The 69,442-nt window shown below is 38.3% G+C and overlaps 1 protein-coding gene and 1 long non-coding RNA gene across 5 annotated transcripts; both read right to left on the bottom strand.

Annotated features, from left to right (window-relative positions):
• Positions 1 to 28,972: 28,972 nt before the first annotated feature.
• LOC120535600 lies at positions 28,973 to 32,326 on the bottom strand. The gene is made up of 2 exons (XR_005634927.1): positions 31,273 to 32,326; positions 28,973 to 30,273 (listed from the first exon to the last, which is right to left on the bottom strand). It is a non-coding gene; the product is annotated as an uncharacterized LOC120535600 (long non-coding RNA).
• Positions 32,327 to 32,500: 174 nt separating this feature from the next.
• On the bottom strand, positions 32,501 to 64,732 carry LOC120535599 (carboxylesterase 5A-like). 4 transcript variants are annotated; one of them, XM_039763542.1, is made up of 13 exons: positions 64,503 to 64,732; positions 62,495 to 62,699; positions 58,120 to 58,255; positions 54,462 to 54,595; positions 53,727 to 53,880; positions 53,434 to 53,538; positions 52,290 to 52,391; positions 48,860 to 49,003; positions 48,575 to 48,658; positions 48,015 to 48,240; positions 47,664 to 47,813; positions 37,856 to 37,928; positions 32,501 to 32,732 (listed from the first exon to the last, which is right to left on the bottom strand). In XM_039763542.1, the coding sequence occupies exons 1-13, from the start codon at positions 64,576 to 64,578 to the stop codon at positions 32,717 to 32,719; spliced, it is 1,605 nt and encodes a 534-aa protein (XP_039619476.1). In that variant the 5' UTR covers positions 64,579 to 64,732; the 3' UTR covers positions 32,501 to 32,716. The 4 variants fall into 4 exon arrangements, with proteins under 4 accessions (XP_039619476.1, XP_039619474.1, XP_039619475.1 ...); XM_039763540.1 differs by lacking the exon at positions 32,501 to 32,732 and adding an exon at positions 37,304 to 37,566 and having other exon boundaries at positions 64,503 to 64,730; XM_039763541.1 differs by lacking the exon at positions 32,501 to 32,732 and adding an exon at positions 37,304 to 37,566 and having other exon boundaries at positions 48,015 to 48,162; positions 64,503 to 64,730.
• Positions 64,733 to 69,442: the final 4,710 nt, after the last annotated feature.

The raw sequence follows: 69,442 nt of genomic DNA, 5'->3' as shown, positions 1-69,442 counted from the left end.
ACATATATACACATACATCTACATATATATACATATATATATATATACATATCTACATATACACACATACATACATACACACACATATATACACACAAATACATATATATATATATATATACACATACACACACATATATAAACATATATATACATATACATACATATCTACATACAGTATATACATATACACACACACAAACATACAGTGGTGTGAAAAACTATTTGCCCCCTTCCTGATTTCTTATTCTTTTGCATGTTTGTCACATAAAATGTTTCTGATCATCAAACACATTTAACCATTTGTCAAATATAACACAAGTAAACACAAAATGCAGTTTTTAAATGATGGTTTTTATTATTTAGGGAGAAAAAAAATCCAAACCTACATGGCCCTGTTTGAAAAAGTAATTGCCCCTTGTTAAAAAATAACCTAACTGTGGTGTATCACACCTGAGTTCAATTTCCTAGCCACCCCAGGCCTGATTACTGCCACACCGGTGTCAATCAAGAAATCACTTAAATAGGAGCTGCCTGACACAGAGAAGAAGACCAAAAGCACCTCAAAAGCTAGACATCATGCCAAGATCCAAAGAAATTCAGGAACAAATGAGAACCGAAGTAATTGAGCTTTAGTAATTTCTAAAGCTTTGGGACTCCAGCGAACTACAGTGAGAGTCATTATTCACAAATGGCAAAAACATGGAACAGTGGTGAACCTTCCAAGAAGTGGCCGGCCGACCAAAATTACCCCAAGAGCGCAGAGACAACTCATCCGAGAGATCACAAAAGACCCCAGGACAACGTCTAAAGAAGTGCAGGCCTCACTTGCCTCAATTAAGGTCAGTGTTTACGACTCCACCATAAGAAAGAGACTGGGCAAAAAGGGCCTGCATGGCAGATTTCCAAGACGCATAAACCACTGTTAAGCAAAAAGAACATTAGGGCTCGTCTCAGTTTTGCTAAGAAATATCTCAATGATTGCCAAGACTTTTGGGAAAATACCTTGTGGACTGATGAGAAAGAAGTTGAACTTTTTGGGAGGCAAATGTCCCGTTACATCTGGCGTAAAAGGAACACAGCATTTCAGAAAAAGAACATCATACCAACAGTAAAATATGGTGGTGGTAGTGTGATGGTCTGGGCTTGTTTTGCTGCTTCAGGACCTGGAAGGCTTGCTGTGATAGATGGAACCATGAATTCTACTGTCTACCAAAAAATCCTGAAGGAGAATGTCCGCCATCTGTTCGTCAACTCAAGCTGAAGCGATCTTGGGTGCTGCAACAGGACAATGACCCAAAATACACCAGCAAATCCACCTCTGAATGGCTGAAGAAAAACAAAATGAAGACTTTGGAGTGGCCTAGTCAAAGTCCTGACCTGAATCCAATTGAGATGCTATGGCATGACCTTAAAAAGGCGGTTCATGCTAGAAAACCCTCAAATAAAGCTGAATTACAACAATTCTGCAAAGATGAGTGGGCCAAAATTCCTCCAGAGTGCTGTAAAGACTCATTGCAAGTTATCGCAAATGCTTGATTGCAGTTATTGCTGCTAAGGGTGGCCCAACCAGTTATTAGGTTCAGGGGGCAATTACTTTTTCACACAGGGCCATGTAGGTTTGGATTTTTTTTCTCCCTAAATAATAAAAACCATCGTTTAAAAACTGCATTTTGTGTTTACTTGTGTTATATTTGACTAATGGTTAAATGTATTTGATGATCAGAAACATTTTGTGTGACAAACATGCAAAAGAATAAGAAATCAGGAAGGGGCAAATAGTTTTCACACCACTGTATATATATATATATATATATATATATATATATATATATATATATATATATATATATATATATATATATACACACTCTTTGGGGTGCGAGCAACTGTTGCTGGGGGTGCCAGAATCCATCAAGGAATAAAAATGAAAAACATTATTTGTACAAAATCTTAATTTATTTATCCATTCCTAAATAATTAAATGGGCAGGCTATTTCGTATCAGTGCAATAAAACGGATGACTCCCGCTCTTACGTGCAAGTCTGCGTGGATATTATGAACTATCGTATCTGTTCAAGTTCTATTTAAATTTTAAATAGAAGGAATTTTTATTTAGTCAACAGAAATATCTTTGGTAGGAATGTAAGTTAAATGTAGGCATCATTGCATAAATTTTTCTTCACCATACAAATATAAAGAGTAAATTCACCTTACATTCCAACCAAAGATATTTGTGTCGACTAAATAGAACTTGAAAAGATATATTTTTTCGAATGTGATTGCGCAATTCAGATTGAGTAGACGCGCACCGACGCATCGAGCCCGCGTGCTATTGTGGTTTCGCCTGCGTGCCTCAATAAGTCACCCTCCCCTCGCTCTTACTTTTTTACCATTCATCTAATGAATACACTGAGTATGGCTTTACCAAAACAATCATTGATGGCGAATAAAGTATCCATTATTCATAAAGCTTCAATTGGTGATCTGTCTTTCTGCGTTAACCGCATATTTTTTCATACGTCTCAAACCAAGGGGATGCGAGGGTAAAATGAATCGGGAAGCGGCGTACATACTCAGTGCACCCCCTCTCGGGAATCGAACCTCGGACATCGGCGCTAGAGCCTCTACTATTGCGCCACGGCGTGTGGTTTGTCTATTTGAGAGTATGTAGATCGGGGTATATATATACATATATATATATATATACCGCTTCGCAGCGGAGAAGTAGTGTGTTAAAGAAGTTATGAAAAAGAAAAGGGAACATTTTAAAAATAACGTAACATGATTGTCAATGTACAGTAATTGTTTTGTGAGTGTTATGAGTATTGCTGTCATCAAGGATTTGATTATCATTATTTCTTTCAATCAGGTTCGTATTTGTAGGATGTGTTGTGTTCAAGTTACATTCCGTGTTTGTCAATCGTTGTAAAGATAACAGGTTTCATTCATCGATTCGTTTCTTACTGCAACAATAAACAGCTCGTCTTCCTCTTTATCTGAGACGTGACATACTGCATGCACTGGTTTTTTTTTACACTGTCTTCCTTTAGCGGGTCATTGACTTTTTCCACCGTGTGCTTTATTTCCGCAGTAGCTGAACTTATGAATATGTTTGTATGTGTCACACGCTTCATATTTTTTTGCTGCCTTCTCAATTGTGTAATTCGGTTTTTGTTCACCACTCTTTGGAACTGTTGGTTTTTGTCTGTGCACTGCGTCATTTCACGTGAGCCGCTCGGTGTACATGCATCGAAGGTTCCCAGCTGTGCTGGTGTCATCTCGTGCGATGTCCACGGCTGTATTTAATGTTAGCTAAGACCAGGCACTTAAAAGTTTCTCTTGCAGTTTCGCAGAGTTTGTGCCAAACACCACCCTGACCATCTCATCTTCCTCTGCATAAGCACAGTCCTTCACCCGTGAATATTTAGCGGCAGTGTTTCTAATATATTGCCGCTGATGGACGGCCTTATATGGGCAGGCACTAAATTACGTGGGAGGCGTAACTCCGCCTCCCACGGACATCAAGCAGAAGTCTATTATAGTTTATTATTGAAAAAATAGGTTCCAGTTATGACCATTACTTGTAGAATTTCAAAATGAAACCTGCCCAGCTTTTGTAAGTAAGCTGTAAGGAATGAGCCTGCCAAATTTCAGCCTTCTACCTACACGGGAAGTTGGAGAATTAGTGATGAGTCAGTGAGTCAGTCAATGAGTGAGTGAGTGAGTCAGTGAGGGCTTTGCCTTTTATTAGTATACGTAGATTATGAAAGGCAAAAATATCAAGCATGTATGAACTGTTAAAAACATGGCAAAACCTCACAACAAATCAGTTAGAGTTCATTGGTTTACACTCCACGTGCCCATGTTCTTGCTTCGATCCTGGAGATCCTCTGTGTGTGTGTGAGTAATGGTGAGGTTGCCTTCCAACCAGTGTTTTTTCTCAAATCAAGGCCAGTCTTCTCCTGCTCTCCATAACAATGTCACATGAGAAAACGACAAGATGAAGCTACACTCAAGCAACATAACCTTACTTCACACATAAATCCAGGAAGTAGCACTCACAACCAACATAGTACACACATAGCCGTAAACTTTTAAAAGTATTTCCACATAACACCTAATATAAGACTAATATTCATTAATTGTTCTGCCATGGTTTTCCTAAAGAAATAATTGTTTTCAGAACATTTTTGGAATATTTTAACTGAAGTTATCAAGGAATCAATATGTAATTTTCTCAGCTAACATTTGCCGAATACTGAATTAAAGTCTTTGTACTGACCAACCAATTCACGAATGAACCAGTGTCTCCATTACAAGATATACAGCTTCTACTATACAAATGTAAGTGGCCATTAAAAATTGTATGAGTTTAACCACTATTTTGGAATAAAAAATTAACTTGGGGTTAGTGTTGTTCTTACCAATGACAGGGTGATGTGGGAAGAACAGATTTGAGTGGTTATATGGCAGCAGCCTTTGTTAATTTATGGTTAACTGTGTTGAATAATCATTTAATATAATGGTCTGATTAAAAGAATTTATTTATTTGATCATGTTTCAGCACTGAGTTCCACTGGTGGGTGTGATGATTCTGCTGGGGTGAGAGGTATGGAGAGAAATGTGTCAGACAACACCTTTAGAGAGTTGTTTAGTATTCATGGTTAAAAAGGGGAGGTTTCATTAAAGATGATTTATGAAGTGATTGTTAGTAAGTGTGTCTTATTTCAATTCATCACTGCCTATTTATTATTAAATGAAAGATACCAAAGGTAAACAAATGATTTTCAAGGGGTAAAGCTAGTGTTTAATTGTTATAAATAGAGAAGCATGCCTAATGGCCTACAATAAAAATAACTAGGGAAGATGTTAACAATGAGTGTGCAGCTTAGGATGGTAATAACAATAACAAAATATTTCATGATTGAATGGAAGTGTTTCAGAAATCTTCCCATTTACAACAACAAAAACATTTATTTATATAGCACATTTTCATACAAAAAATTGGCTCAAAGTGCTTTACATAATGAAGAAAAATAAAAGACAAAATAAGAAATTAAAATAAGACAACATTAGTTAACATAGAAAAAGAGTAAGGCCCAATGGCCAGGGAGGACAGAAAAAAAAACTCCAGACAGCTGGAGAAAAAATTAATTTACATGTATTTTGTATTGCATTCTGTTGCTTAAGCTCCAAAAGACTAAGCATTTGTAATGTTGTAACACAAGCAACACGGACTAATCTTTACACTCAGGAATGTGGCTTTCCAGGTTTTCCTGAATGAATACATGTTTGTTTGTTTTTGTCCAATTAATTTTTGAATTGTTTACTTTTAATAAATAAATTCAGGAAAACATTGTTTATTTCTGGTGTTATCTGCATATTACTTGGAGACATAATAAATGTTCAACAGTTGAATTGAACTTTTTTTTTGCCTGTATAATTTTTGGCTCAAAATGATTAATAAAGGGTAGAGGCGATAAATTTTAGAAATGGTCTTTGAACAGTACAGTAACATTATAATGCAACATTCATAAGTAACATTCAAGGAACTCAGAGAAAGTCATACACCCTAATGTTCCATTAATAATATGAGATTAAGTTGTTGTAACATACATAGAACATGCGATTAACATTTTTGACATTCACGTGTTAACTGTGTTGAGGCTGCACATTTTACAGATGAACATCCTACGTAAGTTCAATGTCCATTTAAACAAGCCTGCTGCATTCTTTCTCCCTGATTTTCAAGCCTTGTTGCAGTAATTAGCATCTTGAAAGGCTGCATCTTTGCATGTATCGTTTTTGCCTAAATTTGTACTTTCTACATTGTTATTTACGTCTACTTGAGTTGTTCATAACTGTGCTGAAGAAAATGTAATTTAGCCTCATGACTGACTAATTCACATTTTCATTTTTCTTTGCTCTGCTATTGTTCTACATGTTTGTTGGAAAATAAGTTCTCATTAATTAAGTGTCACAACAAAATTATGCTCACATTATAGCATATCAACTTTGGGTAGGAAATTATGAGACATTGAGAGGTTATTGCAATTATAAAATGATTTTCGATGCATCTCAGTTTTTGACTTACATATGTGATTTTTCTTTTCTTACTGTCACCACTGCTGTGTTAAAAACACAATTTTAATTCATCATGAAAAATAATATGGATTTAATACCATTTTTTTTTTTATTACAATAAAATAACACCTGAAAGGGAGGTAGCGACAGGAATGGGCGTAGGAGGGCCCTTGGCTTGAACCAATGTTTGGGCCCCATGTAGGTGAAAAAAACAGAAAAATTGATATGCAACGTCAAAGCTTAAGAGCTGCCTAAACTTGAAGAGGCACTACATAAGAGTAGCAAGTACAGTAAAAGTATGCTTTTGGTGTATGGATAGCAGCAAAAACCACAATGCCTATGCTTAGAATTACATTTGCATCATCTGAACACAATTTGACATATCTAATATTAAAAACGTTCATCTCACCATTTCAACTATCTATTCTGAGAGAACATTTGCACCATATTGGGTATTGTCAGCTGTTAAGGTAAAACTGAGAAAAATGACTCCTTTCTCTTTTTACTACTTTAAATTGTTTTTATAGCTTTTGGCCTTCCTCTCTCATGGATGGAGGATGATTTGAATTTAGTTTTGTTAAGTTTTGACTTGATTGTGTGGAATGTTATATGTTTATAATAAATTCAATAAAAGATTATTAATAGAAAAATACTAAAAAGCAAAAAATAAAAATGAGCAAAAAAAGATTACAAATTAAAATAAAATGAAAAACATATCAGCGGTAGTTTGACGGCACTGTGCACTTTTTTCAGTTATACCAGTAAACTTTACTTCTTCTTTAGCAGTGATATGGCCAGCTTAGAATTTGCACGTGGCCGTTTGTGTCACTTCATTGTCAGACGACCTTTTAGGCTACGAACATTGTCAACAACGACATTCTGATCAAGTACAGTATATAAAATGCAGAGAATGGTTTTATTTTCAATTAGGAGTTCTCACTACTGAATAAAGCGGCAGATAATCGTTGTCAACAACCTGACAAGTAAGCTTAAGTGTTTTTCACCCGTGATGCATATCCAGGATGGCTGAAATAAGGGTTTTGGATGATCAGTACTATTCCGCGCTCACGTTACTGCAGCACTTTGAGAAGTAGCTAATCGTCACCTTCTGTATATGCTTCAATATCACTGTCACAAGAATCTATAATGCTATGCTGTTACTGGTTATTTATTGCAGAGGAAGTGCCACTATTATAACATGACTAATCGCTTTCTTCAGTGAGCCCTTTTTCCTTTCCGACAGGCAGTATTCAACTCTCTGGCTGCCAGCCGCTGTCGATCGTTACCTGCAGTTCACAAGAAGACGCGTAAACTCGGGGATGACAGTGTGAGCGGCTAGCGGTGGACAACAGATCTCAAGGATAACCGTAATCAGTGCAAGATTTACGTATAAGCTACACAAGCTATAGCTTAGGGCCCCCGCCTTCTTGGGGGCCCCCAAAACAAATTGTCCGAGTGAGCAATTGTCATATATACTTATAAAGGGCCCCGTGTCTCAAATAGCTTAGGGCCTTATCAAGTCTAAATCCGGCACTGACCGTAATGGCGTTAAAGAGGACGGGGTTGGCAGTCCGTATTTCTCTGAGAAATAAAAACACCGAATTTTTTAAAACATCGTGATAAACTTCGGCGCCCCTGTAGCCCACTACAAACATAAATTTGATGCAAGATGCAGCTTATACGTAAAAGCAATGACACATGTAAACAAAACAACAGATGTAGACTGAAACCAGACGGTTCACTAATATAAAAACAAAGGTAATTCATACATAAATCTATCATATTCACACGCGAAACGGTCAATTAATATAATTCATAAATATGATACCGATGGCAAACTCTTAAAACCCAAAAGTGTGCACATTCAAACCAACATAAACATTTAAAACCAACGGGTATCACCGGGCACGTCAGCTGGCCCAGTGTGAATGCACGGCGCTGTTTACGAGCAGCACTTTACCTTTCGACTCATCTGTCGTTTCGATCCCTGTCAATATTGACACTAAAAGGAAAACTGTCACCTTCATGACTTGCATCCCAAGCCACAAAATGATCGACTTTGAATATATCTCTCTCTCTCTCTATATATATATATATATATATATAGATAGATATATATATATATTGCAATCGTGCAATCTTTTCAAAGACTCTACAGAGTGTAACTGCGTCGTGGTCACTGGCGCGGGAATTTAAAGGATGCGTGCGTTCCCAATCAGCTGGTTGCTGTTGACGCCCCGTTTCCTTGGACTAGCGGCTGTTAGACTTGTTACCACCGTGCCTGCGGCGGTGCTTTATCCCGGAGATGCACCTTACACTTACAGATTTCACTCATAATTTAATCATTTTAAAAATATTTTTCGTGGTTTTATACACGAAGTCCACTATCTTGTGCTACTGCGCTCTATTTTCGTGTGAAATCTGAGGGTTGCCACGGCTGGTGAGTTAAGTGTCAGGCCCATTTATACCTTCCTTTACACAGCTGTCCAAGTAAAATTCCTGTCAGATTATTGGGATGGAGCAGTGGGAGGGATCTTAGAAGTGGAGTGATCATAACTTTACAGTTAGAAGGGGCCAGCATAAAATATCATGGAACATCCCCTTTCATTAAGACGGTTATTATGGCTGAGCCTACGTCAACTCCAGATGATATGGTGTGGGCGGGATGGTACGGTGGGGTTTGGGGCCGAGGTACGGAATAAAATGCATCACCTGGAAAAAGTATTCATGCCCGAAACATTTATTACATTTTGATCAAAAGTTACATTAAATAGAATGTGAAAAAAAAATTACGTGATGTCTCACCTGACCCTACCATAAATGAATCACCGTAATCTCTAAGGTTTCCCAGTTTAATTGGGAGTTTCAGAAAAAAAGGTCGAAAAAGTACGCCATAGATCTGACTGTCTCTCAAATGTATTTGCTGGATAACAAGGAAACTTCTTGGGAACTTAGTGCAGGGCCAAAAGTAACACTGAAGGAAAGTTATACAGCATTAATATTATGTTTAATTAAAGCCAATAGTCAGGAATCAATAGTTTCCAGGGCATTGAACAAAATTGATTACTGCATTCTTTTATTTGCTCTTTGATGAAGAATTGATTTTACAAGTTTAATGCATCAAAATCCCAAGCTTGACTATGAGAAAAAAGTGTAATTTACACTTCACAATCTTTCATATCATCCTTAAATTCATGAAAGTGTGTTAGTTTTGTCATTAGATGTGTAAAAGTACAGTCACTGACCAATTTAAATCATCTATCAACCTCTTCAAATGTGTCAATGACTTTATAGTCAGGACTCTCAGAAACTGAGGATCAAGAATCATAGCGCCCGGCCAACTATAATGTTCTCTTTATTAGATTGCTTCTTTTGGTAAAACTAAATATATGGGCGATATAACCTTATAAAGTTTGAAATGAAATGGCCAGCTAAAACCTGGCTGTGAAAGCAGTTTTTGGCTACAGATGATACATGACTTAAAGACATCCATTCATCAGTGTCTAAAAGACAACATCTATAAATATAACATTATAAAGACTTTGAATTCAGTGTCCCTTACACTTCAATTAGAACAGCAAGTAGCATTGGCTCAGTAAGTCTGTGCTTCTTCTGTGCTCAACATTTACATTGACTTCATTTCTTGCCCCCTTGATCAGCCAAATGGGGAGCACTTTGAAGGGTTGAAATAAAATGTTACACTTTGATGTGCAGCATCTTCTGTGTAAAATGGTTTAATGGCAGTGAAATTTTTCTTCTACACAGAAATATGTCTCCAGAGCCACTCCTTCTGATATGCACATTACATCTCTACAATAAGAGCCTACGATCAAAGGACTGATGAGGTGAAGGGCCCACCTACCAGTGTTATTGCTGTTTCATAAATCGTCAATTTAATACCATTGACATCCACCAGTTGTAATAAATGTCTGTTAACAAGCAGATAGATTGTTTCAAGTCAACACCAGTCAGGAGCACAGAAAAGAAATACAATGAAAGCACAAAGAAGCAGCTTGTGGTGCACTTGCAGGTGTGTTTAGAAATCTAAAATTGTCCAACTCCAGGTAGCTAATGTGACATCAGTTTCCAGTACACTAAAGCTAGCAGTTTACTGGAGTAACAATGGGGCAACAATAGTATTGTGTGTAACAGTTTTGATAGTGGGTGATTAACAGATATTATCTGATGTTACAGTACCTAGTTGACTCATGGCGGAGCATTATTTATTACCACCATATAGACCTCAGGACCTCTAAACAATGTTAAAGGTTGCTAACGTTAGTTGATGTATGAAGTGTTCTGAGTGTTGTTGAATTATTGACAGGTTTGTAAATTTCACCAACACACAGCCTCTCCTGTTAAGTAATGGCTAAATTGTGGGAAAGTATCATGCAAGCAATTTTGATATACTAAAAGAGTTATTAATTCAGGTTAACTTTATTGGCAGCTGATATTACTGATTCAGTTAATGCAGTATTGCTATCTGCTGTCATTGGAAGGAAAACATGAAGTTTAAAAAATTTGTTAAGTGTAGGTAATACATCCAATTGTTTATTTTTTTAAATCTATACTAATAAAAGGCAAAGCCCTCACTGACTCACTCACTCACTCATCACTAATTCTCCAACTTCCCGTGTGGGTGGAAGGCTGAAATTTGGCAGGTTCATTCCTTCCAGCTTCCTTACAAAAGTTGGGCAGGTTTTATATCGAAATTCTACGCGTAATGGTCATAACTGGAAGCAGTTTTTCTCCATTTACTGTAATGGAGATGAGCTTCAACGCCGTGGGGGAGTTTAGTGTGACATCATCACGCCTCCCACGTAATCACGCAGTACATAGAAAACCAGGAAGACCTTCAAAAGCGCTGAAGAAAACATGCATTATATAATTGAGAAGGCAGCGAAACAATAAGAAGCGAGCGAGTGACATATACAACCATATTCATGAGTTCTGCTACTTCGGAAACAAAGCACGATGTAAACCTACACTTTAAATTAAGTTCATAGACAGGCTGCCGCTGGTGTTTGTAATTTAGTGCCTGCCCATATAAGGCCGTCCGTCAGCGCCAATCCAATAGCAAACTCCCACTAAATATTCACGGGTGAAGGACTGTGTTTATGGAGAGGAAGATGAGATGGTCAGGGTGGTGTTTGACACAAACTCAGCGAAACTGCGAGAGAAAGTTTTAAGTGCCAGGACTAAGGTAACATTAAATACAGCCATGGACATAGCACGAGATGGCACCAGCACAGCTGGGAACCTTCGATGCATGTACACGAGCGGCTCACGTGAACTGGCGCAGTGCACAGATAAAGGCAACAGTTCCAAAGAGCTGAACAAAACCGAATTACACAATTGAAAAGGCAGCAAAAAATATGAAGCGTCTGATAAGCATATTCATAAATCCAGCTACTGCGGAAACAAAGCACACGGTGGAAAAAGTCAATGTCCGCTAAAGGAAGACAGTGTAAAAAAACCCGTGCATGCAGTGTGTCAGGTCTCAGATAAAGAAGAAGGCGAGCTGTTTATTGATGCAGTAAGAAACGAATCGATGAAAGAAACCTGTCATCTTTACAGCGATTGACAAACACGGAATGTAACTTGAACACAACACATCCTACAAATACGAACCTGATTGAAAGAAATAATGATAATCAAATCCTTGATGACAGCAACACTCAGTAACACTCACAAAACAAATACTGTATATTGACAGTCATGTTACGTTATTTTTAAAATGTTCCCTTTTCTTTTCTAGCTTTTTAACACACTACTTCTCTATGCGATACGCGGGTATATATATATGTATATATATATCCCGATCTACATACTCGAATAATGGATACTTTATTAGCCATCAATGATTGTTTTGGTAAAGCCATACTCAGTGTATTCATTAGATGAGCGGTAAAAAGTAAGAGCGAGGGGAGGATGCAGGCTGTAGTGCGCGTCAACTCTATCTGAATTGCGCGATCACATTTGAAAAAATATATCTTTTCAAGTTCTATTTAGTCCATATTTGTCAAACTCAAGGGCCACGGGCCACATCCGGCCCGTGTAATTATATCCGGCCCGCGAGATCATTTTATATACTGTATTATTGTTAATAATGGCCCAGGTATATGAAGCGCTGGTAACACAATAAACTACAGATCCCATAATGCAGCGCTTCAGCTGCCTTGCGAACACTTACGCGTTAATCAAGTCTAGCTTATGATGCTGCAAGTTATTGCGAAGCTAGCTCACACGATGCTGAGAGAAAAGTTGATTCTGAAAATAGAGCCTTTAAAACCGATGGGAGGCTGAGTATATGTTTACTGAACCCGTGTGTCTCATTTGTGGAGCTAATGTGGCTGTAATTACAGAATTTAATCTAAGACGGCACTATGAGACAAAACATCAGGGTAACCTGAATGCAATGCAGAAGATACAGAAAGCAGAATAATTAAATAAGAATCTGACACTTCAGCGGACGTTTTACCCGTGCACAATCACAAAGTGATTTCAAGTGAAGCTGCTTTTATGGGAGACACAAATGCACCAGTGCAATTTGCCCCACTTTCCCTGTTGCCAAGTAATGTTAAACCAAGTCGTCACTACGGTGTTCCCAAATACGCACTTTGCTGATAAACTGAGCGCACTGCGCACTGAGTTTGCACGGCGCTTTGGTGACTTTGAAGAACAAAAAAAGTCCGTCTACATGCGGCTCGAACCTTGTGCATGTTTGGTAGCACATATCTGTGTGAGAAGCTCTTCTCAGTGATAAAGACTAACAAAACAGCACACAGGAGTCGCCTCACTGATGAGCACCTGCAATCCATCCTGAGAATCTCCACAACACAGAACCTCACACAAACAGAAACAACCTGTGGCCAAAAAAGATGCCAGGCGTCCAGCTCTAAAATGACATATGAGCAAAGACAACTGAATGATTTGATTTGTTATTGCTGAAAGGAACACATTTTATTTATATTTCCAGGTTTTGTTATGCAGCATGTTCATATTTGAATTTGTATAATTTTGACAGGATATATTTTTATGGAGAGCAAAATCTTTTGGGATATTTAAAATCTAAGTTTATTTTTATATAAAATTACATAAGAGTAAAGAAATTTGAATGTTTGTTCTTTTAATGTTTACTTTATTTCTAACTTGTATAATTTAGACAGGATATATTTTTATGGAGAGCAAAATATTATAAGTTGTTTAAGGTTTGAGTTGATTTATTCAGGAATAATATTCCTGTCTGTTTTACCATTCCTACCAAAGATATTTCTGTCGACTAAATAAAAATTCCTTCTATTTAAAATTTAAATAGAACTTGAACAAATCGATAGTTCATAATATCCGCAGACTTGCACGTAAGAGCGGAGTTATCCGTTTTAACAAGCAGCGTATTGCACTGATCTGAAATAGCTGTGTGTATATATATGTAGATATGTATGTATATGTATATATGTTTATATATGTGTGTGTGTATGTATATATATATATATATGTATTTGTGTGTATGTATGTGTGTGTATGTATGTATGTATGTGTGTATGTATATGTATGTGTATATATGTAGATATATATGTATGTATATATGTGTATATGTATAGATATGTATATATATATATGTTTATGTGTGTGTGTGTAAATATATATATATATATATATATATATATATATATATATATATATATGACAACAACACTCATCACTCACAACAGTGACAAAACAATTACATTGACAATCATGTTACGTTATTTTCAAAATGTTTCCTTTTCCTTTTCATTGCTTCTTTAACACACTACTTCTCCGCTGCGAAGCGCGGGTATTTTGCTAGTATCTAAATATTCAGCTTCACTTTGACTCTGTACATACTGCTTTAAGTAAGTTTATTATGCTCATTCATTAGTCATTTTAATTTTATTATTATTCCCATATTAGTAGTGTTTTTTCATTATTATTGCTAATTGAGCCTTAAAGTCAAAATGTTACAATTCAGGTTGTGAAGTGTACTTCTTTATTAATTGTTGACATTAAAGTTGTTATAAGTAATTCTAATGTAGTGGATTCATGGAGGTGCAGGTTGGCTCCATGCTCCCTCTTCCATTTTGGGAGCTTCTTGAACCCAACACCATCGATAGTCATGACCGAGATGAGCTGAGCAGATGAGTACAAACACACCAAGCAAGAGAATAGTGAAAAGTGTTGAAGTGCTTTTATTACAATGCAGTGCTCAAAAATGCAATAAATAACACCATAAAAACAAGTGAGATGTGGAGGTTAAAATCCCATCACAAAAATAATCCATTAAAACAAGGTTCAAACACAGGCAGGAGGCAATCTTTAAAAGCCACGGGCCCTGTTGCAGTCCTTAAAATTGACGTCTCCGTGGTTTAACTCAATATGGGCTCTTGAAGTCAAGGAGGTGCCTATCTAAAAGGCTAGCCCACCTTCAGTGTTGCTTCTAGGCTCAGGGCCCCTATAGCACTCTCTGGCTCCAGGTAGGACACCCCATTGAGACTCCAACTCCCGCTACCACGGTTGCATTTCTGTGGCCCATGGAACCACTCACAGAACGCCTCTCATCCCCCTGCAGCCACGCTGCCACTCTCTGGTGAGAGAGTACTGAAAAGTGAGAACTGAGAAGGGCTTTGGCCACTTCAGACCCCAGGTCACTTAGCTGGAGTGGCCACCAGCCCCTTCTGGCTGTCTGCCTTCTTCATCTTTCATGCACTCAACTGCACCAGATCTAAACCTTGCTCCTGCCTCTCTCTCTCTCCGTCCATCCGTCTGTCCGTCTCCTTCATCTTTCTTTCTTTCTTTCTTTCTTTCTTTCTTTCTTTCTCTTCCGAGCTGACATTTTCTTTTGATTCTTTTCCCATTCCTACACTTGCATTTCCCTTTTAAAGCAGGGGTGTGACACAGCTGTGGCAATCAGCAGCTCCTGGTGCCAATTAGAACCATGGGCACTAAGTGCAGGGCCATCCGCTTCTGCATCGCTCATGGGAACCACTCTCACCACAATACTACGCCCCCACCTGAAAACGCAAGTCTGGAGATTATTTATTTAAAACATGCAAATCAGCCACAAACCTCACTTTACCAAAAGCAATTAAAGGGAAGAGTCCAAAAAGAAGGTTCCACTTAATGCCCCAGTTAAGCTGGTGGTGGCATTGGTTGTCCATCAGTAACAAAAACAACCATCAGCAACAAAAACAGCAACATTTACTAAGCACATATTCAGACATGACATTAAGTCCAAGTGCTGTACAATAATAATAATAAAAAAGCAGTTACAAAAAATACAAAATAAATGGCAGTTATTTTTATCAGGTTATGTAACACAGTAGAAATGAGAATCAAAATATCCAGATTAGTAACAAAAACTGTGGACGGATGGCAAAGAAGGAGTGGAAAATAAAAACTTTATACAACATAATTCTGGAGAAAATAAACCACCACTGTCCAAAAGACCACCCATCCATCTCTTTACATTTTACAATACATAAATGTGTCACCATTAACAGGATATTCGTCTTCTAGGATATTCTTCTTCTTAGGTCAGAGAGCAGTGGCAAATAGCGAGTGTGACTGTCCTTGTATTTTCTTTGGGGCTCTGCTGCTGAAGAGATGTCAAAACTGAGAGATGAATAACTGGACCTGCACAAGGTCCTATCTAATGCAAGTGGGATAACTGTTCCCTCTGAACTATCATCCAGTATGGCATAATGCTCAATGTAACACCAAGCATTATGGAGTAGCATCTTCATAACATGTGTGATGACCTTATGAGGCCCAGCTTACTGATCAAAGCTTGGAATTTCTGGATCAACTACTGTCATCAGAACACTGATTCACACAGCACTATGGTAAGATGAGGCTCTTTGTAAGTGCTGCAGAGCTTCTTTAAGTTGCAAATATCAGGTTTATGCAAATGTGCAAACCTTTCTTCTTAATCCACTTCATAATCCTGCTTATATTTAACTTGTTGAATTCTACCTGAGCCATTAAGGTAATATTCTTTACAATCAAAGTATGGTGACACCATGAATTTACTCCTTGTCTGTGAATAATATACTGCTGCTTGAGCTGAAGTAGAAGGTCTTTCTTTCAGAGCTGATTACTGTATCATTTCTTTTCTCTGAATTTGTGATCTTCCCTGAGTAAGGAAAAGTAGTTCAACCAGAGATACATTTTAGTTGTGACTTGGTCTGTAATTCGATGGAGAGGTCATGCAGTACAGTAGTAGAAGTAGCAGTTCAATTAAAGTAAATCAAGGTTGCAATGTTTTCCATCCATTTAAAAGCAAAATAATCTCTGGACAATGAGCATATATCTGTGCCTTCTAAGTGATTTTTTCCATCTAGGAATCTGAACTATCTAAGAAAGGTGGAGCACAAAGCAGGATCCAGCTCTGATAGGAAACCAATTGATTGTAATTATAGAAGTACAGAGTATGGTGAGATGCTTACTTGCATGTCCAACGAACATGCAACATGTCACCATCTCCATAATAAACAGGAATGTATTAAAATATGTAATGTAATTTTATTTAAAGAGATTAATTTCACTGGTTGGATACGCTGTTTGATATTAATGGACCAAATAGATGTTTTCATTAGATCCATATGAATGAGGCAGAAATTGAATTAAAATTTGTAACATTTCATCTTCTCAGTTCTTGTTCTTGTGGAGCATTTTCAATTGCAGTTGTAGTAGAGATGTGATATTGTTGTTGATTTACTGCTTGATCTGCACTAAAAGCAATTAAAAATTTTACTTTAATTTCGTTTTGCAAATGAAGGCAAACAAAACATGTTAAGCAGGTATTGCATTGCCCTAAATACAAACTGACCCAAAATGCTGATTGCTTAGTCTTTTTATTGAGGTGAGAAGGCATGTTTCTATTCAAACTAAATACATTTCATATGCTCCCTCTGGCACCTACACCATTTAAAATTCTTGTGAAAATTTCCATCACATTTAACATATTTCCAAATACATGTGACAACAGTACAGGTCTCAGCTCAAACTATTACAAGATTTAGAAATTCATTAACACATATGTATTAAAAATTGATGGATGTGGTAAACACAGCAGAGTAATTGTAATCTTTGTTTTTGCACTGAGCTTACCCAGCATTAGACGTAACCAAAATACAAAGTGCACTCCTTTTCTTAAGATGCAGTTCACTTTAGCGAGATCCTCAATACCTATACCCATAAAACAAGCAACAATATGAACTGTACGAATAACATTCCCAAAGATTTATATATGGTGTATAACTACAAATATACCAAGAAGGCAAAAGGTATACAAATATTGCATTATTATTAGTAATCATAACCACAGGTAAGAATGAACACGGGGCAATGCAAAGTACAAAACAAACCTGCTGCCTCACTGGTCCTAAAAATACACGTCTTGAAACTCTCTCTGTTTGGTGGCATGCTTTGCCCACCACAGTACTACACCAAGGCAATTCCTCCTTCAGCTCTTCAGCCATACTCTCTCCAGACCCTGTCCTCTTTTCCTTACTCTTGTTTGCTCAGTCTCCTTCCAATTCTGCTCTCAAAGGACCTCTGGCAGTGAGTCAGCCTTAAACCACTTGTAGGTCTCTATGGTATTCTCCCAACTCAGGCCCAGGTGTGTTTCTCTGAGATTGTGGGTACTCTAGCAGCCCTGTGGTGTTTCCACATGTAATATCTCCTCCTTGTCTTCACTGTCTCTCTCTGGTCAGAGGTCCAGATGGCCCTGCCAACTGCTATGTAGCCTTCTCTCCTAAGTGCTTGGGCTGCATTACGTGCTTTGGCCTAGGCCTTTTCTCTTTCCCACCTCCTGTCTAATGGCCATTCTAAACACACAGCACAACATACAAGGCATCTTCAACTGCCATTGTGGTTCTCTGTCTTTTTTCTTGGACGTCGACTGTGGAACTCAGCCTCGCCCAGCACCATCCTTGTGGTTCCCTTTACCCTTGGCAACCTCAGTGAGACACCCCGTTACAACAGACTCCACAAATACTTTAAATTACACATTTTAGAAAAGGAAACTAGAGTAAGAAGTACTTTCCAAGGTGGCTTAATGGTACTGGAAATTCATGAATCTAGACTTGCTACTCTCTGTGAAGCGGTACATATTCTCTAGATGTCTTTGAGGTATTTCTATCTGTTTCTAAAAGAAAACGCCATGTTAGAGTAGGTGAATGTAAACTGGCCCAGTATTAGTGCAATTCATGCCAACCATCCAGGGTCAGTTTCTCTTCCTACCTCTCAATGTTGCTGTAATAGGCTACAACAACCACTGGCCTGAACCATACAAGCAGATACAGAGAATAGGTTATTTTCAAAGTAAATGTCATAAGTTTGTTAATTAGTATATAGAACTCACTGATTAATTTTACAACTGTGATTATTTCATGCATTGAGCATAAATTTAGAGAGTGCTAACAAACACCCAAAAGTTGTTCATTGTTCGTTGTCTTCGTATTGCTCTCATTCCGCCACTCCAGATTTTCCCAAAATTGCACACTGACAAGCAGGAGATAGTCAAAAATGAATCTAAGTTGAATGAGACATAGTTGTTATTGCAGCTGCTTCACAAATCTATCATCCTGGGTTCAACATGTGTTTGTGTGGGTTTTGATCTGGGTACTTTGGTTTTCATCCCAAAAGTGACTAAATTTGAAGTAAGTGTGCCTGATAGTGTAGTGGTAATCTGTTTGGGGTTGATTGTGCCTGGTGTGGCTGGGAAATGCTTCAGCCTCTTGTGGCACAGTGTCAGATTAAGCAGGTATGAGAATGTGTAGATGAATGTGCTTCTTGATTCTTTAGACCACCATAATACAAATCAATAAAACAGGATTAAATGTCTATAATATACACAATATAAATTATTTCTTTCATGACTTCTAAAGCAATTGTATTGATTTACTATAAACCAAGCTTCTGTTTTCTTAAAAAAGCTTCAATGAAAATTTAAAATAATAAGTAAAGAATCAATAAATCAATTTGTGAATGTTTCAGATTTCAAAACATACTTAGCCTACTCAGAAAAATGTAATTTTTAAAGTGTTATGCCAGAAAGGAAAGAATGGCTGTCTTAAAATGTTATTCAAACATTTCAGTGAAAATTATTTATTTTTATTAATAATGATATAATACTATTCATAATAAGAAGTCTAGAACTGTTATTATTATTGCTTTTCTATTCTGAAAATGTATCATTCTCAAAAAAAAATGAGATCTGCAATTCTTCTCTTCCTTCTGTTTGGTCTGATGATCTGGACATAGCTGACCAATAGCACTGGTTACACAGGCAGCTGCTTAGAGTACAAAAATGGAACTGCAGTCTGAAATGGAAGTGAGACCTGTGGAAGGCTGAAGTCCAATCTCTAGTCCAAACTTGCAAAGTCACTGTTGTCCCACTTTTAAAGGGAGGCCAAGGGCTAAAGATAGATGGGTTTGGGCCATTATACTAACATCAAAGAAGAACTCTTGACCTGTGCTGCTTGTCAACATAATCTTGCATTTCCAGTTGTATTTTTCCTCTTTGACTTCTATGGAGCTGTTATTTCACAAAGTCTTCAAATACAGTGGGAATATTCAAAATTAAACTTTGGCATGTTTTTAATGTGTTTGAATTAAATAATACAATGTTAACAAAACAAAATGTAATTGAAGAGATTCTAAATAAATGAGAAAAAGAGAGAGAGAAGAGAATGACACAGACAGAGAAAGAAGACAAAGTGTTGTGGACTGCTTTCCTCCTGTATTTGTGCTTATTTGTTACTGTACCATGCTTTGGTGTGTGAGAAACAATTAGGAAGAGTTTCCCCACAACAAAGTAAAAGCCTTGTGTTGTGCTGGACTTCTGCCTTGTGTCCGTCTCTGTTGGGTTTGGGGAGCTAGAGTGTTCCTTGCAGGCCACACTATACACACATAACACTGGACACAAACAGAATAGACAAACATATACTGTAACATATAGGCTGCCTGTTTACTAATTTTTAGAGTTCTACTTTAACTTGGTACCAATAAATACATTAATTTTATGATACCTTTATGAGTCTTAAAAGATGATGTCCAATTTTGTGTGGAGTTGTTTACTCTTGGTCAGGGTTCAAGGTTAGGATTTTAATGTGTTGGAGTGCACACTTTCTCTTTGCTTCATGATCCTTTGTTTTTGGTGTTCTGTGCTACTGCTTTTCCAGCTTGCTTACTGCTCTTAGGCCCTTTGCTGTGCCATCTGCAACTTAGGGAAAAACATTACTCTTTCTAGCAGAAAAAGTTTAGATGCTGAAGTTTCCTTCTTGACATGATGGCTGATTCTCAGCCTTTAGTGTGGTTCACTATTTTGCTTGGCAAATTGGATCTCAGTTCTCAGGTTCACAAAGAGAAGATTTTGTTGGATTTGGCTCTCCTAGAAAGAGTGGGTTAGAACTTCTTAGGTTTCAGAGATCAAGTTTCAGATGGTCATTTTGCATATTTGATCCTCCCTGAGAGTATCCCAGAGATGGTGCCCTGAGAGAATCCAATCCAATGAGTGTAAAACAAATATCACAGAAAACTTCTTCAGGTTGGTGCAGAGAATTTTAAGGGAATGTATAGTTTCTCCTAATTGCATTAAAGTCTTTTTCACTTACAGAATCAGTGTCTTCTAGCAGGTGAGTTCTTCTGTCCATCTTAGTTGTCATCCCTTGAATTATAGGTCTTTGTCCTTGTATGAGTCTGTTTCATGCCTTCTGGCTCAAGAGGCCTGCAGAGGGGCCTCTGGAAAGATGTCAGTGCAACTCTGATTTTCATCTTTGTTATCAGATTAAGTCCAAGCAGATCCTTGTACAAACTAGAGTTCAATCTCTTAGTTTGGAATACAAGTGGGGGTTTTGTGCAGCTAGATGTCTGTATCCCAGTTAAATCTGGTTCCTCAACAAGCCTTGGGACTCATATATAAATGGTGCATATGCACAAAAATGTTTCGTATACCCGTTTCCACACACACTTTGAGATGTGTAAAAATTAAACTTGGCATAAAGTTACTCATATTTTCACCAGTGACAAGGTTCATGGCTGGTGAGGCACTGACTCCTTCAAAGTGAGATTTACAAATATATAAACCAAAACGAGTAGCTTATTGACTATTCAATTGGCAGCATGCACATTGACTACTGGTTATGTTTCATTTTTCATCAGCATTCTTTACACACACATAGGTAAGGTACATATTTGGCTAAGAAAGAATGTTACATTTATAGTGGTGAGAGACAGCGGAGAGAATGCATTTCCTCTGCCCTCCATGTGTCCTAAATTTGCAGTTGCAATTCCACTATTCATACTCATTCAATACAAATAAAAGTATAGAGTGGTGTTAAAAAAAAAAAATGCATTTCAATTTTGACCTTAATTGAAATATTTCGTTGTTTTTAAAAGTTTTTAATTCTGATGTTTTAATCAATTTTAATACAGACTGTTCAAGAAAAGAATAACAAGAAAAACAAAAGAATATTTAATTGAAGGTCAAAATTCAGTTTTTAAATATTGGATTTTTTTTCTTAGTCTCATCCCATTTTTTACAAAATTGAAACCTGTTTATAGTCTTACCTTTATTTGTAAATGAAGTCCATGCGCCTATCCTTCTCCACGAAAATCTCTGTCACTCTCTTGTAAAAGTCCTCCTTATATTCCTTTAGTTTTAAAAGTTTTAATCTTTCATTGTGGCAATCAGTCTGAGCAAAAAATTAAAATAAATGGACTACTCAAGTGCACTTGACTTTCTGATATTGACAACTTATTGGTGCCTAGAGCCTCTGTGTAGAAGAACAGCAGCAATGAGCACTTGTTGGGCTCACATCCACCCCCTTCTCTGTTGCATAGTACTATCTGCCTCACCTTGTGCCTTTTCACTGCGGTTTTATGTCCGATCAGCAAGACTAAATATGTCACACACATTCATCAAAGATATTAGCCAAACTGTGTAAGATGTATAATAAACGTGTGTGCAGACATTATATTGGTGACTTACAGAGAGACATCAACATGCACACACCAATTGCATGCATCAACCCAGTGTGTGAGGGACAGCACAGTCCGAGGTGAGGCTCTGCTCGTCACTGACATACCTCATGTTTCTCCCCTGTATTTGAAAAGAAACTGTTCAAATTCAGCGATTTAGACTATAAAATTATCAAAATATCTGAAATCATACAGAAGACAAATTTATAGCACAGATCAATGGACAAATTTATTTTATTTTATCATTATTAGTTTTTTTACTTTTCATAATAAAAGGTGAGGCTCTTCCTCACCTGCTTCCCCTGACCGCATGTCCCTGATTTTCACGGCAGCCTCAAATTGTGCATACACAAGTTTCTGGTCGGTTTTCCAAACTAGAGGCACTCAGCATCAAAATAGTGCTACTGTTTGTGTGTGGTTTCCCCTTTTTCCCAAATACACCAAAATGAATTGCACATAATTTACAAATTTAATTCAGCTGATTGTAATAATTTTCTAACAATGTAATGGTGCACGAAATCGCCAAAATATTCCAAATACTACAGCTGCTTTAGCATTGTTAGAGACATTGCAAATGGAAGAATTAGAAGAGAGCAATGATGACTGGCTTCTAAGTCGATTTTGATTTCCAGGACCTTTCCTCTTGGAGTTGTGTGCTGAACTGGTGTTGGCTTTACAAAGGCAGACTTTGAGGAATTGTGCTATCCCTGCTCCTTTGCAAGTTCTGTCCACCCTCGGGTTTTTAGCCACAGGATCTTTTCAACGTGAAATTGCTGATGATTGGGTATTTCATAAATATCACCTAGGTGCACCATGCTAGCTGTATAGGATGGTATTATCTGCTTGTCATCCAGATAGATAAGATTTCCTTACACTGTGGTTGAAATGGCAAACATAAAAGCACAATATCGCAACAAGATCCAGTTTTCCAAATGTAATTGGAGTGGTCTGCTGCATGCACATTTCTAATGCAATGGCGCTTGACAAGTTATATTAGCCAGGGATGAATCACTGAAAGAATGAGCTGTCATTACATCATTTATAGCAGAAAAGCCTATAAAAACAGCAGTTCTGCACAGTTTTTCCAACTAGTGCAGCAAAGACGAGCAGTCCTTTTAAAGATAGCGTCACCTCAAAGAGCTATGTAAAGAGCACAAAATCGATCCATTGTGGCACTTGGTCCCAAAACTACACTATATAGGTGCCTTCAGATAACTAATTTTTTTGGATAAACAGAAAGCATTTCCACTCTATTAATGTGTTGCTCTATAGGCCACAGAAAGTGTGTCACATTGTGCAGGCATGTAGGCACACAGTCATGGCTTGCAATACCTGAAGAGATGCAGTATGAAGAACCTGACTGTCACCCACAAAATGATCAGCCAAATCAGACAGCATTACAACATTGTTGGAATATAATTAACACAAGGTAAAAACAGGTAATCAGATGCAACATTTATATTTTAACCAATTCATTTAAACTGTAGTCAATATTACATAGTACAACCCTTATATTCCTTCATTCATTGATTATATCTCTTACAGCAACCACTATTGCATTTTGTGACTCCAGCACAGCGTCCACCAGGACACAGCAAGACAGTTGCCCATTGGTTTCCAAGGCAGAAGTGTGAGTGCTGCCAGATTCCGAATATGTACTGGGCACAGCAGCACAATCATTGTGTTCTCGGCCTGGGGGTCAGTTTTTTTAACGTTGTCTGAAAAAGAATATGCAGAAGGTGGTCTGCGACTTGCCTTTTAACGGCGACTTTGATATCTGACCACTACTTTTTTATTTTGGGTCCTGTGCGACTTTCTGAACTTTAACTTTCAAGTGTCTTTGCCAAGCTGTATCATTCCATCACTTTCCTTTTGTTTCTTATACCACTGCTTAAGCCAACAAATAGTACATTTTTATCTGCCTCTATTTCGCATTCACTGAAATTCTTCTTTTAACAAAGCACTGAAAGGATGGGGTTATTTATATTGATTTGCATATTCAAATATGCAGAATTCTGGGAGGAGTCAGGGTGGGCTGTATGTGCATTAAATTTCACATTCATTGGGATTTATAAAGGGGAAGTGTTTGGAACTTGGCATACGCAGTTTTATGCATCTGGATTTTTTTTAGCGGGCATACATTTCCAGTTTTGTCTGTACACCATGTTTTAGTGTGAATTCAATGCATGCCATTATACATGAAGCCCTTGGTATGCCATGTAAGACTAGCAGAATGGACAATGTCCACTTTGTCCTACAGCATTTACCACTCAGTGACTCTGCGCATTTTAAAAACAATATAAAGTCATATTTAAAGAGAATTTGTTTTGAATTAAAAATGTTTTCCATTGACTGTGAATAAACAGTTTTCTGTTTGAGCACAATATTACTTTTTGCCTGTAATATCAGCATGTATTTAAATAACAGCAAAATGCAAATGCAGTGTTTACACAGGCTTGCGCTGAGGATCACTAGAGAACTGTGAAGTTAGGCAGATTAGTAAAAATCCTTGTAATACTGAAGTAGACCATCAGTATGACAACTGGGTCATGTCATATAGTGAGTCATTGTCTCATCATTTAAGGTCAAAATTATTTGTAAGGTTGACTTTAGAGCAGTGGTTTGTAATCAAAGTTCTGGAAGAGCTATGCAGCTGCAGGTTTTTGTTCCAAATAGTTTCCTGGTTAGCAAGTAATTTTCTTTCTAATTTACATTTATTTTCTTAGAAGATACATTTATACAAAAGCAAATTTAAAAAGATGAGAACATAATTGAGTAACATCAGTCTGGGACCATTTGGCAACAAGTGTTATAAGCCTCTTTAAAAGGAATGGGCAAAAAATGTGAAGAGAGACAGGAGAGAGAGAGAGAAAGAGAGAGAGAGAGAGATGGACAGCCCATACTGGATAGAAATGAGACATGTGCTTGGGAATGGAGCCTTAGGGCAAGGAGCCTGAGGCTCAAGGAAGGGAGATCCAGTGGAATGAATGTCAGGGAGTGTGAGCAGAGGGAAAGGCATGTATGACTCGATGGGTTGCCCTGCGCAAGCCGATGGAAGGGTGGCAGGGAAAAGAACCTAGATAGGATGGTTGGGCATCTCCTCAGTTGCTATATCCCGTGCAGGGTAAGCTGAGGAGACATTGGCTTTTAGAAGGCAGCATTGGGATATGTGAGATTTAAAGAACAGTGGACTGTCTCTGGTTAAATCTCCGGTTTTAATGGATATTTACAGAATTTTGACCTTCTTTTTCATCATGTTCATATCGATTTTAATTTATTGACTGTTGGAACTCTTGCACTGCACTTTTTAACACTTTGTTTTTGAATTGCTAATTGTTAATACAAGCAATGAAACATTTTTGCACCCACCCCTTGCGATGTTTGTGTGTTGTTTCCTCATCCACAGGCTCATCCCTGGGGTACGTTATCAGTGGTAGTTGGTTGCAGAGGCTCCCTGGATGGACCCAATAGTATGGGGCTGACCTACACTATTACAGGTACAAAATTGATTACCACAAGTGAAGAGCTCAAAAAAAAATGAAAGCAAATTAAATTCCCAAACATAATTCATCAGAAAGGGAATCTTCAAACATTTATTAAGCACATTGAGGGAGTCAGAGCGCATTCCACCAGCTTGAAGCTACACATGAAATGGTCTGAGATTTTAATATGACGTAGAGATGACATCACCAGATGCAGTATAACAAAACACCTGAGTGGTTGAGAAGAAGCATAGGGGCTCACAAGTGTCTCCATATATAGGTTCTGACCCACTTACCACTCTGTAGGCAAACATTAAAGATTTGAACGTAATACATACCACTACATTAAGCCAGTATAGTGACTTCTGTTTTTCCTAAATGATCTCTTTGTTTAATTAGCTTGTCTTTTTTTCTCCTCTAAATCTGCATTAGGAAAACAATAGTAGGGTGAGATTTACTTTGAAAAGAAATTTAGAAATTTTTGGATTTTTCCATAGTCTAAACTTCACTCTCTTATCTTTTTTCTACTAGTTTGCCTAGTTGGAATAGACTAAATGCTGAAAGGCTGCAGCTACTTCAACATCAGTAGGAAATAACATCTTAAATTACCAGAATACAGTACTGTATTTGGAAAACCAGACCAATAGCCATGATCATGGAAATCTTAACAACCAAGACAATAAAAAAACACTAAATGATCCCCATTCACCATATATAAATGTTTGTTTTGTTACTCATTTACTTATAAGAAAAAGACGGATTATTAATGACTTAAAAACTGGAAAAAATATACAGATTTCCAAATTTGTTTTAAATGTAAATTTCATTCTACTGTTGTTTTAAATGCACAATGTAAAAAGGATGTAATTAAACAATGAGATGAAATTAGAGATAAAATAACTCAATAGTCATCAGACTGCTTGAAACAAAAACCTGCAGTCACAGGGGTTCCCCAGACTGGGACTGGCAAGCTCTGAAGCAGAAGTGCACACAGGCAGACTGGTGGGCAGTGACTCAATGTGAATTAGAATTTATTTGTGGCTTTATTATTGGATTTAATATATGAGCGGAGATAATGTTATAATAGTGTAGGTGGAGGAGCCAAGCAAATAAGGAGGATCTAAAGACTTTGAACTGAAGAACTATGTTGATTACCCTGTCCGAATGTGCCAAAAAATCAGTGCTGCCGACTTTGGACTGTACATTTCTTTGTTGACTTTTAGCTTAGCCTTTTTTGTGAAATGTTTCACAGACTTCACAATAGAAAGAAACCAGGGAGATGAAGTAATTAAAAAAAAAATCAAGCATGAAGTGGTTTGTAGCTAACTAGACACAATTTGTACCTTTTCATGGTGACATCTGTTGCTTTTGTATCCTTAGCTTTATACCTATGTAGGTGGCGTAATGGTTGAGCTGCTACCTCGCAATAAGGAGATCAAGGGTTTGTATTCTGGTTCCTCCCTTCATGGAATTTGCAAAGCGGTTTGAGTAGAGAGTAAAGCGCTATATAAATGTAAAGAATTATTAATATTACTGGTTGGTTTCAGCGCAGTGTGGGGCCATGACACAGACCTATATCACCTGTTGCATTGGGTTAGTTGAGGTGTGCAACTGGAGGATTAAGGGGAGAGGTATGTGAATTGGTGGGTCTGCGGCTTGACAATCAGGAGTCCATTTTAAATAAGTGAATGGCCTGCTCGGCCTCTGTGGGTGTGCATCCTCATGCAGTTGCGGGAGCTTGGTGAGGTAATTAGAGTGCAGTCTGTCTCAATTGCTTATCAGTTTTCTGCAGTGTGCAAGTGAGACTTTTTTCTCACAGAGGCAAAGAAATGCCAATTGGGTAGAAAAAAGGAAAAAAAAGAAAGAAAGAAGGTTAAAGAAAGGAGAGAGAAGCAGGTAGGAAAATGGGAGAGTGTTGGTGCAAGTGTGCAAGAGGGAAAAGGCAGGCAGACAGAAGGATGTCCCAAAGTTAGAAGAAGGAAGTCACACCAGCTGAGCGATCTTGTAGCTGAAGTGACTCCACATAAGGCTGGGAGAGAAGCAGTGGGAGTTGGAGGCTCAGCATAGTGCCCTGCTGGAGCCATAGAAGGCTGCAGATGTCTGAGCCTCGGAGCAGGTATAGAAAGTGTGCTGAACTGTGGTTTAGTCATCTCCTCAGCTGAAATGACTCACTTGGGTTAGTAGTTGAGGAGACCTACCTTTTCAAATGAATGCATCTAGGGGGACTCAATTTTTAAAAGAAAGATGCCTGACATTTTTTTAACCTTGTTTTTAAAAGATTATTCATTTGACTCTGATTTTATGGATTATTTATTTATTGACTGATGACGCACTGCACTTTTTGAACACTGCTTGTTTTTTGCTGGTTTTAATAAAAAGACTGTAGCACTTTATGCACCTACCAATGGCTTTGTGTGAGCATTCTCATTTGATAGGCTCATCCCTTGGGTACATTTTTGGCGATAGCAGGTTCAAGGGGCTCCCTAGAGGAACTGGGAGTGTGGAATCAATCTGCACCATTACAGAGAGAAAAATACAATGAACACTAGAGGATTGTAATAATAGTAAGCCAGCCAACCAGCTAATACGCTTTGTGGTATTTTTGGACATTCCCTGAAGAGTGATGGATGTGTCTAACATGTAATACCCTTGGGAGCACTGGTGTAGTCAGTAGCATACTTGATTGTTGTGGCCCTGAAGCTTGAACGGTCATGGAGGCCCCTTCGCAGCCAGGAAAGAGGTCTGAAAAACCAGTTCTTCAAAGGGGTTGTTCCACTACAGATCTTTTTTTTTTTGTTTAAATGTAACCACTACATCTCAGATTCTGATTAAAATTCCTGTATTGGAATATCTCACACGTCAAAGTCACTAGTGTGAACAAAAATTTGAGTTATGAGGGGATGAAAGTTTAAATCGCTTCTGTGGCACTTCCAAAATTAGGGGCCCTGAAGCTTAAAACCTTCATTAGTTGCATAGTAGATTGGTCCCGGGTGTAGCAATGTTTAAGTAAGAGGTTTGCTTTTGACAGATCAAGGAAGACAAGACCATGGAAACTTGCTGCTGGGAACATAAGGCATCACATCATGGCTGAGGCTTCTGAGCTTAGAAGTAGCTCAGATATTACTTGGTTGACTCCTTTATCCAAAGCACTTTGTTTTTCCAGTTGAAGCACAGGCCGTGAAATGACTTGCTCATGGTCACATGGAGCCAATAACAGGATTTGAATCCACTGCCTTAGGGATGGAAGCCCAAAGCCTTAACCAGTACACCACAGTGCCTGCCAGACATGGAGCTGAAGATCAGATCTGCCCAGGGCTGAAGGTAAGCCAGTGGTGAGAAATGAGTTTTCTTACTTTCTCTTTTTGCTCCCGAAACAGACTTTGCCTCAAAGATGGTAATTAGAGATAGATAGATCATTTACTTGCACTAGGAGGGAAGTTTAGCTTTTACAAAAGTTCAAAAATTATTATAACAACCTCCGTGAAACAATCATAAAAACAAACAAAAAAAAAACTTCTGAAATTGCTAAGGAGAAATGTCACATTAAGACAAAAGGTGAATTGCAATTAGCATAAAACAGTCCCAGTAACATCTCTTGACAAACTTTTGCTGAATAATTTATCTGAAAATTTTTAGTGTTAGTGTATCATTTGCAGCATTGTTCATTAATTCCAGCAGTTTTGTTTTCATTATATCATTCTCTACTACAGCACCTCCAGCAGGAGTACAGAATATCCCCTAACTGAGCCTGCCTTCTCAATTAGCTTGTGGATTCGGTGGGCTTCTTCTGAAGTGATGTTACCAGACAGAGCACACCACAGCACTGAAAATTGCACTGGCCATCACAGAGTTGCTGATGATGTTAAAGATGTCACCACCTAAATCAAAAGTTCTCTCTGCTCTGTCCCTTCCTATATAGCACTTCTGAGTTAGTAGACTGGACTCGCTTATCATTGACATGGACCTCGATGTACCAAGTATTTCCACATCCACTCTCTAAACAGTAACTGGGCATTCAAGTTCTTTAGGGCCACAAAAGTCGACAGCCTGTTTTTTGGTTTTGCCGATGGTTAGCTGCAGCCAGTTCTCCTTGCACCAAGAAAGAATTATCTCCATCCGAGTCCTTAAACTCTGTCCCCATCCTCAGGGAATTTCTGCAAGTGACATGAACTTGCGTTTTATTTATAGTTTGAGCTGTACAGGGCGAACAGAAAAGGAGACAGGTCTTTTCCTTGTGGGGCAACATTGCTGCACACATCTATATCAGAGACATGGATATTGAGTCTCACAAACTACGGTCTGTCCGACATCTAGTCCGTTATCAAGGATACCTTAGAATAGTCGACCAGCACATACCTGAGCTTATGCCCAACAAAGATGGATGTATCAAGTCTCAGGAGCCTGGATGTATGAGCTACACATGGTATCATTGGGATAGGCATTATTTTGCAGTTCCAGATATTTAAACATACATCTAGAGACAACCATGAGTGAACTTTGGCTTAAGAGTGGGCAGGAAGAATTAGACAGTTTAGTGACTGCAACATTTTGAAACCAATCCAACACATCATGAAGGTAAAAGAGCAATGCAGGGGCAATCATTTAAAAGGCAAAGAATATTGGTGGTCTTGTTAACAAGACCTGACCAACATTAAGTCTGTAGTTTCGTTGGATCAACCTTCTATGGATGGAAATTCTCCTAAAAAAAAAAAAAAAAAAAAGTTAATATATAAATGGTTGTTGCTTGTGCAGAAGACACATTACATTTGCTATAATAAATCTGACCAGTTGAAAGGAGAAAAATATTCTGCATAAAAAAATGAATACTTCAACATTTGTAGACATCACTGGACTGGTGGGAAAAGGGAATTGTGCTTCGCTGCTGGCTGCATGGGCTCTCCGTCACAATACAGTTAGAGTCAATATAAGACTGAAAAACTGGCCATTGTGCTTGTGAAAAGAGGAACTGTAAAATATGTTTTTGAAATAATCGCCATTATTTCCAGTGAAAATGAAGTAAAAAGAATTGACGAGCTGATAAAGAACCCCAGGAGATGCCGCTTTCGACACTGTGTAGCTGACAAAAGCATTTCTTAAATATGTGGGGCCATTAGGAATCTGCAGTGTTATTGCAGGGGGACAGCATTTATAGATGATATGGAAGCACCAGATTGACAGAACTTTCCAGAAGCATCTTCACTCTGTCCCTCGACTTTCTAGGCAGCACTGGCTTATTTAAACAACAGGGCTGCAAGTGTCAAGACGTCCAAAAGTTTTAGCAGCAAGACAGCAGTGGCATGGATGGAGGCAGGAGCTTGTGGGAAAAGACATCACAAAGAAGGTGCTCGACTAAAAAACGGCCTGGCAATCGTCCCAAGCATGCCTGCAGAACGAGACAATGCCCAGGTGATTCATAGTATTTCTTGGTGTGTACCAGCATGTTTCTTATTTTGGGCGACATTCTGTGTCCCCTAGGATTTTAGAAGTTTGAAAAGGTGCACTAGGGTTTAGTGATCTGCCTGTTCTACGTTCTGATGTCAAACAAATACGCCTGACTGCTTGAGGGATAAAGCTTGCACATCCTCTGTGGTCTCTTTGTGTGTCTGTCTCTTCCATCCCTATGCTCATAACAATATAAATGACTAACACTTATTTTGTAATGTAAATGAGCTCTTGAATTGATAACAGCAATTCTCACCTTCTGTTTTCTTTCAGAAATTTTCTTCTCTCTTTCTCTCGCTCTCCATGGTTATTTTATGTATTTGCCAAATACATAAGGAGAAATGGGACACTGCAACCATGGCTGTTTACAGTGCATGGACGGGAGGACACTGGGGACAGGATTTGAAGTAGTAAACCCATTGGTGAAGCCTTTTCAAATGGAGGATTTTGCAGCTACCTGTATTCACATCCACAGATGTGTGTTCTCATTCGAAACACACGATATTAGGAAAGCAGAACATGGTAAAGAAGACAAAAGGAGGAGGATTACAAGCCACAGAAAGAAATAGCTCTTCGCCAGTATAAAGAAACAAAACAGTTTATGGAATTTTTTTTTTTTTTAAAATGACTACGTCCCACGTTACCACAATTTCATCAATAAGTCACTATATTGGAAAATAATCTACAAGCATACATTCCAGATCTTCCAATACACCTATGAGGAACTGGTGATATCACTCATTACAAATAAATCACTGGTTTGCAAGAATTTGTTGGAAAAGAAGAATCAGTGACACATTTTCTAGATCAGAGAAAAAAAACTTACATTTTAAATATGAATGAAGACCTTAATGTCACTAAAGCAATTCTTCAGTCAACAGTACCGATAGCCTATAAGGCATTACAAAATGCTTTATGTTCATGCCTTTCTAAATATTTAGTGGATGTTCATGCCTCAAAATTTCCAAACAATTTGATAGATTGCCTTTTCAATCAAATAGAAATTCAATTTTTTAGATTTAAAAAAAAAAAAAAAAAAAAAGCTGGCATAGAAAAACTAAGGGCAAATTAACATTTCTAGTAACAACAAAAGCAAAGGAAATCCATTTCAAAATTCTTACAGGGATTGAATAATTTTTAAGACAGATTTGGGCAGGATTGTGTGGTTTGTACCTTATGTGAAGAAGATATTGAAATAACATATTATCCAAGACAGTTTCATCCATCCATCCATTTTCCAACCCGCTGAATCCGAACACAGGGTCACGGGGGTCTGCTGGAGCCAATCCCAGCCAACACAGGGCACAAGGCAGGAACCAATCCTGGGCAGGGTGCCAACCCACCACAGGACACACACAAACACACCCACACACCAAGCACACACTAGGGCCAATTTAGAATCACCAATCTACCTAACCGGCATGTCTTTGGACTGTGGGAGGAAACCGGAGCGCCCGGAGGAAACCCACGCAGACACGGGGCAGCAGCGCTACCACTGCGCCACCGTGTCGCCCCCAAGACAGTTTATTATTTCCAAATATTTTTGGACTGAAGGAATTCAACAGAAAGAATAAACTGGTATTATGAAAAACAATGCACTCAAATGAGTAATTACAATACATTAGGAAAATTGTCTTTTTACATAAAGCTAAGATAAAGAAAGCTAACCCATTCATTACTGCCTTTCATAAGGAACCACATCAGTGCTGTTTATCCCTGAAATACATAAAGAAAAACAAAATGCTTAATTTTCTACATTACTAGTTCTGCCTGATGCATCTATTTTATTTTCTTTTTCTCTTTGCAAATAACCTGTGATATTTATATAATCCAACAATAATAATATATTTAAAAAAAAAAAAAAAAAAAAAACAACCTTGTTTGAGAATCATCATGTCAGGTCCCAGAAAACCAGCATAATCACAGCATTGGATGGTGGCCATAGTGTGTAAAATCATTACCAGGGTTTAGATTCTCTTTGACTATGAACTGGATGAATCAAGGTTTTAAAAAGGAAATAAAACCTACCCAATACGCCGACTACAGCACATTGCTGCATGGGTGGCAACTCGGCACCACACTGGAACAGTGTGAAGTTATTTTTTTTGTGTCTTGAAACCAGCGGTTATCAAATATGGCAGATCGGGTAAGCTGGCTTACTCTAGTTACTGTACATTAAAGGAGATCTTTTATCGACCAAACCTCATTTTATTTGCTTTGCAGCTGTCTGCATAAAAACTTTAGAGCCTGCTAAACCTGCACTCTGGTACTGCATTCCATACTCCAGAGTTGGGAGAAAGGTGAATCCAGAACAAAGAGAGAGATGAAAAAGCAGTGAAGGATGACAGCATTTCCATAGATGCACTATTACACATCTCCTTGTTCTGTAGTTGAGAACCACACCTCCCACTCTGGGGGAGCTTCTCCTTTTTATTTGCCTTGTCAGAAGACCATTTCTTTACACTGCTATCATTGTAAATTTACTCAGATGCTTATCTAAAGAAACTTATATTTGACAGATAAAAGAATGTGACCAATTGTGTTTTTCCACTATTGGCACAGCCAGATAAAGTGACTTGTTCATGGCCCCACAGGTTCAGGAGTCATGTCTTTGTCTATAAAGATCTGTGGCCACTGGTTCTGGATGGAAAGCTGACTGAATATTGCAGGACATTTTGAATCTCTTCTTTCACTTGACACAAAACTTGCAGCTGCAATACCAAAGTTGTATGCCCCGGTTACTAACATCTAACACAACTTCACACAAAGTGAACTGTCTCAGCTACAGCAGCCCGTCTTGATATGCAGCATAGAGATCTTTATGGGCCAAGGCAATTTTAATCAAAGTTTAATTCAACTGTACTAATATATCAAGGCTTGAAAAACTCCTGGTTTTGTATTGTTTGAATCGCTTTGGTCAATGACAAAATGATTATGGCACAACCTCTCAGCCTTAAGAGCAAACATTCGCAGAAATAATCACAGGGCCAGCACAAGCACCTACAATTTATAAAGGATATCAAAGAGAGCATTTCCCACTTTAGAGATCTGTGGGCTCATGGCTGCAAGGGAATTCAATGAACAATCACCCTGCCTCCATTGGAGAGTGGCACACATCTTTGAGGCAAGAGAGGGGGTGTTTGGAAGGTTTTCACCCACCACTGTCTCGGTGCCCCTATCCCGGGGTGTTTTGGGTGCTCCATTTCATAACAGCAGCTCTGCTGCCTACAGCAGATTTTTTACCCCCAGCTCATTTCAGAATTGAGACATTTACCTCAGATGTCAGTTTTAAATTTATAGAATAAGTTAAACAGTTTATCCTGAATTTAGAAAAAAAAGTGGTAGGAGATTACTGATGGAATATATGGAGCTGGATGTGAAAGCGACTATAAAGGTTAGTAAAGCAACAGAACAAAAAAAAAAAAAAAGTAGACAGATGCATCATTAATAGTAGCTTATGGAAAAAATGCATATGTAATGCGAACTACAGAAAAAAAACTGGTGGGAGGAAAATCCTTTTAAATTTGATTACATTTAGCAGACACTTATCCAAAGTGACTTACAAAAGCATTGAATAATCAACATTACGCTAAGATATGTTTGTTCAACAAGTATAATCGAACAAGTGACAAAAAACTGATTGCTGCAAGTGAAAATTATGTAAGAACTCATACATTTACAATCGGATTACAATCAAAGCAATTAAAACAAATTAAAGAATATAAAAGTACTGCAAAGTTGTCCCCCAATTTGACAGATATTCCCAGAACAGATGGGTCTTCAATCATTTCTAAAAATAAATATATTGAGTCAACAGTATGAATGGAAATAGGCATCCCATTCCACCAACTAGGATCTACACAGGAAAGAGAGTCTGGACTGAGACTTGATGCCCCATAGAGGTAGCATCAGATGCTGTTCCCCAGTACCTGAGTGGGCGAGAAGGAATAACACTTCAGGCTCTCCATATACTCGGGCACTGAACTATTTAATTTGTGCTGCTACATGGAGCCAATGTAGAGACATGAGCCCGTTTTGGCTGGTTAAATACAAGATGGACTGCTTCATTCCAACCATCTATAGCAGCTTGATAGCACATACAGGTACCTCCTGCCAGAAGAGTGTTCCATCAGTCCAGACGTGATAAGACTAAAGCCCGGACCTGAATTTGTGCAGCATACTGTGATATCATGTCTGTGGGCCAAGCTATATAGACATGGTAAGATGTGATCCTGGCCAACTCGTCTGCTCAAGAGGCTGTTTTTGCCATGTTGAGCTGTAGCTGGTAGTCCTTCACTCAGCTTGAGATATCAGTATGACATGCAGAGACACTAGCTAATATCGTATTGTCCTCTTGTGACAATGACAAGTACAGCTTTGTATCAGCATAGCAGAGATAAAAGAATCCATGTGATCGGGTGATGGTCCAGCAAGGTGGAGTAGAGAGAGAATAGTGTACCCAGCATTGTTCCTTGGGGTACACTAGTGCATGTCTGGTGTGCCTCTGACAACTCTTCCCACCAGGATACACTGTAGGACCTGCCTGAGATGTACAACTCTGTGCAGTCCAAGTGCTGCTAAGGTCAGAGAGGGTGGGAAGAATGATGTCATGGTTGACCATATAAAAAGGCAGAAGAGAGATCTAGCAGCATCAGGACTGATGATATGGTGGTAACTCTAGCATGGTGTAGCTAGTCTACCAGTCAGTACAGTCATTGCAGTAGAGTGGTTCCTCTTGAACAATTCATTCTTTAGGGAACGAAAAAGATATGGTTTGAAACAGCATGTTCAAGCAGTTTTGGAAAGAAGAGAGTCAGGCCTGTAGTTAACTTGGATGGATTGAGGTTTTCTTTTTTGGGAGAAGTGGGGTTATCAGAGAATGTTTGAAGATGTTAGGGAATGTTCCTGAGCTGAGTGAGATGTTAATGTGCATAAATTGCAGGAATGAGTGACGGAATAGGATCAAGAGGACAGGTAGATGGGCGACTGGAGAGGAGGTTGGAAACAGTGGCAGACAATGGGGAGAATGTTGGGTCTTTCTTGAAAGGGGACATAATGGGTAGCAGAGAGGATGAGAACTGACTGCTGATGGCGGCTGCCCTATCCTGGAAATGCAGCAAAGTCATCAGCTGACAGGGAGATCAGGGAAGGAGGTAGAGAAGGGTTAAGGAGGGAAGTTAAAGCAGAGAACAGAGTAGGTGTCAGTGGTACGGTTAATTCTATAGTCTGGTAAAAACTTACCTTGGCAGAAGAAAATTATGCAAGGATGGACTGATACTTAGGACAGCCAAAAAGAAATGAACAAAGTCCATTGCTCAGACCTGGCTGATATATTGATTGTAGAGTGCTTTGGAAAGCCAGGGACAGGAGGGTCTTTTGCATGCAGGCCTGGGTGAGAGAGAGAACAAACACTTTCAAGACAGAAAAAACGAGTCAAGCAGTGTTTGTGTCCAGACTGAAGTGGTCATGGGGTTGGGGGTTTGGTTTAAGAGAAGAGCAGACTATGGAAGAGAAATGGGTGGGAGAGATAGCAGAGGTGTTGGCAGAAGGATGCACTGGAGGGAGGAGAGAAGGAAGCAGCAGAGAAAACTGAATGAAAAAGTGGGCAGACGTGTAGAGGAGTGACAGTTGCATTTGTGGGAGTGCAGTTGCATAACAGAACAAGGTAAAGCTGATTGCCAGTCTTGTAAGTGGGTGAGGTATGGAGCCATGTGATGCTGAACAAGGAAAGACTAAAGTCAGCAGCAGGAGGACTGTCCAGGTACATATTCATGTCCAAGAATTAGAAGTAGGCTGCCATCATCGGGGAGGGAAGAGAAAAGTACATCAAGCTTGTCAAGGAAGATCCCAATCAAACAATACCCATGTTAATTGGACACAGCAATAGTATGGAATTCAAAAGGTAGTGAAATTGTATAAATTATCCATAGCAGTAAGTCTCCAGCACTTCAACGTAAGAATACCTATCACAAACCACCCCCAGCAGTGGAGTGGGATCTGTCGAGAGAGAGGAATAAATTGTTGTCACATGCTTAAGGTTTTGAAAGCAAAGAAAAAGAGAACCTTAATCAAGTGGGAGTGTCCGTTGCCTTGCCTTGTCCGGTGGACTCACACAGGTAGACTTGCGGTCTCACCACTCTTAACATGAGTAGGGCTGCACTAGGACAGACTTTGATGCTTACGTGTGCAAAGTTTCCTTAAGTAGGGAGCCTAGCTGCAAGTGACCAAGCAATTAGCAAGAAAAAGCAGGGGGGTGGCGCTCATTAAAACAGAACAGTACTAGGCAGTAACCCGGCAACAAACCAATTTTATTTCAAAATAGATCTTGGAGAACCCTTCACACCACTTTTATTGCATGGTTTCACAGTGAACAGTAGTTACTTTACTGATATTTAAGTGATGTTTAATTTTTTCCGGTAGAGTGTGGAGCAAGAACTTCATTTTGTCTCCCATTAGTTTCTGCTGAATGCTTTGTGTTAAATTCAGTGCCATGTAGTTTTCACTATCATCATAAGGAGGCCAATGCAGCAGCCCTTCTCCATCTGGATCTCTATTTTAAAAAAAGCAGGAACCGTTCAGTTTATTTCTATAACTGCTCTTCACTAGATGCAGGCACAGACCACTGTAACAAGTTCACAGGTAAACTCCCAGAACTTTAAACAAACTGTGACTGTGTAATCATTACACAATTTGTAAACAGACAGAAAAAGCAGTTTGAAATAAATTAACATAAATGGATACTAGCAATATCTGGAAATTGAGGTCTGAGATATGGTAAATGAATAATTGAGGAATACAGAATTGTAAAAATGTCTGTTTAAAAAAGTATAGGTACTTACCCATTTCGAGCAAAATTAGCCCAGTATGCCATTAACACCTTGCAAAGCTGATCATCCTCTGCGTTTGATGGCTCTGGTAAGATAAATGACATATACTATCTTATTTTCTTGTCTACATTGTTGTATGCCTGAGAAAAACCTGAATATCCACTATTCACAGAAGAATCATTTTAAAAGCTGTTCTGAATTATAACAAATCTAATGCCTCCAAACTTGCCCAATTTGTCACTTGATGAAAACAGCAGTGTAGTATCCTGGTTTATGTTAACAGTACACACATCCCAAATGTTATGGCTTCACAATTGAGGATTTAGCTGCTAGGTGACCCCATGCCCAGTTACTTCCAGTTTCCATTAGATGTGTAGTATTAAAACAATAGCATCCAGGGGACATGAATAATGCAATGCACAGAATTCACACTAAAACATGTCATACAGATAAAAGTGTAAATGTGCGTATGCATAAAATTCAGATGCATAACAGTGCGTAAGCTACCTTCCATGCACTTCAGCTCCATAAATCCCAGTCAGTGTGAAAGTAATGCACATGCATGCGCCTGCCACCGAACCCAGTCTCCTCCCGGAATTATGCCCCTTTGAATTTGAAAATCAATATAAATAGCCCATTACGTTCAGAGTTTTGTGAAAAGACAATGGCAAAAGTCAAAAGAGAAAGAAAAGAAAAAAAAAAAAAACCAAAAACACACACTTAAGCGAATGAGAAGTGGAGGCAATGTTGTAAGCAACAAAACTAAAGTGATGAGTGATACAGCATGACAAGCTTCAAGTTCATAAAGTTGCACAGTGCATGAAAACAAAAAAAAAAAAAAACACCACACACAACTGCTCTGATGTCAAAGTGACGGTGAAAAGGAGAATTGCGGCCCACCACCAGTGTCATATTGAAGCATATTAGGCCATATAGAAAAGAAAAAAAAAGGTTGAAATGTAGACTTTAATCTCAAAATTTACACTTTAAGCTTATAGTGCGTTATTAAAAGTAGAACATTGTAAACTTAATCTTAAAATCAAAGTTTAAATTTAGAAGAGTTTCTCAAATCCCATCCTAAAATAGCAAGTGTCCCCAACCCAGTAATTAAATCACTACGTGTAGGTTTTCACTAAAATTATTAAATATCTGCTCTTTACCAACAATTAAATCTTTGAGACTACCCATCCTGCACCCAAACTGAAGCATAAGGTTTTACGAGCTCTATGACTCTAAAAATAGGATTCAGTTTGAATTTGTTTCTGTACACAGGGAAAGGGACAATGTTTGATCTGAAACGCAATCAGCATGGCATTGCTACATCATAGGTAAAGACTTAAACAGATGCTCTGCTGGATCAAGGTTACTATGCAACCATGGAGAATTTTTTTACTTCTCCAGAGCTATTTGACATCTTGCTGCAAAGAAAGACGGACACATATTGAACAGTGTTTCTCAACTGTCATGACAGCCCTAAAGACTTTGGCAGAGCTAAATTACAGCAAGGTGCACTAGTAGCTTGGCAAAGGGTAAAGTGCTTGCACGGAAATGAAAGAGGCTTGTCTTGTTAGCACTGTACATAATGCAGTTAGTCACTGTACAACTAAAATGTAACATGCAAGTTACAAAGCCTGCAATAGCACAATGGGCGGTGCAGAGTGTGCCGATCAAGAACTGGCTTTCTATCCCATTATGCAGAGGCAATACTACAAAAAAATATTTTGTCATCTGGTGGAACAGTGCACTTGGAATACATTTGTGTTAAACAACAAGCCTAGCGAAACTCTCATGCACACTTTACATACCAGCTTATAGAACAAATCATTGCTGCACATCCACTGTTGACACTCCTGTTAAAGAGAGGCTATCGACACAACACATGGTGGATCAAATCGGCAACGTCTTATTGGTGGCCATTTTGATACCAACTTGGTTGGAATCCAACTCACACCTGTGCAGTTCAAAAACTTAAATCTGGAAGAAATTCAGAAAATATGCTATTGTCCACACTGCAACATTGAGAGGATTGTGTCTTTCACCGGGATTTAAAGATTTACCACACTCATTTTGAGATCATATACTGTTTTGGCATCATTAGCAGTATTATCATTTAATTATTGGTCATTTAATAGTTTATTCAGTATACTTTTTAGATTTAATATTTTATGCCAAAAAAGCAACACCTTTTACATATTTTTTTGGAATACTAGGGGGCTTTGCCCCCTGCTCATTTCACTCACCAACTCCCGTTTTTGTTTTAATTGTTGCTATTTCATTAGCTTCACATTTATTTCAGAACTTCTGTAAAAACAATATTTGGAATTGTATCTTTCGAGTCCCAATGTGCTGAATCTTTTTAATGAGGTCAGTGAGACATGTGTTTAATGACTTTGAACCATAATTTAGGATAGGTTTCTCCATTTGGAATTTTAGCACAGAAAACGATCTACATCATCAGCAGTTAATTTTTTTGTAAAGTAACCAATAAATGCATGCAAGGTAAACTCCGTTTCTGAAATTCTCTTGACTTCAAAGCCTTACAATATTTACATGCTTCTGACATATCACCTATGTCCATATATTCAATCTCGCTTTTTCGTTGTTTCACCGAGTAATTTCTCTTTGCGCGAATGCGATATTTACTTTGTTTTGACACTGTCATTTTTTTTTGTTTTCAAATTCTGTATCTTACTCTGCATGTTTATACGAGTGTTTTGAACTCTGTCTTACTTCTGTCCTCACTTTTTCCTGCTTTTGTTTCAATGACACCTGGTCCGTGGTGATTACTTTACCTTTTTCGCGCTCCTGCGATCTTTATACTTTCTAAATTTTCCTACTTTTATATTCTTTAACTTTCGCCACATGTGTATCACGCCACTTTTTTTTTGTGCCTTTTGAATTCCACTGCTTTCATAATCTCTAACCTGCTCTGCACTTGTATAGCGCCAATGTCCGGATTGGATGTGCTTTTTCTCCCCCCAATTCCACTTGTTCCAGGCTGATAATTACTTTTCATATTTTCTGAATTTGCACCTAGATTATTCTCTCTTTTTAGTCTATCCAACGCTTTTGAGTCTTTTTCGCTTTGTCATCTACATTTCTTTTATAACGTATTGTCCTTATACGCTTTGTATGCGCTGTGAGCCCTGGATCTGTGTGTGCTCAAAGTCAAAACAAGACTGAGTGTGTTATTGCCCGTGCTGTTATTTGGTTGTAAGTAGGGCATGTCTTGCAAGAATCTCATGTTCTACGTCATCGGGAGACAGTCCTGGGTGAATATCTTGGCATAAAGTCTCATGTTTAAGGTCCCTGCAAGATGCTCCGTGGCCAATCTGTTTAGTCTCGCGGGTCTTAAGTGTCTTCCGTGATCTTAACGTGAAGATCACGTATCGTCCTAGTCATTCCCTCCCACAGAATTTTTTTTTATAGAGAGAAAATGCAAATATTCTATATATGGAGGTTAAGGAGGCATTTTTATAGCACAACTGAGGTCACTTTTTCCCCATTCAATCTGCATAGAACCTATGATACAATATCACTGAACTGATGAACATTCAACGTTTGAAAAGTCACCTGTGCAGACAGTTATATACAGTATGTTGTGTGGGAAAAATTACACCAAAATGCAACTTACGTTGCTTTCAGTCAGATTACCTTTACTCTGATTCAGTCATGTATATTTTGGTCAGTTTTTTAATTGCAATGCATTGCAATTAAGTAGAGCTGACTATTAAGATCCACGATCTCACTCTGTGTAGGGTGATGTTTAAAGTGCAGCATGACTGCAGGATGCCATGGTTTGTTTTTTTTGGGTCTGATCTGCTACACAAATAATGTTGGCATGGTACCTGAAGCGTTTTGGGTTTTTTTTGATGTTATACTGTCATGCTTGGTGTAAACAGCTTTAATACCACCTAACACTTGTGAACAGAAACTGATCTAATTGCAAGTGACAAATTCTACAATAGAAATGTGCATTATATTCATTAGTTAGCCATCATATCCACAAAATTAACCTTTCTAAACTAAAAGGTATTTGATGGAAGTTATCCAGAGATGGACTGAAACAAGTCAGAAACTGAACTATTTGGAGCACAAACCTCAGGAAAATGTTCAACTTGAATTAGCAAAGGAGTGGCTTTCAGTCAAGTAATGAAAGTCAAACTATATATTGATAATATTGACACAGCTGTGCTGCATATTGCCAGCAGTTCATATTCACACACACACAAAAAAAGGAGGGGAGCAACAGTATATGGACACTTCTTAGTGAAGGGGTCTGGATGTATTAACAGGGAAATAACTGCACAAGGCTAACAGAAAAAGCTTTGATGTAGCACATACACACATTTGAGCTAAATTCCGTTTAAAGCATTTTTCTACTGGATTGCATTTCCATCTACTTGATCCTCGATATAAAAACTGCTCAGTTAACAAAACTGGTGATTGCTCTCTCTCAGATATACAATGACAAATGATATTAATCCATGTGTATAGATAGATGTTTGTATATGTGCATAAGGTTTCAGGAACTGGACTTATAGCTGAAAAGATGGTATGGAAAATGGGGGTAAATTTATCATGAAAGAGGGTGTGTTTTCTATTACTTATACCCAAGTTTTCCACTTTAAAACATTATGGCGCTAAAGAGTGATGCACTGAAAGTGCCACACAGGCTTTGTGGCCATTATGCATTCCACCCCCCATTAAAGCTTTAAAAAAAAAAAAAAAAACCTCATCCCCAAATCCAGGAGCCAGCAATAAAGAAAGTGGGATTTGAATAACAGGCCCCTTAATAACCAATTAAAATAGTAGTTAAGCGAGACTTCACAGTTGTGCTTGTTTTCAGAAGCCAGAAAAGAGGAGAGAGTTGGGGAGAGGAACATACACACCCCAAAGATGATGTCATGAAGAACTCTGATTTTGCTAAATCTGACATACAGAAGGTAAGCTAAGCAACATAGTTGTAACCTTTTTGCTGTACTTCTATATTCCAAAGAAGCTATAACTAAAGAAGCTTCCAGTGGCCTACTTGTTGTACACTCCAATGATGAATAAAGAAAGCTTGGAATTATGCATGGATGGCGTGGAATAGTAGCTTGTACTAGAAATTAAGACTCCATAGAACTAGTTAATCATCAGTACAAATTGCAAATGAACAGCAGTGTCTCATGGATAGGAATCCCATGCAGGGTTGGAATTCTCTGTTGACTGTGTGGCTCCCCAGCACCCCTTAAAGGGGAAATCTCTAATCAGTGTTATTTATTTATATTGCACAACATCTTTTAAAGTACAGTTTAGTGGGGTGTTTAGTTTACTACTACAAATACTTAAAAAGAAACCAACAGCCTCAAAAGAATTTGGAAACCAAGAAGCAGATTACAGATTTACACCTTTTATTTTTATATGATAAAAAAGGTAACAAGATAGGTAAGGCCCAACAATTTCCAAAATGAAATAGATTTGTGCAATTTCTATTTAAATAAAACCCACCCAGGATGGGTAAGATTAACCATAAATACTACAAAAGCAGAACCAAAAAGGTCTACTGCCCACTGTTATATCCCTGTTTCACACCAGGGAAGCTCTGCACCAACTACCCCTCTGGTTAGCCAAGTTGTACCTAAAAATCTTCCTCCCATTTCTAGGCTCAAATAGGGTTCTGACAGAGGTTGTTTCAATGGTTAAAAGAAGCCTTAGGTGGCCCTGGAAACAGTTTCTGCACCCTTGCTTTTCAATTTTAGCTTAAAGCATCAAGAACTGATCAATCCTCATTGGGATCTTCAAGGTTCCAATTGGATAACCTTGGTTTCCACTTATTCTGAAGTTCCTTCTGGCATTGTACCATGCAACGTTACTTACATACAAGGCAAAATGACAGCCTTCTCAATAGAGCGGAGTTCTGGATGTCCACAGCTTGACTGTTGGGATTACTGCCATTTCATGAATTGTCAAATTAAGATTGTTCAGACACGTGATATTTTCATTAACAAGCAGAGGAATGGCTTCAACTCCAGTCAGGAGTGGAGAGGAGACACAACAAAACTGGAAGCTTAAAGAACCAGCTCTTTCAGGCATGTAGAGAAATCAAAATTTGTTCAACTTCCAATAAGCTATAGCTGTGTTAAATCAATTGCCACTAAAGTTACCGGTTTACTGGAGTAATAAAGCAACTCAAATATAGGGTGGTCCAGATCTAATTATGCAATTTTCATCACGCTATAACTTAAGTTTATTACATAGAAAATCACTCGAAAAATCCTGGACCATCGAGAAGTGTGCGAACTGACGACATGAAGAATCGTCTTTGTGCCGAACTGGAATCATCCCCACATAAATCAAAGTCATCCAGACGATCTGGATTTGCATAATTAGATCTGAACCACCCTGTAGAGTGTTCAATAGATATTATCTGATGTTACAGTACCTATTTGACACATGGTTATGGACTATTACTGCCATATACACTGTAGAACCTCTACATATTGTTATAAGCTACCAATGTTAAAGAACGCTCTGAACTTAAAATGTTGATTAAGGACAGGTTTGTAAACGGCAAACACACATGCGCTTACTTGGCTAGTAATTGGCTGAACTGTAGGAAGTTCCATGCAAGAAACTGACGTACAAAAAGATCAATTAGCTCAGATTAACTTCAACTGTTGGTTAATTTCATTTGCAGCTAAACTTTACTGATTTAGTTAATACCTTCATGCTAGCTGTTAAAGGATAAATTTGAAAGTGTGAGCAATATATTCACATGTTCATTTTTTAAATATCTAAAAAAAATTCAGCTTCATTTTGACCGTATATTTACTGCATTAACTAAGTTTAAGCACATTCAGTAGCAGTGGTTATTTTATTAGTAGTACTATCAAAATTGCTTTTGTTGTATCACATTACATGTAATACAAGGAGATTCAGCTTAGGGCCCCAGTTTGGCTATGAGCAGCACTGGGTGTGAAACTGTTGGTGGCTCTGCAGTGGACTAGATAAGTTCAACCTCATAGAGAAAGCTGGAAATTGGCTCTCAATAAGAAAACTAATAAAGATGCATGAATGAAACTAGTGCAATTTACCCAATTGTACCCTTAAATTGAGGTTGCTACACCAGAAGAGGCCATAAAAATTAGATCTAGGAAATAAATCAACCATAACAGAAGCTTGCTGCCTTTGCTTGCTTTCATGGATTGTTCAAGTGAGGATGGAGTATGAATGTGCTGTCTAATCCATTCATCTGAAATTAGTGTGGCCAGTCATTTTCATAAATTTGCTACAGCAAAGTCATCAGCTTCTTCAGTAGCGATTGTGGGGAACAGGTGCATGTACAGTAAAGGGGGTAACACTAGCAATCTCTTGAACTGCAAGTACAACATTACATGAATGTGAATCAGTGCAGAGTGTTTAGCTGCTTCAACTAACTTGAACTCCAGCTTCCAGCTTCAATGCTGCTGGAATTAACCAAATAGAAAATTTAAATTGCCTAGTCATCATTAAGTCAAGGTAACACTCATCATCGTTATAAAAAAAGTTTGTATGTCCTGAGTGAAAAACTACTAAGTGAGCATTGGTTTTTGACTGCCCGTGAAGCAGCAGTTTCGTCAGTGGATACCAGAATTCAGACACCCACATTGATCCTGTTCTCCATCGCTTGACGGGGGAAAATAAAATAAAAAAAAAAAAAAAAAAAAACACAACAGTAGAATGATTTACAACCCTTCACCACAGGGGAAGAGAATTGGTTTAGGTATACATATAGTACAAAATCAATAACTGCTAGGCAGTTACCATAAGTTTGAACTGAGTTGTCTCGACAACAAACAATAAGTTAAATTTATAACTATAGTAAGTATAGCCCTTTAAAACATGAGCTACGTGGTGGTAATAACACTCGATGTAATAAAAATTGGATCAAAACTTTTTTTTTTTATATATGCATTTTGTTAAATGTACAGTAATTATATTTAGAATGCTTTAAACTTAAAAGTAAAAATGCTGGTATTTAGGTTAACTTATTTTATTGGTTTGGATAATAGCTAATGATGGTTGGGTCAGGGGTAAAGAAAGGTGAAAAAAAGGGAAGAGGTAAGTAATCATGTAGGAAAAGTTTTTTCTCTAAGCAATTTCTCTATGCTCTGTTAGAGTGAAGAAGTCAGCCTCCAAGCAAAGCCGCAATTGCAAGCATGTACCAGGCCGGCAATGTTTGTGTGCTACCAGTTTTAGGACTTTTTTTTTTTGGTAAATAAATAAAAAACATACACACGCACACAGAGCGAGATGTGGGGGATTTCACTTTTTCCTTTATGCTTTACAGAGAGAACTGTTAAGTAAACATGTCGTTTTCCTCTGCTTAAATCTACTGAATTTAATGAATTTGTATGGGATGTGGGCGGCACGGTGGCGCAGTGGTAGCGCTGCTGCCTCGCAGTTAGGAGACCCAGGTTTACTTCCCAGGTCCTCCCTGCGTGGAGTTTGCATGTTCTCCCCGTGTCCTCGTGGGTTTCCTCTGGGTGCTCTGGTTTCCTCCCACAATCCAAAGACATGCTGGTTAGGTGGGTTGGCGATTCTAAATTGGCCCTAGTGTGTGTGTGTGGTGTGTGGGTATGTTTGTGTGTGTCCTGCGGTGGGTTGGCACCCTGCCCAGGATTGGTTCCTGCCTTGTGCCCTGTGTTGGCTGGGATTGGCTCCAGCAGACCCCCGTGACCCTATGTTCGGATTCAGCGGGTTGGACAATGGATGGATGGATGTATGTATGGGATGTATACATGTACTGGTAAATAATTCATGCAGTTGAAGTTAAATGATAGACTTGTGTGTTTTTGATAATACTTTTAACTGGCTTGGCCATAAATGTAAAAATAGGGCAGCGATTTAAAATTTGGCTAAAGTACAGTTATTATTAATTGTGGGATTCAATTAATGGTAATATAAATTGAGTTAACTGGTTAATTTGCCATAGTGCAGCAGATTATAAACTTTGGATTATTTAGTTAACATAGGTTTTTTTTTTTTGGTTTTTTTTTAAAAAATGAACAAAAAGTGCCACAATTTGTTTTTTTTGTTTTTTTTTATCTAAAAGTAAAAGCTGAAGGGTGCTATATAAGCAATGCAAAAAAAACAAAATTAGTTCTCCCCAACTGGGGGGTTTAGGACGACATCCTTTGAGAAAAATAGTATTTTCCTCTGCAAACAGTAAAGACATCAGCAGTTTACTGTAGTTTTAACCCATTAGCCCTCAGCCATAAGGTTTTGTACATTTCTCCATCTACTGTACTTTCCACAGTTATTGACTATTTCTGGATTCTGTGACAAAATAGTTTTAGTTTAGCCCTTTTTGAGCTGGTTCAGCCACGTCTACTAAACTTTATGCATTTTTTGTAAATGTTACAACATAGGGGCTTGGGCAAGGATTGATTTGCATTTTCAAGGTTTAATCACTGGTTGTATTTAATAGTTCATTTTTAATACTATTTGCAAAACCTTTAACTCATTTATAGTAGTTGCTAATTTTAGCAGTTTGTGACAGACTGCAATTTTGTTGTTTTTTTTTTTAAACCCGAATATGCTTTTCATTACAGGATTGCATAGAGCCAAAAGACCATCCAAGGCAGCAACTACATTCACTGCTGAAGAGCCAGTTACTCCAACACTCATTATTCCCACTTTCCAAAAGTTAACATTCATCCAAAATGTAAGATATGCTCCTAATAAATCATACACTAGAAAAATAATTCAGGCTTATTGGCTAAACATGAAATATAAAAAAGGGCTACTTCCTCCACCCAAGGGGGCGGGGGAAGAAGAGAGAGAGTCACATTACCTTTGAACTGAAGTGTTCCATTCCAGAAGCATGCTCCAAAAACAAACCTAATCTCGTCAGTATGATCAGCTGTGACAAAACTGGGTCTTAAATTATTATAAATTTTTGATCGATACTGAAATTCATAGAAGTACACAGGCAGACCAGCATCTAAGAAAATGGTGAACAGGGGAAGGGAGGAAAAATTTCAGCAATGGCAAAGGGAACGTATATGCATTTGGAGGATAAGAGGGTCATGACTTAACTTACAAAAAGACAAGACTACATTTGTGTTTAATATTTTCTTCAAAGATTACAGACATACATCATAAAGCTTTATGAAGGAACAAATTAAATGCTAGCAATGCTTACTTCTGTGAATATTAGCAATCATTAAAGATGGCTTCACAATGAACAGGTCACCAAGCATCTTTAGTGAAAGATCTCTGATTCTAATAGGATTTGTGACATTTCCAACATATTCCTCATAAATGTATTCATATGCCTCTTTGACTCCACACTGTAAGAGAACATTCTGGTAATTGTTGCAAACCGGGGGTGACACACAAAACAAGACCCTCAATTTGGGACACAAAAGCTGCAGTAAAGAAAAAGGACAATCTTAATGCTCTATATATGTTGTGCCGAAAATAACTCAGAAGGTCCCGCTCATGTAGTGTTTCACAAGCCACCACATCTTTGGGCAGGTTTATCCAGTACCGTCTGAACACACACCTTCGTGTGGGGATAAAAATCCTACATGCAAATTTCCTAGACCATAGTAGAAGGCTAAACAGGTTTTTCATTCATTCAAGTAACACTTTGCAGTGATTAAGAATGAAAGGATTTGCAGGGAATCAAATTCCAAAAATATTGATGCAGGCTTAAATAAAACTGGGTACATTTCTGAAATTTTAATCTGCACCACTTACTTCAGGTGGATTTATTATTTCATTCAAGACAGAAATTGCCATTTCTTTGGTCATTCCATCACTCCACCCAGGAGGGCAATAAGTCTGAAACACAGAGCAATCCATCACTTGCATATAAACAGGGGGTGGGGGAGAGAAAAAAATTATAAAAAAAGCATTTTACCAAATTGAAGTGAAATTGCAGCATTTAACAAAAAAAAAAAAAAAAAAAAAAAAAACACAAAAACAAAAAACACATCACACACAGAGCTAGCTGTAAATAGCACCTTTAGACAAAACACTCACATTTGCAAGGAGGCCCCCAAACTCATAATTGTTAACTCCTATAAGATATGGAACTTGTTGAAATTTTTGGGCTTTTATCAATTCTTCAATTGGTCTTGGAAGAACAACACCATCAATCGTCATTGGCGAAATTCCAAATTTGAACTAAAGAAAAGAAATACCAAGGAATTGTTAAACTCTGGTACTCAGTCTTACTCATTTTATGAGTCATTAAGTCTTTACCTCTAAATAAGAAAAATAAATTATGATTTTAACTATTAGACAACATTTATTGACTTAGGTCTTATATTTTTATTTATGTGTTCAGTATATTGTGACCAGGCAATCCTCAGATAGATTTATCTTAAATAGAACCAGAAGGTTGCAGTGATGGGCATGCAAGCTATCCATTAATCTTACCAATTAGATAAACTCATCTCTGGACATTAGTGGGGCATGGGGAGCACATACCAAAATAGACTGATTTTAGTGGAAGGGCGATTGAAGCAGCACAACAAAAAGCCTGTCCAGAATGGTTAGAGTCGGAGGACAACTGCAGTGCAGTAAATTTTTCCTGTTTTTTTTCCCCCCAGTGGCAGATCAAGCAACTCCCAATATTCTTTGGGAACATTAAAAACCCTCTCAAAAATGCTCAGACTTTAATCCAACTCTCATTCAACTACATCTGAAAATTAAGTTTGGCAACACAAAAGATTTACATTTTTGTGTAATGAAACCAATGTTGCTGCTCCCAACTCTGGTTCTATTTCTTATAATTAGAACGGCTTTCAGGCACACCTTGTAAATTAAGCTTTTGCCATGCGTTTGATTTTTCAGAAACCAAAAGCTTTTGAAAAATCTTTGGAACATTATTTGCGGTTCCAAAAGTAAATAAATCACAGGCAAGCTTTTCACATAAACCCAAAGACTGTTTAAATAGTTAAACATAGTTAGGTCCATACATATTTGAACAGAGGCAACCATCCATCCATCCATCCATCCTCTTCCGCTTATCCAGGGTCGGGTCGGGTTGCGGGGGCAGCAGCTTGAGCACGGAGGCCCAGACTTTCCTCTCCCCGGCCACTTCTTCCAGCTCTTCCAGGAGAATCCCAAGGCGTTCCCAGGCCAGCCGGGAGAGACAATCCCTCCAGCGTGTCCTGGGTCTTCCCCGGGGCCTCCTCCCAGTTGGACGTGCCCGGAACACCTCACCTGGGAGGCATCCAGGAGGCATCCTGATCAGATGCCCGAGCCACCTCATCCGACTCCTCTCGATGCGGAGGAACAGCGGCTCTACTCCGAGCTCCTCCCGGATGACTGAGCTTCTCATCCTATCTTTAAGTGAAAGCCCAGACACCCTGCGAAGGAAACTCATTTCAGCCGCTTGTATTCGCAATCTCATTCCTTCAGTCACTACCCATAGCTCATGACCATAGGTGAGGGTAGAAATGTAGATTGACTGGTAAATTGAGAGCTTTGCCTTACGGCTCAGCTCTTTTTTCACCACGACAGACCGATGCAGAGCCCGCATCACTGTGGATGCCGCACCGATCCGCCCGTCGACTTCACGGTCCATTCTCCCCTCACTCGTGAACAAGACCCCGAAATACTTGAACTCCTCCACTTGGGGTAGGATCTCTCCCCCAACCCTGAGAGGGAACTCCACCCTTTTCCGGCTGGGACAACATTTTTCTAATTTTGGTTCTGTACATAACCATAAGGAATTTTAAATGATACAACTCAGATGCAGTTGAAGTGCAGACTTTCAGCTTTAATTCAGTAGGTTGAACAAAAAGAACTAAAGTACTTTTTTTTTCTTTTTTAAAAAAAAAAAAAACCCACACACAATCCCTTTATTTCAGGGGGTCAAAGGTAATTGGACAAATTAAATAATTTGAAATAAAATGTTCATTTTTAGTACTTGGTTGAAAACCCTTTGCTGGCAATGACAGCCTGAAGTCATGAACTCATGGATATCGCCAGATGCTGGGTTTCCTCCTTTTTAATGCTTTGCCAGGCCTTTACTGCAGCAGCTTTCAGTTGCTGTTTGTTTGTGGGCCTTTCTGTCTGAAGTTTAGTCAACAAGTGAAATGCATGCTCAATTGAGTTAAGATCAGGTGACTGACTTGGCCATTCAAGAATTTTCCACTTCTTTGCTTTAATAAACTCCCGGGTTGCTTTGGCAGTATGTTTAGGGTCATTGTCCATTTGTATCATGAAACGCCACCAATCAATTTGACTGCATTTAGCTGCATTTGAACAGACAGTATGTCTCTGAACACCTCAGAATTCATTTGGCTGCTTCTGTCCTGTGTCACATCATCAATAAACACTTGTGTCCCAGTGCCAATGGCAGCCATGCACGCCCAAGCCATCACACTGCCTCCACCGTGTTTTACAGATGATGTGGTATACTTTGGATAATGAGCTGCTCCACGCCTTCTCCATACTTTTTTCTTGCCATCATTCTGGCAGAGGTTGATCTTGGTTTCATCTGTCCAAAGAATGTTTTTCCAGAACTGTACTGGCTTTTTTAGATGTTCTTTAGCAAAGTCCAATCTAGCCTTTTTATTCTTGAGGCTTATGAGTGGCTTGCACCTTGCAGTGCACCCTCTGTATTTACTTTCATGCAGTCTTCTCTTTATGGTAGACTTGGATATCGATACGCCTACCCCCTGGAGAGTGTTGTTCACTTGGTTGGCTGTTGTGAAGGGGTTTCTCTTCACCATGGAAATGATTCTGCGATCATCCACCACTGTTGTCTTCCATGGACGTCCAGGTCTTTTTGCATTGCTGAGTTCACCAGTGCTTGCTTTCTTTCTCAGGATGTACCAAACTGAACATTTTCCCACTCCTAATATTGTAGCAATTTCTCGGATGGGTTTTTTTCTGTTTTCGCAGCTTAAGGATGGCTTCTTTCACCTGCATGGAGAGCTCCATTGACCGCATGTTGTCTGTTCACAGCAAAATCTACCACATGCAAGCACCACACCTCAAATCAACTCCAGGCCTTTTATCTGCTTAATTGATAATAACATAATGACGGACTTGCCCACACCTGCCCATGAAATAGCCTTTGAGTCAATTGTCCAATTACTTTTGAACCACTGAAATGAAGAGATTGTGTTAAAAAATGCTTTAGTTGCCTCACATTTTTATGCAATCGTTTTGTTCACCCCACTGAATTAAAGCTGAAAGTCTGCACTTAAACTGCATCTGAGTTGTTTCATTTAAAATTCATTGTGGTAATGTACAGAACCAAAATTAGAAAAAGTTGTCTCTGTCCAAATATTTATGAACCTAACTGTATGAACAACATTGACATTGAAACAAAGTAAACAGAGGTTTACAAGTAGGTTATTGACTTGCATATTTGTTTTTAACACATTGATCCTAAACATGCAGTACACTTAATGGTAAGAACTGGTATTTTTTACATAATTTTACAACTAACCGATCTGGCTACATTTAAAAGTTCCTCTTCAGTCTTCTGTCGCAAGCACTGGATGAACAAGCCGGAGTCAGAATCGTCACAGGAGGTCAGGTTAGCAACTGTCTGGACATACAAAACATTTTCAGTTTCAGATTGCTTATATCACATTTGCAGACATTCACATAATACTTAAGACCAGCATGTCCTATTCCAATGTTAAAATGATCACCAATCTAGTTAAATATACAAAAGCTATTTAATCTGAGAATGCAATTTCCATAAAACAGTTAGTAATGTCACTAAACATTTGGATGATGTACAATTCGTGTTTACAACGTATAAAGATGTTACATTATTCCATTCATTAATCCTTTATATTAAACACAGGTATCAAGAATAAAAAACACACACAAAAAGGTTAACAGCAGTGCAAAATTTCTTGGGATTACAAGAACAAAGATATGCACACTATATGGGGAAACTGCATCAAAATTTAGGCAGATATGGTTAGATATTGTTTAGATTTATGAGGCATTTATAAAAGTTAGAGAAGCCAACACCAACCACCAAGGTTGTTCCCCTGCAGGTTGGAGGGCCTACAAGCAGGGTGGGATGCAGATTAACGTCATACCTAGGACTGAGCAATTGCAGTTTAAGGGTTATGCTAAAGGGCCCAACAAAGTTGAGTCATTTTTGAAGTTTATGGGATTTGAACCAGCCACCTTCCAATTGCCAGTGCAGATCTCTAGCCTCAGAGCCACCACTCCACCCATCAGGATTACTGGAGAAAATCTCTCTTCTGATATTAACCACCTCTCAGAGGTTTTAGTAAAGTCAAACAGTTTTGAAACCTCCCTCTTAGGTGGTTTACTTCTGGACTTTGTATCAGAGCACTGGTTCTCATTGCACTAGTAAGTGACAGTACAAAAATGCTAATCAAAAATTAAAACCATAAAGAAACCAGGTGCTTACTTCAATAATCTAAATGATCAATTGTGTGTCAAGGAAAACAGACAATAAGTACTTATCACTAAAACTTGGAATTAACATAAGAACTTTTACCATTTTTTGTTTTGCATCACTTACCATCTCCCTTCCCAGAATTACATGTTACCAAACCAAACTGAAATGCATTATGTTTAAACACAACCTGAAAGCTTGTTACCTTTTTAACTGGGTCTATATTTTCTGTGACTATGCCTGGTAGTAAGATAACTCCACTCTCAGAAATGGCTTTATGAAATAATCCAGATGATAAAGGAGACAAAACCTGAAAAAAGTTAGCACATTAAAATGAAAGGTTTACACAAAAAACACTGCAGGATATTTGTCAGATGAAACACTTGCAAATATAAAAGAAAATGCGTCCAAAGTTGCTACACACTTTCCTTCATGTACAATGTAGTTTTGCCATAATTTTCAGAATTTAAAACCCTCAAGATGAAGGCCAATACATACAAGAGCAGACACACTACATCCACCAGCCGATTCTCCAAAAATAGTAACGGAGCCTGGGTCACCACCAAAGTTTTTAATATGCTTTTGAACCCACTGTAGTGCTGCTACTTGATCCAAAAGACCCCAGTTTCCAGAGCAGTTTTCATCACCAGTACTAAAAGAATCAAATAGGTTTTTAATACAGAGTAAAAAGAAAATATCAATTTTAGAACTGTCACTTTCATTTATACTCACTATTTAAACAATAAAAAACACATACACACACCAAATAGTTGTATGGGCTAAAAGACTCATAACTACCCCTTCTCTTCAAAGATGAAGAACAGTCAATGCAATGAGTGGGAGGTTATTAGGAGTGCCAAGGATGCAATTTGAATGACATAAATTAAAAAAGAAAAAAAAAAAAAGCTCTTAACCTAGAAAAGGCCAACCAGCAGAAAAGAAAAATAAGTTAGTTAGACACGGCAGTTATAGATGAAGTGCAATACTGAACAGGATGGTAGTGGTCAAGATCAAGACACTTTAAAGGGCCAGAATGAGGCACACAGCCCGCTAATTACATTCTTGAGTTACATGATGCCTTATTCCACTGCAACAGGTTCAACCCCCACTGGCAATATAATTTGGACAGGTTAAAAGTTTTGAACACTTTGTAGACAAGTTATTGACTAAAAACTAAGGAACACAAGCATAAGGCACTTTAATATAAATCAAAACACAAAGTAAAAGGCTTACCTTAAAAAACCCATATATCCCACCCTGTACTGAATCACCACCACAACCACATTCTCATAAGCAGCCAGGGCGGAGCCATCATACTGGGATGCCCCACCTATCATTAATGCTCCACCATGAATCCACACCATTACCTGGAAGAGGGGTTTGGGAAAGAGAAAAACACCACACCATGCTCAATTGATATGCATCAAATTCACAGACTGCCAAAAATTTAAAATACTGCAGTTATTCTTTGTAAACAAAAAAAAGAATACTATTGCATTTCCAAAAATTCTTATATACACACAAAGTATTCAAATCAGCACAAGCTAGGTTTCTTACATTTGTAAAAGATTTAAAAAAAAAAAATCCATTTTGTGATAGCTACTAATGCTTGCTTCGCAGAATCAGATACATATTGATTTTTCTGTTTAGCTTGGCATATTTTCAGATTTTGGGGAGATTATGACAAACTGTCATTTGGAAAATGTTACTAGACAATCATGCTGACAAACAAAATGGGTGGAGGACCAGACCAATGACGTATATTCTTAACGGGAAGTAATTTTTAGGACTAATACCCCCACTCTCCCTAGAGCCAGCCACCCATCAGTGCAGAAGCTGTTCTACCTCTGCACTAAAGAGAATCTCTGCTAGGTAGCACCATACATGACCACTTAGTCTGTGAAGCAGCTTTGTCCTGTGCCGGTGTTCTCTTGATCAATCTGGAGTGTGCTGCCTGCCACAGCTCTGCAATACTAAAATAATCAGCTTAACCACACATCCTGTAGGACACTTAAAACAGACCTGCAGCATATTGGTAAACAATGATAAAGTAAAAGAACTCACAGCAGACCCTTAAAGATGTGGGCAAAAGCAAAAACAGCTGAAACCACCAAGTAGCATAAGTGACTAATGATAGAAGATAGGTACGGGGCGTTCTTGAAGATCACAATACATTTGTAACTGCAAAGTAAACAGACCTTAAAAGTATGATCACTTTTGCCAGACATTCCATCCTGATGCACAAATTCTGTTAGATTCAGCTTGTGTATTTCAAACCAAGTTGCTCAATAAAAAATTCTTAAAAGTAACTTATAATCCTCTACATTGTCACCAGACAATATTAAAAATTAAAAATGACATGGGCGAACTTAAAGTACAGTATTTACATACACATATGAAATCGCCAAAAAAAAACAAAAAAACACAACAATTCAAAGCTGCATGCTCATATTTATGACAGCTGAACAAAAAGAGTTTAAACAAAAAAAAATTTAAAGCCATCTTAGAGGTCATTAGGTATCAAACATTGAAAATGTAATAATTATAACCTAGCCCTGCAGTTACTGCTTATGATAATCTGGGCAAATAAATGCTCTGTGGAGTTAACTCACATTGTGACTTTTTTGGCCATTAACAATCCTAGTATTGCACGGACTGCAAGTGCATAACAATCCAAAAGGAACTCTGATGAAACAAAGGTCATTGTGGAAGTTAAGACTGAAAGTTAAAACAATATTTAACTTGTCTGTTAGAATTATTATAATTAGGAAACCAGTTTATCATCATCATCATTAGTGAACTTGGAGAAATACCCATTCTTTAAAAGTACTGGAAAGAAAAAAAAAAGTCTTGTTCATTTTACTAGAGAAATTCATTTGTTAAATATTGTATCCTTTTCTACCACATGGTAAAATAATATGTCCAGTATTTAAACAAAGACTATTGCATATTGTTTTGCACTAAAAGGTTAATTATGAAACAAGACGACACAAAGTTAACTTAAACTGGATGTCACATTGAACCAAGCAGGGGGGAAAAAAGAAAAAAAAAAAGAAATTTCCACACAAATGCACTATAGGTTTACAGTATAGTGTAATAGTCATGCAGAGAAAACGGAAGCTTACTTGCATGTGCTAAACACAAAACACAGAACCAGTCTTTGGTGTGGTTAGATGGTAGTCTGACAAGCAGAACAGTTGAGTTGTACTTTTAATTTCATAGCAAGCCACTTGTTTTTGGTGTTAAGTACTGCACATCACATGTTTCACTGCATTGCCACTACCACCAAAACATTACATTTCTGTTGCAGGCAGAAACCCACACCTCAACTACTGGCTTCTCACACTCTAGTGTGTGTATTTCAGAATCATTCAGTTTGACACTCTTCAGATTATACATCTTGCAAAACAAACTTCCATAAGACAATCAAGAAAGTTGTAGACTTCCATTTGTCAAGGACTTGGTCTCTTATGATTGGCAGACTCCCAAGACACTACACCTGTGTGGATGCTGTGACTTGCAGGATGAACCCAGAAAACTTTTTTCTGGCTTTGTTCATACCTACAGACCCAGGAGGGTGTCCGGAATTACTGTAGGCTTTGACCTTTGAAATTGCTAAGACCATAATTCTTGCCAGAAAATTTGTTAGACGACTTAACTTGTTAAATGAAACAAAAAAGAAATTGGCCCCTGCACAAAAGTCCTGATGGACATATTAGATGCCAAAGGGTATTAATGACAATTCAAAAATATTTTCTCTTATTAAATTTTGGCATTACTTTTTATATTTTTAGAACATTACTTGTATTCAGCACGGCAATTTAGGGTTTCCAAGAGCGGTTACCAGTCATGCCATGCAGATCACATGGCGTCTATCATCTTGCATCATTTACAGGAGATGGTGGTGCATAATGTTTGACAACCAAGTAGTTGTGTTTGGTCACTTAAACTGAACCTAGCATACCTTTTTTTTTTAGCTTAGATTAAGTTTTGCGAACATCAAGCTTTTTTTTTTTCTTAAATTGATTTTGAAAAGGCTATCCATGCTTTTACATCTCATTTGGAATATTGCAATTCTTTGTATGTAGGTGGTGATCAGCCCTTCTTACGACACATACAACTAGTCCAGGACACTGCTGCACACTTATTGACTGGATCTCTTAAGCGGGACTGTATTTCACCAATACGGACCTCTCTATTGGCTTCTAGTCAATTTCAAACTTGACCTTAAAATTCTACTACTTATTTTTAAATGTTTGAATGGAACTGCCCCATCTTACCTCTCAGAATGCCACATGCTCTTAGTTGTGCCTAGATTGAGATATGGGCAAATGGCAGAGAAGATCTTATGCATGTTTGAGGGTGTTAAGTTTTTTCTGTTAGTGGAGTTATGCTTGCAGATTTGAGATATACATGTCTATTTTAACTGTTTCTTTTACACTTGGACAGCACATTGCTTCCGTTTTGGCTGTTGTAAATGTGCTTTATAAAACGTTTGCCTTGCCCTTCCTCAGCTAATGTTCTTTAGACACCGATTGTTCCAATTTCTTGGTTTGACCTAAATATCCTTAAGGCTATTATCTTGCTTTTCTCTAGTTTTCATCTCCTGGTTCTTTCAAGGATAAGTCGTCATTACCCCCCCCCAGCCCCATATACTGTAACTGAAGCCAACTGACTTACAGTACAACCCATTATCACTGAGATCTATCTTCTCTAACAAACAGCCTACTATAAACAAGCATCATTCATATACTTTATTACAGACTTTCCTTCTCAAAAAGGAAATCGGTTCACACATGAACATTGCTTTGATTATCAAAGCCTAATTTTCTTTATTACGATACTTTTAATGTTTGAAGCAGCTTTTCAAGCATCAACCTTTTTAACTTACTGGTAATTGCAATTCTTGTTTAGGCTCTGCTGGAGTGTAGATGTTTAAATACAGACAGTCTTCAGAGATCAATGGATTTGGGGGAACTGCAAGTGCAGGGAACAATGCCATATATTGGTCCAAATTTTGAAGACAACTGGAAAAAAGAAAATATATTGTACTTTGACATTTAATTGTTGCACAGTTAAAATGCACAAAAAAATCTGGTGTCCAGTTGAGGTAAAGCTAAACGTTGAAAGATACACATGCTCACTAAATCACTAAACCAAATTTATCCATCTGGAAAAATGTACAGGACATGTGCAAGCTAGAATGAGAATTAAAATCAACAGGATTTCAAATTTTTTTAAAAGACAATGCAATTTAAGACATTAAGTTAAATCATTCTACGTATTGAAAAATAAATTGAAGCTCTACAAAATGTGACAAACCAAGTGGGTTAGAAGGAGCAAGGTATTGAAAAGACTTTCTCAATGTAGATTCCCCATAAGTGCGAATTCCTGAAGTGGGTTACACATATAATCAAGAGTGTTTACAAACATTTTGTAAATTAAAAACCCCATGGAAATTCATTAAATTGGTACATAATTGACAAGCACCACAAATTTCCCACTTTCCTGAAAAAAAGTCTAGTTGATACAAAACCTTGAACATCCTAAATATCATCAGTTTTCAAAGATTGAAGCAGAACCAAGAATAGAAGAAAGAGAACTTGTCTGTGGTTATGTCTTTCAGGCATCAACTAGCCAAACCCAAGGCTGTTGCCCATCTTGAAGCCTATCTTTGGGTTCCCACTTTCTACTCTCAACATATACCCAACTATTTTGAGCAAATTCTACATGTGTGTTTTTTTGTTGGGGCGTGGGACCACAAATTTCATTTAGCACATTTAACAGACCTCTGTCCAAAAACCCAGCCACAGGGGATGCACAAACCAGTGTATTTCTTCGTGCCAGTCCCAAGCCCACATAAATGGAGAGGGTTACATCAGGAAGGGCATCCAGTGAAAAATTTTGCCAGATCAATATGCGGACAACGATACAAATTTCCATACCAGATCAGTCAAGGCCCAGGTTAACAACGGCCGCCACCAGTACTGTTAGCCAACAGGGTTCTGGCAGAAATTGGGCTACCGTTGGCAGAATAAGAGACTTGTCCAGAGGCAAAAGGACAGGAGAAAGGTAAAGAGTGAAACTGAGGGTAGGAACTTTGAATGATGGCAGTATGACTGGTAAGGGAAGAGAGTTAGCCAATATGATGGAGAGATGAAAGATTGATATATTGTGTGTGCAAGAGACTAAATGGAAGGGGAGTAAGGCCAGGTGGATTGGGGATGGATTCAAATTGTTCTATCAATGGATAGGAGGAGAAATGGGGTAGGGATTATTCTAAAGGAGCAGTATGTCAAGAGTATTTGAGGTGAAAAGAGTGTCAGACAGAGTAATAATTATGAAGCTGGAAACTGAAGGTGTGATGATGAATGTTGTTTGTGCAAATGCCCCGCAAGCTGGGTGTTCAATGGATGAGAAAGATGATTTCTGGAGTGAGTTGGATGAGGAGATGGACAGTGTACCCAAAGGACTAAAAGTGGTGATTGGAGTGGATTTCAATGGACATGTTTGTGAAAGGAACAGAGGAGATGAGGAGGCAATGGGTAGCTATGGTGTCAAGGAGAGGAATGGAGAAGGTCAAAGGACAGAGGATTTTGCAAAAAGGATGATCATGGCTGTGGTGAACACGTATTTTAAGAAGAGGGAGGAACATAGGATGACATACAAGAGTGGAAGAAGATGCACCCAGGTAGATTATATCCTATGCAGAAGAGAAAATCTGAAGCAGATTAAAGCATACTTGAAGAGGCTGATGAATGAAGAAAGAGAAAGTTGGATGATGTGGAGATAGTAAATCATGAAGTACAACATATTAGCAAGGAGGAAGTAAGGATAGCTGTGAAAAGGTTGAAGAATGGAAAAGCCGTTGGTCTAGCTGATATACACGTGGAAGCATACAGGTGTTTAGGAGAGATGGCAGTGGAGTTTTTTTTAACCAGATTGTTTGATGGAATCTTGGAAAGCGAGAGGATGCCCAAAGAGTGGAGAAGTAGTGTACTGGTACCGATTTTTAAGAATAAGGTGATGTGCAGAGCTGTAGTAACTACAGGGGGATAAAACTGATGAGCCACAGCATGAAGTTATGGGAAAGAGTACTGGAAGCTCGGTTAAAAAGGTAGGTGATTAGTGAACAGCAGTATTGTTTCATACAAGGAAAGAGCACCACAGATGCAATGTTTGCTCTGAGGATGTTAATGGAGAAGTATAGAGAAGCCCAGAAGGAGTTGCATTGCGTCTTTGTGGACCTGTAGAAAGCATATGACAGGGTGCCTTGAGAGGAGTGGAGGTATTGCATGAGGAAGTAAAGAGTAGCAGAGAAATACAGAAGAGTTGTATAAGATATGTATAAGGGAAGTGTGACAGTGGTGAAAGCTGCAGTAGAAGTGACGGATGCATTCAACATGGAGGTGGGATTACAATCAGGGATTGGCTCTGAACCCTTTATTTTCAATGGTGATGGACAGGTTGACAGACAAGATTAGACAGGAGTCCCCATGGACTATGATGTTTGCTGATGACATTGTGATCTGTAGCAAGCGTAGGGAGCAGGTTGAGGAGACCCTGGAGAGTTAGAGGTTTGCTCTAGAGAGGAGAGGAATAAAGGTCAGCAAGAACACGACAGAATACATGTGCGTGAATGAGAGGGCGGTCAGAGGAATGGTGAGGATGCAGGTAGTAGAGTTGGTGCAGGTGGAAGAGTTTAAATACTTGGGATCAACAATTCAGGGTAACGGGGATTGTGGAAGAGAGGTGAAAGTGCAGGCAGGGTGAAATGTGTGGAGAGAAGAGAGTCAGGAGTGATTTGTGACTGACGGGCATTGTAGTGTGCCTCGGGTGGCTGCCTGTTGAATGGGGGCGGTGGTGGGTGTTTCACTACCCACCTTTGGCCACACACTGTTCGCTCTTGGTGAGTTGACGCTGCAGGCAGCATACTGTATGCAAGAGGAGGGGACTGTGTAGTGGGCACCCCCATTCATTCTCAATAGCAAGCCTGCTTGTACTGTTACATACATAGCAGGACGTGGTCTCTCATTCAGTACACCAGACGTGCTGACGAGGGGTGCCTTCCTGCTGTGACAGCGTGAACAGTGCTGTGCAGAAGAGCTCATCTTAACCTTTTGTCTTCACCCTTGAACAATGTCTCTGAAACAAATCTGATGCAAGTGCTGGCGATACAGTAAAGAGGAGAAAAACCATCACCAGGGAAAATAAAGTAGAAATAATAAAAAGGTCAGAGAGAGGTGAGATTCCATCATTCATTGGCACAGCACTTGGTTACAGTTGGTGAACAATAGCATTTATTAAAATGTACCTGTTCCAACTTGCATACAAATTCAACTGAAGAACAAACCCACAGTCCCTATCTCATAAGTAACTCAGGGACTGCCTGTAGTGAGAAAAAGCTATATTATATGGGTTGTAGACTGTGGCACTGACCAGGAAGTAGGAGATAGAGCTGGAGCTGGCAGAGTTAAAGATGTTAAGATTTGCACTGGGTGTCACGAGGATGGACAGTATTAGAAAGGAGTACATTAGGTCAGCTCAAGTTGAATGGTTGGGAGACAAAGCCAGAGAGGTGAGATTGCATTGGTTTGGATATGTGCAGAGGACAGATGCTGGGTATATTGGGTAAAGGATGTTAAAGGATAGAGCTGCCAGAAAAGAGGAAAAGAAGGCAGCCTAAGAGAAGGTTTATGGATGTAGTGAGAGGACATGCAGGTGGCGTTTGTAACAGAGCAAGATGCAGAAGACAGGACAATATGGAAGAAGATGATCCACTGTGGCAACCCCTAACAGGAGTAGCCGAAAGAACAGATCTCTGTCCAAGCAGTTCTGAGCAGGCAGTGTGTCCTATAGGACAAGGCATTTGACTTCAAGGCAGGATATCTGCCATTATGGAGAGAAGGAAAAAAAAAAAAAACCCAAAGATGCCATTTACAGGCTCAAGCAAACCAGACATACAAATGTTTATAGTAAGCTTACTGTCTACTGTATCTTTAATATCTGAAGGTAAATTCTGTTTGCAAATTGTTTATATAGGTCCAACCTAGAAACTTCCAAATAAAAGACTAGTTACAATGAACACCAGTCATCAGTACAGCCCAATAAGATGTGAACTGAATGCTGCTATAGCACTAAGCACTTCAGAAAGTCTTTAGTAGCATGTGTATCTGGATGTGAGGTCTTAATACTCACAAAAAAAAAAAAAAAACCACATGCGATTGGTATGTTTGCTTATCATTTTAGTCCAATGATATGCTTACATAGCAGGAGGCTGACTTGCATCCCGAATTCCTGTCCACAGCTCAGGTGGCTGCGGGGCAGAGAACCTCAGAGGTCCCAGAGGTGGTTTGGCAAAGGGAACCCCGAGGTATTCATAAATTATCTGATCACTTCCTCTCACTTGGGACACTGTGCCTTCCAGATCGCCAAGTTCGGTTGTCACAAATGGGTTTGCAGAATAACTTCCTAGAAGTAAGATAAAGCATTAAAATGACAAAATTTCCAACTATTCCTAAACTCCAATTACATTTTAATAGAAATGTCCAAATGTAGCTGCATGATACACAACCAAGGCATGACACTTTAGTTAACAATCAGTCTGTTAGGAGATCAAAATTAAGGTAAGGCAGGGGGCTTGTGTCAAGTTCTGGATGAAGTACTATTGCCAAGCCCAAAATGAATAAACCAACCAAAATTGACTATATTGTGTAGTGGCATTTTCCAGGAAAGACACTGTACCAGAAAGACTGGAAACTTGCCAAGGGTTTTGGAGAGGCTCAGATTTCTGCATGAAATGTCCTTACCAAACTAAACAGTGAATCAGACCATACAGATAAAGGTTCACACACAAACAAATGTAACAAGTTTTCCTAGTTTTAAAAGTTTTGCACCCAGAAATCAGTTCAGCATGTATTACATGAAAGGCAAAATATTGTTATACCTCTTTATTCATATAATGTGGTAAAGAGAATATTCTAGCAAGTTCATACTTACACATTACAAACAGAAATGATTTCTTATGCTTCATGAAGCAAAATGATGTATGCATTTTGATTATTTCAGCAACCTTATTTCACCCATTTTTCAAACCTTTCACTCTTCATCTACAAATTGTATTTCTGTAGTGCTTGGATTGTGATATGATCTATACTGGTTAAACTAAAAACTTGTATGAATCTTTCTATTGGGGAATTATATATCAACATTTTGATCAGCCAAACCATAACCCTATTATGTTCATACATTGGTTTTAAAAAGGTAAGGGAAAGGTTCTGGACTGAGACACTGGACACATGGTACCCAAGGGGGTTAAAACAAAAAAATGATTCCTTTGAGTACCCTATGGAACATTTTCTGGTGAGTTAGCCATTTTGGATAAATTTCAATTCATATTTTTCTATAGTAGTAACTTGGAATCTTTATATATTGACTTATTTTATCGGTTTAGGAATTTCCTTAAAAAAAAAAAAAACAATATTTTGAACAGAAGAGTTGTGGACCAGTGCATAGACTTCGGCGTTCTATTCCCTACCCTAACCCTAATTGACAGACAGATAGGCAACAGAAAGTCAGAATTAAATACCTGCAGTGGTTAGTTTATGCAACGTGGACCTCGGTTGTTTTCTGTTCAGAACACATTTTGCTTTTGTATTATGACGGACAAGAACACGTCTAAACGGTTAGATACATGACACAAAAAAAAAAAATCACATTAAAACAGTTTGGCTGCACTGGTAAGCACTCCTAATGTCCGTACCTTGCTAGGTCATAAGGTATATACAGTACTTGCTTTCATTGGGACATAAATGAAACGGTAGCCGTGCACAGGCAAAGAGTGCGGAGGTTGCGTCCCGTCCAGCTCTTTCTGCAGCCCCGTCACGGAACAGATTAACCTCCCCCGAGCAGCACGACCACATAAATCTGATGAACACCACTGAAAAGCGACAGAGCGCGCGCGCGCACACACACACACAGGTGCAAGAGACATGCCGATACAGCGCAAAAAGTAATGACGCATCAAGGATATAACACAAGTTACTATGAAACGAATATTGTTCGTGTACAAATCAATCATATGCACTCACGAAACATTCAACCAATATAGTTTTAACGTATAAAACTGATAACTTATGAACCGACAACATATAAACCAATATATTACGAACAAAAATGCGATTTACAGTGTTTGCCGCTTTATTGAAACCTACAGCACGAACGGACACTTCAGCATGAGTATTGAACACCGCCATTTTCGAGCAGCACTTTTACCTTGCCATTCAAATGCCATTGTGATCTCCGTCAATAATGACACTAAAAAGAAAACTGCCACCTTTATGACTTGCATCGCACGTGGCTTGCGCCGATCAACTCCAATCTAAAGAATGAAGAAAAAATACGTTGAGCGGTCCCACGCAGCTTTAACACCACAGCAACTGTCTGCGCGTGAGTTTGGCGGGTTCAGCTGCGTCTCCAATCTCCGGGTCGCCGCCCCTTTTCACCTGTGCGTGGGCGGAAGTCTTCATGAAGGTTGCTGTATATTGCTGAGCATAGACGTATATAGATAGATAGACGCCGCAGTCACTGTGTTTTCCAGTCGACACGATATGTCAGCGCGTCAGCCTTATTGCAAGTGGCAAAAGTGCCATTTAAACTAATACAGGTAGATGTGGAAACCGGGTTTTCTGATGAAAAAACAACATTTAAAACAGTATCGTTTACATACAACGGATTTTGGCGAATCGTTTAAATGCAATTATTTATATCAATTTATACACTAATAATGACAATTATTAAATAATAATAATTGTAATAATTATTATTATATAATTCCTCCCATATAAGTAACATTTCTCGGGCTGCCTTCTTCCATATCCGAAACATTTCTAGACTTCGTCCTGTTCTTACGCAACACAGTACTGAAGTATTGGTTAATGCCCGAGTCACCTCACATATAGATTAATGTAATGCAATTCTATCTGGCATCCCACAAAAACGTATCCATCGCTTACAACTTCTTCAAAATTCCGTTGCCACAATAATAACCCGCTGTTCTAAATCCACTGAACATATTACACCTACTCTCTCTCAACTTCACTGGCTCCCTGTTAACTACAGAATACAAAACAAAATACCGCTCTTAACATTTAAAGCTCCCCCCTTACCTCACTGATCTCCTACAGACTTAAACTCCCTCTCGCTCACTCAGATCCTGTAATTTATTCAGTCTGACAATATGGTGCAGCCTTAGTTTGTGGAAGACAGACACAACTAAAGACATGAATATAAAATGATGGTTGTCAATTTCAAACTGTGTTTCCTCAATGTGCTCCTTGAGAAAAAACACCATCAAGTTTGAGAAATGTTAACAGCTAACAACAATCCACATAGTGACTAAATACGTTTAGCCAAAACGTTGTTTGGAGGCTCACTTGAGCACATAAATGCATAGCTTTGCTAGCTTAGCCTGGCGTAGCTAAAGTAAAGATTATAAAACAGGATTTTGAAATGGCCAAATATAACCAAAACAATTGTTCAGCCTTACCTATCAAATGTAGGCCTAATCCCCAGGGATCTGGTTTGGAGCGTACAGCGGTTTGTAAAATCCCAAGAAGAACATGTGAGGCATCTTATCCATTACTTCACTCCACAACCGTGCCACTCGCAATATGGTGGCGACGTTGACATACGATTCTGCTGGTCACGAGGCATTTAGTTATTCTATGTCTATGATGCTGAGCACGACGGTTTTAGCAGCTAGACTTGCTACTTCAACCGCCGGTGGAGCTATTTTAATCCAAGGCTGCACCTCACACAAGCGTAGTTTTACTTATAATTTGATATTTTTATTTTTTTTTGTAATATGAACCAAACATTTATGGTACGTTTTATGTGTCTGTCTAATGATAACATTTTTTGTGCTCGTACTGTTTTTATGTGTAATTAGATTGAAGGGGTTTAGCCACCGGCTCCAGGCTGAAGGATGGTACGGCTGGTACATCATTGCTATGGTCGTTTAAATACAATTTTTGTCAGATTATTGGAATGGAGCAGTGTAGGAATGTCAAAAGTGGTGGGGTCATAACGGTGGATTACAGTGGCGAGGAAATAGGAGACGATTGAAATTCCCTTACGTGAAGTTGAAGTGAGACGTCAAGCTGCAGCTATGGAGAGTCCGTGTAAAGTAGGCAGGTAGAATAAAATGATGTAAGGCTTAAAATACAGTTCTAATTTATTTAATTTATTTAATATGATTTAATTATACAGTAGAGAGGCGAGAGTCATAAATGCTATACAGTAATTCCATTAGAAAGGCATTGAACATCCCTTGAAGTTCAGTGCAGAGATGGAAAAACTACTCCATAGATCTGACTGTCTCTTTAAATCATTTGCTGAACAGCAAAGGCACATTTTGAGGTTGTATTAATATTATCTTTAATTAAAGACAATAGTCATGAATCAATCATTTTCCGGACACGGCAAACAAGAGCATTTAAAGTATAGTGGAAAAGAACTTTATTATTCACTCTATTCTCTAATTTTGATCTTTGTAGACGGATCAACTCACAAATATAATGTGCCATATTCCCAACTTGAAAACAACAAGAAAGTATTATTTACACTTCATAGTCTTTAATGTTATACTTAATGTACTGAAGGTGTGTTAGTCCTGTCACTAGACATATAACGGTCAATGACCTCAGTCCGAGCAGTTCAAATTCATTCATCAGCTTCTTTAAATGTGTCAATGACTTTCTCTGTTAGTCGGTGGACTGTCGTAAATCGAGGATCACCAATCATAGCATTATTACAACCATAACACTATCACGTTTGGTGTGCCACTTCTGGCAAATCTCACAAAGTTAGACTAGCAAAGGTCAGGGAAAAATCTTCCTACGAAAGCAGAATCTTTGGCTAACGAAGATGCATAACTTCTGGGTATCCAATCAACAGCATATTAGGTGTCACTATGTCAGGGTCTAGAACAGGGGTGGGCAATGTCAGTTCTGGGGAGCCACAGTGGCTGTAGGTTATTGTTCCAATCCAGTTTCTTAATGAGAAGTCGATTATTGCTGATGAAATACTTATTGCTTAAGTGAAAATGATGCTTCATTTTAGTGGTCTCGTTTGTTAAGGTTCCCCACCCTTAATTGGTTATTTCAATATTAAACTGCTGCATTCAGTGTTTTAATGGCTCCTTATTGGCATAACATGTAAATGACAAAACAGGCAGCAGTTCTACATCTAGCTTTTTTCCATTTACATCTGTGTGCATTTATAATGCACTGTTTGATTTAATAAAACACCTAATAGAAAAATGTGACAGAAAGAAAATTATCTGTTTAAGTTATTTGGATGATAACCTTGGAAAGGAAAAAATCTACAATATAAGAACCTTGCATTGCACAAGCCATAAAATTAAATAAGGTCTGAGATTGGCAAGGATTGATTTCTAATTAAGCAATTGGATTGGAATGAAAACCTGTAGCTAGTGATGGGCGGAGTGAAGCCTCACGAAACGTCAAAACGTTTGAAGCACTTGTGTCGGAAATCGTATCGAATCTTCGAAACATTTGACACTCACCTCTCTAGTGACCCCTCCAGGCAATTTTCATTAACGTTACAAAAGCTCATGATTCACTTCAATGACGTCTGTTAAAACTCTTAATTGCTTTTATTTATTCGCTGCTACAGACTGAAAACGAAGAGAAGGGTTCGTCAGCAGCTTCTAGTGTCTGATGTCTATACTGTATATATATATATATATATATATATATATATATATATATATATATATATATATATATATATATATATATATAAAACTAACGCAGAGAGTAGAATGCACTATACGGTAGCAAGAGTTAAAATAAAACGCCTCACTCTTGGATTCCCGGCTCTTTCAATTAGTATTTATTTACTTTTGCACTGTATCAATATAATCGCTCCTGTTAATAGTATTATAATTAACCCTCATCTTTTCTTGAGATCACATTTAATAGCCTTAAATGTTTTCTTTGGTCTGACTTAATTAAAACGGAGTACACGGAAAATTAATGTTTATCCCCGTACTTTGCCATTATATAGGTAAGCACATTTGAGAAAAAAAGGTGAAATCCTTAAATCACAGATGTTATTATTCGATCAAGTATTGAAATATTTCATTTATTAATACTTTACAATATTTTGTCCAGCACAAAAGTAACGACTTCGCTCCAAAGAAAAGACGCTGTCAGTGGCTCAACTAACTAAGGTGGTTGCTTTTCAAATTCTGAGCGTAATGTAAGACCGAGTTCAATCCGACTTAAAGACACATCAAAATTAACAATAAAAAAAAATTATCAAGAGTGAAATCTTTACAACCAATTTGAACTAAATAAGTTTGATAGATACTGTGTTCGAGAATCATCCCGGCAGCTCGCGTATTTACATTAATCCATCTTCTATTCATTGCCATTTGACGTCCATGAACCCCTCCATTGAATAACAAACCCACTGTAGTAGATCAGGTTGAATTTTCTCTGCTGTACCAAACATTCAAAGGTGTCAATCCGGAGCACATCACAGAGACTAAGAGACGCGGCGCAGCACTTAAGATATCGCGCATTAGTCGATTGATAGCAGCAGTTCGAATCCCGCTCAAGGCACATTGCCGAATAGAAGACTACATCTCTAACATAAATAAATAAATAAAAACTTTCTCTTCAACGAACGGTGCTTTCAATCCTACATTGCAGATGTAGTTGTTTGTTTTTCTTTTGTGATTAAACGAAAACTGTTTAATGAATGATTTGTCAAGGAACACACAGACAACAAGCATATATAGTTAAAAATCACACTTAAACAAACTGCCTGCCCATTCTATTGAATCATAATTATAACAAATAATAATGCATTTCACTTCCTTATATAGCGCCTTTACCATGGTCTGAGACGGCTGCACAGATAATCAAGAGGGGTACAATAAAAATGAAAGCACAATAAGAATGAATAAATAATAGTGCACAGCCTTGTGTTTGTTTGTATTTATAACATTTGGGAAGTAATATATTCAAGTTGATGCTGACATTTAATTAATTTGAAGTAGGTAAAAATAAATATTTGGAAATATTGCCAAGACAAATGTTTATATACTTTGCGCAAAATAACTATATGTGTTCTAGTAAACAGCATACACTGTAAGACCAACAATTATTGGTCTTTATATACCA

The sequence above is a fragment of the Polypterus senegalus genome, chromosome 9 (genome assembly GCF_016835505.1).
Source record: "Polypterus senegalus isolate Bchr_013 chromosome 9, ASM1683550v1, whole genome shotgun sequence".
Taxonomy (NCBI): Eukaryota; Metazoa; Chordata; class Cladistia; order Polypteriformes; family Polypteridae; genus Polypterus; species Polypterus senegalus.
The sequence above is the reverse complement of the archived record's forward strand: the minus strand, read 5'-3'. Positions and strand labels throughout refer to the sequence as shown.

Excerpts from the sequence above, each read along its gene's own strand:
- LOC120535599 (XM_039763540.1), bottom strand. The coding sequence starts at position 64,578 with ATGCAAGTCATAAAGGTGGCAGTTTTCTTTTTAGTGTCATTATTGACG. Across the intron at positions 62,700-64,502 it reads AATGGCATTTGAATGGCAAG|GAAGTTATTCTGCAAACCCA; the intron begins GTAAAAGTGCTG and ends TCTTACTTCTAG. Across the intron at positions 54,596-58,119 it reads AACAAGAATTGCAATTACCA|GTAATGGTGTGGATTCATGG; the intron begins GTAAGTTAAAAA and ends CCCCTCTTCCAG.